The 72089-nt window shown below is 38.6% G+C and overlaps 4 protein-coding genes across 4 annotated transcripts; 2 read left to right on the top strand and 2 right to left on the bottom strand.

The window, feature by feature from the left end:
* Positions 1-26458: 26458 nt before the first annotated feature.
* Positions 26459-27085, top strand: LOC110933586. The gene has a single exon (XM_022176801.1). The coding sequence runs from the start codon at positions 26459-26461 to the stop codon at positions 27083-27085; it is 627 nt and encodes a 208-aa protein (XP_022032493.1).
* An 18-nt stretch (positions 27086-27103) lies between these two features.
* Positions 27104-30475, top strand: LOC110933585. Its single transcript, XM_022176800.1, has one exon. The coding sequence runs from the start codon at positions 27104-27106 to the stop codon at positions 30473-30475; it is 3372 nt and encodes a 1123-aa protein (XP_022032492.1).
* Positions 30476-38153: 7678 nt separating this feature from the next.
* LOC110936712 (kinesin-like protein KIN-5D) lies at positions 38154-49113 on the bottom strand. The gene is made up of 23 exons (XM_022179125.2): positions 48925-49113; positions 47840-48053; positions 47616-47745; positions 47280-47435; positions 46294-46770; positions 45639-45736; positions 45396-45552; positions 44659-44728; positions 44479-44555; positions 43844-43897; positions 43653-43733; positions 43449-43560; positions 43114-43200; positions 42861-43036; positions 42138-42299; positions 41947-42054; positions 41705-41863; positions 41551-41634; positions 40633-40838; positions 40427-40528; positions 40158-40267; positions 39919-40070; positions 38154-38553 (listed from the first exon to the last, which is right to left on the bottom strand). Exons 2-23 carry the CDS (start codon positions 47995-47997, stop codon positions 38344-38346), a joined length of 3126 nt encoding a protein of 1041 aa, XP_022034817.1. The 5' UTR covers positions 47998-48053; positions 48925-49113; the 3' UTR covers positions 38154-38343.
* A 1312-nt stretch (positions 49114-50425) lies between these two features.
* Positions 50426-50938, bottom strand: LOC110933584 (formin-like protein 14). The gene has a single exon (XM_022176799.1). It carries the CDS (start codon positions 50936-50938, stop codon positions 50426-50428), a length of 513 nt encoding a protein of 170 aa, XP_022032491.1.
* Positions 50939-72089: the final 21151 nt, after the last annotated feature.

Raw genomic sequence — 72089 nt, 5'->3', positions numbered from 1 at the left:
TACGTGTGGGTTGAGGCCCAAGCTCTTCCCACAAACGAAGCCCGAGTAGTGTTGAAATTTCTCAAAAAGCTCTTTTCCCGCTTCGGTACTCCTAAAGCCTTAATTAGTGACCGTGGCACTCACTTTTGCAATGCATTGATGGAGAAGTTTCTTGCACGCTACGGTGTCACTCATCGTTTGTCTACCGCATCTCATCCACAAACAAGTGGATAAGTGGAGAATGCAAATCGCGGTATTAAACGAATCTTAGAGAAAACCGTGGGTAAAAATAGGAAAGATTGGTCCAACAAGCTAGACGATGCATTGTGGGCATTTAGAACCGCTTACAAGACACCTTTAGAAACCACACCTTTTATGATCGTCTATGGAAAAGCTTGTCATCTTCCCGTAGAATTAGAGCATAGAGCGCTTTGGGCATTAAAAACCGTTAATTTAGACATGACCGAAGCCGCTAGGAAACGTTTCTTTCAAATTCATGAGCTTGAGGAGCTTAGGGATATAGCGTATGCTCGATCGTTGGGAATAAAGGAGAAAACGAAGTTGTTGCATGATCGGAGGTTGAGGAACGTGAAAGAGTTTAGCAAAGGCGATAAAGTGCTTCTTTATAACTCGAGATTGAAGCTTTTTGCGGGTAAGTTGAAATCGAAGTAGTCGGGACCTTTTATGGTTCACTATGTGTTTCCGTATGGAGCGGTGGAAATCATGGATGAGAAGGATGGCCGTACTTGGACGGTGAATGGCCATCGGTTGAAACAGTACGTTGGAGGAGCAATAAATGAGGATGAGCGGGAGGAAATTCCTCTCGAAATCCCACCTAAAGCCGCCAATTAGTATTTTGGGTGAAAGCCCAAGTGTACATTTTGTATCGTTTGTATATGAGTCATTGTTTGAGTATTTTCGTGTTCTAACGAGTATTTGCGTAGTTTTTCGGTGTTTGTTTTGTGTCGTTGAGAATTTCGCAGGTTTCATCGTCACTATGGAACGGAAAAAGCATGAGAAAAGAGGTCCCAGGTATGGTTCTTGGACACTTAGAAAAATTTTATGGGTTTTGGATGGTTTGGGAAAGTGTTAGCGTCGCCAAGGCATGAACAAGCAAATTGGACGTAACATTCTGTGAAAAACGGCCCTTGGCGTGACGCCAAGGGCCTTACCGTCGCGCAACCCCCAAACAGTTCAAATCAAATTATTTTTGACCCGCCGCGTTACGCGAGGCCCCCCCTGCCCTGTGGCATCACGCGAGACCCCCTTGAACCGGATTAAAACGTTTTCACTTGAACCTGTTGCTGAAACACTTTCCCTTTTCACATCTAAAAACCCTAAGTCGTGAATTTCATAAAAATCACCATAACTCACTCGTTTTTCCACCAAATCACTCCATTCTTCTTCCTAAATCACCACAATCACATTCCCCACAATCTTAACCATCAATTTCACCCGAATTCACGCTATATTGCCGCGTTTTTGGACAAACTCGTGCACCACAAGTTCAAGGTCTCATCTTTCTTGCTAAATCCGATTCCAAGGTACGATTTCTGTGATTTCTTGTTCGTATGTAACTCTATTTCTTATTTTTATTGTCGGGTCAGTCATGTTTTAGATCTAGGGTTTGTGTAGGTTGCTAAAGTTAGGATTTTTGAGCCGTTAATGATGTTAGTGGTATGCGGGTGGTTATTTTTGGGATGTTTACATACAATGGGGCTTGCGGATGGTTCTGGTTGGTTTACTTGGGGTTGTTTGAGACTTGTGGGGTATGTTTGGACAACTAGACAACATGTTTGAGCTTTACGGGTTTGTTTGGCTATAACTAAAGAATTTTTGCTAAAAAAAATAGGTTTTTGAACTGATTTTTGCAAATGTGATTAGTTTTCTAAACGGATTTTGTTGCCACAAACGTTGCGTTAAGGTTTAAAAAGTCAAACTCTCACGTGTTTCGCCTCAAGTGTGGGGATATTTTGGCACTTGTGCTTAATTGAGGACAATTAAAGTGCCGGGAGGAGATAGTGTACATTGAGTCGTAGGTCGTTCGAGTTAGTGAGTCTAGTAGTCGTTTTAGAAGTGGTATTTAGAGTCTAGTGTCGGGTTTACTTATATGCATGTACAAGTTTCACAACATTTTGCCCGTACTCAATCTCCATTCGGGTAGAATGATGTGTAACTTACGCTTTTGTAAACGGTAACCCATGTTTCTCTTCAACTTTACTTTCAGAATTAGCCGCGAGTGAAATGCTATACGGCTAATTCCATTATTATTAAAAAAAATTTAAAAACACCAAAAAAAAAGCTTGTGATTACTAACAGTCTGCATTGTTTTTCGTGTCAAATCTTTCTTGTTTTGCAGAAACATGTCAGGTGAAGGTTCATCGTCAAACCCAAGAAAAAGGAAGATCAAGTATCGTGGGAATGATAGGAGAGTGCATTCCCGAATTGAGAGGTTGGTCGATCACCCGGTTTTGGATTTTGAAGAGGATACTGAAGAGAGGGTAAAGCTCAAGAAATATGTGGTAACTCAAACATTGGAGCTTCGTACGATTGACTGGGAGTGGTTGCAAAGTATGGGAGCGAGTGATCGGGTGGCAGAGTTGTTGGGGCCGAGGCTGAGAGCGGTAATGGATTGCGATTGGCCGCAGTATACTAAACTTACACTTGAGTTCCATTATACCTTTCGTCATAAAGAGGGTGCTTTTGCTGAAAACAACGTGGTTTCGTTCTCATTGGGCAGGAATGTGTATGAAATGAATATTGCTCAGTTTGGAGTAGCTTTGGGTTTTTACACGCCGGAAGAGGTGCAGACAGATGAGTTTGTCAATGGTTTAAGGGGTGTGTACAATCATTTTTCGGCCGAAATGTTTAGGCCCGGAGGATTTGGAAAGATTTTGGGACACAATTGCGACTCAGCCGTTCGCCCAAACGAACCTTATCACATCGGTTCGTGATCCGATATATAGGTATATTCTGAAGTCATTGGCGACTATGATTGTGGCGAGGAAGTCGGGTGAGAATAAAGCAAATTGGTTGGAGATATTTGCGTTGATGTGTATGGTGGAAAAACGGAATTGGAACTTGGCAAGTTTCTTTGCATGGTCGTGCAATAGACCTCGTCGGGGAGGAAAACGGGCTGCAATGGATCTTGGGCCTTACATAGCTAGGTTGGCAAGGAATATACGGGCCCTCACAAAATATAAGCTTGAGCAGATGCATGAGGGTATGCCAACGGTTCGTTGGGATGTTGCGGATCTACAGTTAGAGGGTATTCTAACACATTCAGACCCGCCAGAGTGGAACTTCGCACAGGGCGCTCCTCCACCACGACAACCGGCACCTAGACAGAGGCGTGCGGTCCTAGCTCCACAGCAGCCAGTTAGACAGCCGAGACCTGACCCGTTCACTCCTGAGGCTGTTTTTGACTACACACAATAGAGGTTTGCTCAGATTGAAGATAGGATGCGGGTTGACCACCAGTGGACGATGCAGAGCCACCACCGACAGGACGACATGCTCAGGTATATGATGTCGGGTATGTCACTAGATGCTCAGATACCTCCACCCTTTGCGGGATTGTTACCTCCACCAGTTTATGGAGGCAAGCAGCAGACCCCATATGTCTATGGTCAGTATCCGGGGTATGACCAGTGGGGGGCAAATTGGTTATGCTTATAGTGGTCAGTTCGGGTGGCAGTAGGCTGGAGGTTCGGGGACCCAGCAGATGGAGGAAGATTCAGAGGACGAGTGATGTAGCAGACTGCAGCAGCATATATATCCTTTCATGTTTTATTTTATTTATGCTGTTTCAGTAGTTCGATGTGGTTGTATCCGTAGGACATATATTTTATTTTTCATTTGAACTCTGGATGATGGTATGTTGAATACGTGGTACTCGTATGTTTGGTATGGTATTTATGTTTTAGGTTGATGATGTGGAGCCGCTTACCGTTCGTGTGTGAGAGAGTTTGGTATTGTTTGCTGAGCACGTTCGGTATCGGAGGGCGTTTATGTGGAAACGACTAGCACTTTTACAGTCTCACATATTCAGTTAAGTCGTTTTCCTTCTTGTTGTTGTTGTATTTTTATTTATTTCATTGCAGTTTTTATTTTTAGGTAGTTGTTGAGTCATATTTTCGTTCTTGCATTAGGGACAATGCAATCTCTAAGTATGGGGATGGGAATATATGTAAATAATCAAGTCTTAAAATTGAAAAAAAAAATTAAAAAATTTGAAAAAAAATGAAAAATCCAAAAAAATTGAAAAACCAGAAAATGTCTTTCAATAAAAAAGAAGTTTGCAAATTTACATGGAAAATGATAGAATAGGTGAATTTTTGCTCGGGTTGAAATAATAATAATATGAGAATAAAATAAATCGAGCTTGCGTCTAGTTAGGGATATGTGGATAGGCCCGGGTTTGGTTTTAAGTCCCTTTGAGTTAATATACCATAATTGTCGGTCCGCCAGTGGGTTTTCGCCTGGGAGATATGGGAAACTAAAACTGCCGATAATAGTATAAGGGGCACCGTTATAAGTTAAAACCGTTAGAGTTTGTGATCATGCGAAAAAAAATAAAATAGAATAAAAAATGGGTTAGAAACTGAATGAAAGTAATGCACTCATATGTAATTGGAGCTGGGACTCTACAGCAAGATTACCGCTAGGGTGTGTGAAATCGACCGTGCTAAAAAAGAAAAAAATAAATAAATAAGTACCGAAACCTAAGTAATCTGTGGTTGGGGATAACGACTCTACAGCCGGATTGCCTCTTGGCTAGGGAAAGCACCGTCTAGACTCACGAAAGAAAAAGAAAAAAAAAGAGAAAAAAATCTGATTGTAAACTCTCTTGGTTTTGATATAAAACGGTTGGGAATTGGTCAAGTGATCGCTCCTTTAGTCCTATAAGCTTGAGGCGGGAGTAGGTGGACTGTTGATTCGAGTGTGAGACCCTAGGTGGATTGACCGCACTTAAATTAAAAACATGATAAGGGCTTAGGATTGGGTTCGGGTTTAAAGTGTACAAGTATATTCGCAATCGCAGCTAACGTAAGCCTTGGTTTTAATTAATTATACCTATAATTTTCGACCCAAGTGATTATTTGTCTATGATTCCGTTGCATAATTCTTTTTCGAGGACGAAAAAAGAGTAAGTGTGGGGATGTTTGATGTACTGCAAAGTACATATGTTTATAGTGTATATTTTGGTCAGTTTTCAGTCGTTTTCAGTCTAGTTTAGGTTAGAATTTCGATACTGCTGACGTTAAGCTTTGATTTCAGGTCCCGTAGCTTAAAGTGATGAAAAACAAGTAAAAACGAGCAGTTTAGAAGAAAACTGGGATTCGTACGCGCGTCGGAGAAGCTGGAAATCAAAATTAAATAAAAATAATAATAAAATCAGGGTTTGGAGGCGCCGCGTGACGCCAACCCCCCTTCGTGTCGCGCTAAGCCCTTGATTTCGTGGAAAAGGTTTGGCAGCTAGGGTTTTGAAGATGAATTCCCAAGAAACTTAACAGATAACCCTAATTACGAATTTAGACTTCTTTTGGGCGACTTTGGAGCATTCTTGGCAAGCAATTGGAGATTTGAAGGCGTAGGAATCATTGGTACGAGTCGAGGGCGAAGAATCAAAGATTATATCGGGTTTTCTAATCCCTTATTTTATCGGTTATTTGTCTCGAAACTTTGTTACAATGAATTCTGTTCTAGATTTCTTTGGATTGATGATACGTTTTAGTATGCTTGGCTAGTTTCATAAACCGCCTAGACTTGATGAATGGATTATTATAAAGTTTTTACCGGTTTTGTTAATTGCATGATTGTTATGGGTGATTGTGTTTAGTAAACATTTTGGTTTAATGATTTGATGTATATGCGTACTTTGAATTGGTTTATTGTTATTGCTTACTTCATATGATTCTTAGTGATGGTCTATATCACAACATAGAGTCATATTAGGGTTTAGGATTTCGGTGAGTGTCTATATCACGTTAGAAACCTTAACTCTTTAGGGAGAATTGCGCAATAACCCCTAGAAGTAATTGGTAATAATTTACTAAGTCTTAGTGTTCTACTAGTCCTAATATCTGGGAAGTGAGGGGCTATTGGTAGGTCTTACCTGGCGAATTGCTTTAGATAGTCCTTGGGAAAGGTCGTGTCTTGGTTTACCTGTCGGTCTTATTAGTCTATCAAGTCAAATTAATTATTCCAGACTACCCTAGATCTATGATTGGGAAAGAGTAGGTCAACATTAGGGTACTTACACAATAATTAGAAAACTGGGAAGAAGTCTAATAACCGGTAGGATTAACGGCCTAGGTAGCTCCACAGGTTTCTCCTTGAGAAGGGTCGAGGGGCCTCGATGGTTCTTAATAGGTTTAGTACTTTAAGATCCCGGTTCCATAACTCGTGCACTTAACTTAATCGGTAATCTCTTAAAAATAATCCAGGATTCTTGTCTAGGTGGTCTCGTTCTCATATAAGAAAGGTCCTCAGTCTTTATTCGTCTTTAGTCTAGTTCTAGTTTAATTTAGTAGTTTAATATAGATTTCCTAGATTTTCCGTAACCCCCCCCCCAAAGAAATTAAAACAAGTTAAGTCGTGTCTGTCAGTGTCTGTTAGAGTCAAATTTGCGTGATACATAGAGTCCTGTGGTTCGATATCTGGACTTCCTAGGTTATACTACATTGATCGGTACACTTGCCGATTGTGTGGTTTAGGTTGAGTCTAGAATTTAAAGCTTTGTTGTGTCTAGTTTAGAGAGTCTAATATAGTTAATTTTCATAGTCTGTTTAGCACACATCAACCCCAAAGAAGACTGGGTATCTATATTGGTTTTAACTCCCCGTCCATAATTAAATATTTAGAACCAATGACGGGAGACATGTTTACAGCACGGTATGCTGACTGTCATTTTGATGAAAAAATGTTCCCAGTCTTAGGGGGAGATAAGGACAAAGAAAGACTGGTAACACAAGAAATAACATGGAATTTATCATCGCTATCAAATCTTGAACCCCGAAGTGGTCACTGTGAATATGAAGTCCAAAAGATTATACATTTGCAAAGAATAGTGAATGAATTACCAGATGCATTCACAGACACGAATAGAGTGACAAAGTCACATGTACCAGCATCAAATGCACCTGTTCGAATTGAGGTAATCCCAGAAGCGATTACTATACAACAAAAGCGTGGGAGACCAATCAGTTCCAAAGACAAAAACCCACGGAAACGAAAATAGCAAAGTAACGCAGTTGGTGAAAACTCACAAAAGATTGTAAGTGAAACCCCGGTAGAGGTAAATGTCCCATAAGAGACAACTATCAATCCAGAGGAAAAGGAAGTTTCAGAAGAAACACCGATACCGAACGAAAATGAGATCTTTATTAATTATATACAAGATAGTACAATGTGGAACCGGAATAAAACACGTGTTGATGATATATTCGCATATGCTATAGCAACGGATGTAATCAATGAAAATGATTACGTACCTAAAACTTTAGAAGAGTGGATGCACAGAAATGATTGGCCAAGATGGCAAGAATCCATAATTGCCGAATTAAATTCGCTTGAAAAGCGACATGTTTTAGGACCTGTAGTCCGAACGCCCATAGACGTCAAACCAGTAGGTTATAAATGGGTGTTTGCAATAAAGAGAAATGAAAAGAATGAGATTGTACGATATAAGGCTCGACTTGTAGCACAAGGGTTTTCCCAAATCCCAGTAGTTGATTATGAGGAAACGTATTCCCCTGTAGTGGAAGCGATTACCCTTAGGTTCCTAATCGGCCTCACAATCTCTGAAGGACTTCATATGAGACTAATGGATATCGTCACCGCATACTTATACGGGACACTCGAAAATGACATCTACATGAAAATCCCTAAAGGATTAAAATTGCCTGAAGCATTAAAATCAACACCTCGAGATATGTGTTCTATAAAGCTCCAGAGATCTTTATATGGTCTCAAACAATCTGGTCGTATGTGGTACAATCGACTTAGTGAATATCTCGAAAAAGAAGGATAAAAGTCTGATGTAATCAGTCCATGTGTCTTTATAAAAAGATCAGTCTCAAATTTCACTATAATAGCAGTATATGTTGATGATATCAACATCATCGGATCTCTTGAAGAGATAGAGAAAGCTGCTCAGTTATTAAAGAAAGAATTTGAAATGAAAGATCTTGGTATGACGAAATTATGTATCGGACTATAATTTGAGTATCTGTGCAATGGCACATTTGCCCACCAATCAAACTACATCCAGAAGATGTTAGTACGTTTCAATATGGATAAAGCACATCCGTTTAGCGTACCTATGGTTGTCCGACCGCTAGATCCACACAAGAATCCTTATCGCCCTCAAGAAGAAGGCGAAGAAGTACTTGGTCCAGAAGTACCGTACTTAAGCGCGATCGGTGCCCTTATGTATCTCGCAAATAACACAAGACCTCACATTGCATTTGCAGTACATGTACTAGCGAGATAAAGTTTGAATCCAACACGTAGACACTGTAATGGTGTAAAACATATATTTCGGTATATTTGCGGGACACAAGATTTAGGTCTTTTCTATCCAAAAGATCAAAAGTCCCAGCTTGTTGGGTATGCTGATGCCGGATATCTATCAGATCCTCACAAAGCAAAGTCTCAGACAGGTTATGTATTCACATACGGCGGCACAACAATTTCTTGGAAGTCAACTAAGCAAACACTTATAGCAACATCATCAAATCATGCTGAATTGATAGCACTATATGATGCTGGTCGAGAATGTGTGTGGTTGAGATGAATGATTAATCACATACAAGAAGCATGCTGATTAGAACAGATCAATAAAGAGCCGACAATTATTTATGAAGACAATGCTGCTTGCATAGCTCAGATCAGAGAAGGTTACATCAAGGGTGATCGAACAAAGCACATCTCACCAAAGTTCTTCTCGACATATGACTTGCAGAAAGAAGGGGAAATCGATGTTTGTCAGATCAATTCAAGTGAAAATCTAGCAGACCTGTTCACAAAATCTTCACCTAGAATAGTTTCGAGCAGTTATCACACAAGATCGGTCTTCGTAGATTGAAAGATGTTTGTTGAATTCAGGGGGAGAATTATACACGTTGTACTCTTTTTCCCTTAACTAAGTTTTGTCCCACTGGGTTTTCTTAGTAAGGTTTTTAATGAGGCAGCATAGCTGATCCAGTAGTATCAGTTTATTTATTCAGGTCCTGAAGTACCTATTTAACATCATCCTGAAGTATGTCGTTAAACTATGCATAATTCTAAATGTCTGAGGGGGAGTGTTATAAACCAGACATTTTAGGCCCAACCCATTACTTTTGGGCTTTAGGGTTTGTAGTTTTGTTTATCTATATATTGTAATGTTGAATAGAACGAAACATGAGAATTCAGTTAATCTCTATTTCTCTTTAGTTTTTAACATTTACACTATTTTAATTTTTTTTGAACGGCTATTTTGTTTTACACTATTTTAATTTTTATTAGTTATTTTGTTTATTGTGAAATCAATTTTGTTTCATAAGATTGTTAACGGGTTTAATTATTATATGGTATTTTGTTCTATTATAAATTGATTTTAGTATGACTTAATTTCCTTATGTATCATTGCTTTGAAAAATACAGATAACAGAGAGAACATTTTGAGGTGAACATAAAATTGAACTATTAGTATATAAAAGTTGTTGGTAAAAATGTATTGGTTGATTATATTACATTTTTATTATGTATTTGTAATGAAGTTTGACGTATTTTTATTGGTTATATAAAATTTATTTTGGTTATTTTTTATGTGACTCAACCCGACCCGAATCATACCGAAACAAAATATTTTATAGCGATAGACAAACGACCTTTAAAATTTCCGCCCCCCCCCCCATGAAAAATTTTTTTAGGTCCGCCACTGACTGCAGCAACTATAAAATTTTCCTTTTAATCTAATTGGGAACCTCCTATCGCACAATACACCAGTGGCTGCTCTCCACCTGCTCCAACCACTCTGCATGCGGTGGGCCATATCACCATCTATCTCCCCATCTTGTTGCACAAACGATCCTAGGTACTTGAACCTAGCAACCTTCAGAAACACATGGCTATCAATGGTGATCTCTGAGTGTCCTCATAGCTGCCTGTACCACTAAAATCACAATACATATACTCGGTCTTTGAGCGACTAATCCTTAAACCTTTGCCCTCTAGAGCTATCCGCCACTCTTCTAACCTTACATTCAAGCTTTGCCTAGTTTCTGCAACTAACACAATATCATCTGAAAAAAAAAGCATGCATCATGGTACTGTCTCCTGAATCAACTTTGAAAACTCATCTAGAACAACCGTAAAAAGAAACAGACTCAACGCAGACCCCTGGTGGAGCTCTACCTCTACTACACGGAAGAAATTGTTATCCCCTACAGGTGCGCGGATACTCGCTTCCGTCGTACCATACATATCTCTAATAACGTCTATATATTTCCTTGCGACCCCTCTACCCTCCAAACTATCCCAAATTAGTCTATGTGGCACACTGTCCTATGTCTTTTAAAGATCAATGAGCACCATATATAGATTCCACTTCTTCTCTCTATACTTTTCCAGCAATCTCCTGAGGATGTGTATTGCTTCTGTAGTCGACCTCCCTGGCATAAAACTAAACTGGTTCACCATAACCTGAGTTTCTCTTCTAATTCTAGTTTCAATCACTCTCCCATAGTTTCATGGTATGACCAAGCAAACTAATCCCTCTATAGTTCTCACAACATCGGACGTCTCCTTTATTTTTATATAGAGGCACTACAACACTACGCCTCCACTGATCTGGCATTTATCCAAATTTGAAAATAAAGTTAAACAAAGCAGTTAACCACTAAACTCCATCCTTTCCCAAGCACTTCTACACCACAATCGGTATGTTGTCTAGACCAACTGCCTTGGCCCTTCCCATCTTCCTAATTGATGTCCCGACCTCTCCAAGTGTGATGTTCCTACAATAGCAGTTACACATAGTAGTATACTACCAAAAAAAAAAAGAAAAGAAAAAAAACTCGGGGTTGTTTGGTAGCCTCTGGATGGTAATTAAGAGGCTACCTCTTAATGAGAACCAATGAGAAGGTAGAATAATGTGACATGTGATGATTTACCATTCAGAGGTTACCTCTTAACCATTCAGACTTGAGGTTACCTCTTATTCATTCAGAGGTTTTAAACCATTAAGAGGTAGCATCTGAATGATCATTAAGAGGCTACCAAACAGCACCTTATACTAGGCATACTACAAAAAAAATCTTATACCATTGGCTAAGTTAAGCCATGTAGTTTCTAAATTGTTTTTTTTCTTCTAGTTGTTATAAATTGTTTGGAAATTAACCAAGTTTTCTATTAAATTCAATATCTACAAAACCAAAGAGCAGCAATAGTGTTTGCCTTCAATTGGGCTAAATGGGCGGTAGGGGAAATAGTGCCAGGCAACTGCCTAGCACTTCTCTATTGGCCAACAAATTTACGATTTTATCCCTCATTAAATTTACGATTTTGCCATCAGTTCAAAATTATGTTTTTGCCCTCACTTAAAAATAAATTTACGCTTTTACTCCCACCTAAAAATTTCAATTTTGCCCCCGGTTAAAAATTACGACTTTGCCCCGTTTCAATTTACAGTTTTACCATTAGTTTTTTTCCCTTATAATTACGATTTTGCCATCAGTTCAAAGTTATGTTTTTACCCCCACTTAAAAGTAAATTAACGCTTTTGCTCCCAGCTAAAAATCCAATTTTGCCCTCGGTTCAAAATTACGATTTTGCCTCGTATAAATTTATAGTTTTGCCATTAGTTTTTTTTTCTCACAGCCAAGTTACGATTTTGCCCTCAACTTATATTTAAATTTTCTCCATCATTTTTGTTTGTTTTCCTGGTGAAACTACAATTTTGCCCCCAATGTAAATTACAGTCATGCCGGCAGATTCCTGGCACTCCCCCATTGGTCCATTTAATTTACGATTTAATTCCGGAATTAAAATTATGATTTTGCCCTCAGTTAAAAATATTACGTTTACCAATCGTTTTAGTTTTTTTAGCAAAAGTAGAAAACATTTTTTTAATTGGTTGACTCGATTTAATTTTTTCCGTGTCAAGGAGGCGCCTAACACTCGCTCATTAGTCCTGAAAAATTACAGTTTTGCGCTGATCCGAAAAATATCGTTTTATTTTTTATTTCCTAACAAAATTATAGTAGTGTTTTTTTGATTGATTGATAATTATTCGGTCATCGCCCCGCAACGCGGGCGGGACATCAACTAGTTAAATAACAAAATTTATATTTTTTGAACAGCAAACCATGACTTTATTTTTAGTAGCCCCAAACAGCGAGCCCATCACCTTACAAAGAGAAAAAAGAAATCAATAGCACATCTATTTCTTAGAAACTTCCCCCTTCCATATTTCTGCAGTTCGCTCTGTTCTTGACCCATATGTAGGTCAGCGCTTGAGCTTCACTGCCAACTCTAACTCGTTCCCCAGAAAAGACAACCGAACAAGTCGCCAAAATAATTTCTATACCCCGAGCCAATCATGTCTGTGACTTTCCAAAAGGTCTTTCATAGTGAATGCAGGACCGGAGTATTACACCTTGAGCATACCTTTTGCTAGACCAATGTTGCAACACACAAATAAGTGATCCGCATCCTCCTCATGGTCACCAACAACGTTGGACTGTGAAGCCGTTTAGGGTAGCCAAACGGTCTTTCACGGCACGCCAACAGAACATGTTCACCTTTTTCGGTGCGCATTTGAACCTTCAACCCACTTCCACCTATTGTTTTGGTCGCCTAGATTTAGCCCTACAAGTATATTACAAAGCTGTTGCAGCTGGTCAAGCTCCACAGTCAATAACCTTAGCTGCCCACAAGCGAACAGGGCAGCAAATTCGTCTTTAAGAACAGTCTCCCTAGCCCATTTATCTAACCAAATCCCGACTTCACCCTTGATCAAGTGACGCGCATGCACATTAAGCTCCCATAGTTCTTTCTCCACTTTATAGATACCATTCCAAACTCCCCCTTATTACGGCTTTGATTGGGATGTAAGTCCATTAACTGTCATGTGAATGGATAGTCGAGATTACTTTCCACCATAGGTTCCCTTCCTAAACCTTATACCTCCACCACCAGTTCAAAAGGAGGCCATAGTTCATATCCCTCAATAAACCTAGCCTAAGGCCATCTTTTTCAATAGGCCCGACAACCCTTTCCTAACAAACCCAAGTGGTTTGGATTTCTCAACATCACCCCCCAAAAGAACCGTCGCCTAAGGGCCTCCAAAGTCTCCAAGATGCCTTTGGGAGCCTTGTAGAGCGAGGAGTAGTATAGTGGTAAGCTATCAAAACGGATTTTAGCAATGTGAACCTCCCACCCGAAGATAGTATTTTTGCTTTCCATTTGGATAAACGAGCTTTAAAGACAGACGTCTACCACACTCTTCCAATGCTTAACTTGGTTCATCTTCGCCCCGGCCAATCTATAGTTGTTACTGATGCCTCCCTGACTCCGAGCCCAAATAAGCTTGATTTTTTGTTGCTTAATTTCAGTTACGATACGAGATAAAAACACCTCACGAGTCTAATTACAAATATTACTCTCGCCCCATTAACAGTCCGCATACATCAAGTGTGTCAAAACCGGTCCATTATTAGGCAATTCGATGCCACGTATACTTGCTAAAGAGCTCGCCTTTGAGATGAACCCGGTTAGTGCCGCCATAGCTATAATCAAAATAAACAGTAAATTGTTGTTTTGCTCCCTGTGGTTTATAGCAAATTTCTATATTTTACATATATGAAAAGTCTTGCAAATTACAAACTAACGTTTCAATTTATTACAATTTCAGTCCACATGACTAGCTACATCTTTAGTTCTTCACCCTTTTCATATCAATACTTTCTTCTCAAAAGCTTTCTTTTTTTGAAAGGTAAATTTTATTAAGAAACAAACAACGACCGACCAAAAACAACGGCCGAGCCCGACAACTACAACATATACAAAGGAAACTTACACCATTCGTCCCAAACTAAATTACAAAACTTAGACTGATTTTTCAACCAGAAAAAACCAAGAGACTTCACCTCCCTGAAGATATCTTCACTGCTATCGGACTCGTTCGAGAATATTCTGCCGTTCCTCGCTTTCCAAATGCTCCAACAAACCACTATAACCAACCCGCGGATCAATTCTTTAGCCTTTTTCTCCCCCACCGAACCTAAATGCAGGCCCAAAATATCCTTGAACGAGAACGCGAAAAAAGAGGGGAGCTTAGCCCACTGACACAAGCGATTCGACACATCCAAAGCAACCTCAAACCCTGTAAAAATATGATCCACCGACTCCTCCATACCACCGCAAAGAGCGCAGTCCCTCGACTCCAAAAAGATGTTTCTTCTAGATAACGCTTGTCTCGTTGGAATCCGATCTAAAGAAGCCCGCCACATGAAGATATCGCATTTAAGAGGGACCCACGCACATCTCCTGAACTGGCCCAAAGCACCCGGGTTCGGAGACCCCCTAACCAATACTTTAAAAGACGCTGTAGAGAACGAACTTGAGGCTTCGGGAACCCAGATCCATTTGTCCTTGGCAGAAGAGAGATTGACATTTTGCAACTCCACCTCGCAATCCATTAATTCAGCCAATTCAGCTTCGGAGGAAGGCTTACTCGACCAGTTCCAAAGCTGATTCAGAGAGCCCCTGGCAGCCAAAACCTGATCGGAAATCAAACAGTCTTTGACCAATTCCAAAGCGAAAAGACTAGGCCATCTATCCATGAGCGGGATCTCTCCTAACCAAACATCAATCCAGAAACGAATACGGGTTCCGTTACCCACCACACCTTTAATAAAACTGTGAATTCTTTTGCCGTTCACCAAAAACTTCTTATCTAAAGATGTTAAATTCTTCCAAATACCTGAAAGAGTAGGGTTAGACGGTAAACCCGACCAAGCTCTCCTACTTTTATGACAAGCCGCGACCACTTTTCTCCAAAGATTATTTTCTTCCGTCTTGAAGCGCCAAATCCACTTAGCTAATAAAGCTTCATTCACCAATTTAAGGTTGCTAATACCTAAGCCGCCGGCCTTCTTGGGACTCGTGACAACTTCCCAGGCTACCCAATGAATTTTTCTGATCTCCTTCGTGCCTCCCCACAGAAAACTCCTCATAAGGGACTCCAACTTACCGATCACTTTAGTCGGGGCTTTAAACAACGAGAAATAATAAATGGGAAGCCTCTCTAAAACCGCTTTAACAAGGATCAACCTGCCCCCAATCGACAAAGACTGAGCTTTCCAAGCGGCTAACCGACTATGGAAAATCTTCACTATAGGCTCCCAGTTTTTAACTCTATTCATATTTGCACCAAGCGGGATTCCTAGGTATTTGAACGAAGCTTCCCCTTTAAGACACCCAATGTTTGAAGCCATAATATCGAGAGCCTCCTCGTCGATACCAACCCCAAAAATATGAGACATGTGGAAATTAATCTTCAAACCCGAGCATGCATGGAAAACCCGCAGAATTCTAGCCACAACTCTAATATTTTCCTCAGACCATTCACCAACTATTAAAGCATCATCCGCATAAAGAAGATGAGAAACCACTGGGCCCCCGTTAGGAAGTCTAATACCTTTCAGTCTCCCCGCGTTGCACGCTTTAGAAACCATAAACGAAAAGGCCTCCATAACAATTAGGAACAGAAAAGGCGACAGAGGATCACCTTGCTGAAGGCCTTTCTCGCATTGAAAATCAAAGGTCGGAGAGCCATTAACCAGAATCGACGACCTCGCTGACGCCAGAACGCCTTTCACCCATTTGCACCAAAGAGGAGGAAAACCCATTTGAGCCAAAGTATCTAACAAAAAATCCCAATTGACGTTGTCGTATGCCTTTTCAAAATCAATTTTGAAGATGAACGCTTTTCTCCTGTTTTTCTTTAACCACGACCAAACCTCACTGAGGATCAAAGGGTTGTCCAGAATATACATATCTCTAAGGAAAGCAGACTGGGAATCTGACACGACTCTACCGACAACTTTCTTAAGCCGGTTCGCAAGAATCTTTGAAATAACTTTACTAATAACCCCTATAAGGTTAATGGGCCTGTAGTCCTTCAAACTTATCGGATCCACCACTTTAGGAACAAAAGTGATGAAAGACGTACTACTCATCCTGTTAATCAACCCCGACTTATGGAAGTGGTTCATAATATCTTTAAAATCCACCTCAAAATACTTCCAGAAATGCTTTATGAACTTGAAGTTAAAACCATCCGGGCCCGGGGCCTTATCAGAACCGCATTCGAAAACCGCATCCTTTATTTCTTTGACCGAAAAAGGACAAGTTAAACCGTCCCCATCCTCCGGCTCCAGCTTGCTAATACCCGTACAATCCAACCTGGGACGGCACCTAACCGTTTCCAAAAAATGATCACGGAAAAATCTAAGGACTTCTTTTTTAATATCTTTAGGATTAGAGATCCATGTTCCTCCCATGCTAAGCCCCGGAATACCATTTTTCTTTCTTCTATTATTTATGAGCCTGTGAAAAAAAGCAGAATTCTCGTCCCCCTCAACCGCCCATCTACACCGTGATTTTTGCTTTAAGTCCAAGGCAATAAGATACTCGCGAACCCGAATATTATTTAAACATTCCTCTTTTATCCAAACTTCCTCCTCCTCCAGGTCCCTGTTTTCTACAATTTGATCCAATTTTTCTAGCTCCTCTTTGTCTCTCTCATAATCTTCCTTCTCTATACTTTCCTGATTGCTTCTCCACGTTCTAATGCAGTTTCTTAAATGTTTAAATTTATTGGTCAAGACCACATCAGGATTCACTCCCACACTGGCGTAAGAGGCAACTGCATTTTCCAACACCTCTTCGAAACCCACCTTTTCGAGCCAGGAATTAAAAAATCTGAAAGGTTTGGCCCCAAAATTTCTTTTGACCGTCTTGAGGAGCAAAGGGCAGTGATCGGAAAGCGTTCTGGGCAACGCTCTCAAACAGGCATCAGGCCAAACGTCAAAAAAAATCCTACTAACCAGCACCCTATCAATTTTGCTAAGTTTGTTTGAGTTCGGGGCTAGGAAAGTAAATTTTCGACCTCTCATATTGTACTCCACAAAGTAGATATAGTCAATAAACTCATTAAAATCATGAGCACACACCCTGTTAAAACCTGTGTTCAATCTGTCTTTCGGACCTCTGATTGCATTGAAATCTCCCAATAAAACCCATTGCCCAGCACCTGCACTTATGATCTCGCGAATATAATTCCATAACATTTTTTTCTCCGAGTTGCTATGAGGAGCATAGACATTCATAACATTAAGGGCTTGGTTATTTCCTATCATAACCCCCTTAACCACAAGGAAGTGGCGGTGTTTAGAAACCTCCTGCATCCGAAAAACCTGTGGGTCCCAGATGCATAACAGCCCCCCTATCTCCCAGCAGCCCCAACCGACTCCGACTGGAATTCAGAAATACCCCAATATTTGGAAGATAGAGAAGAACTAACCTCATCAATCTGTGTTTCTTGAATCGCCACAAAGTCCACCTTATGTTCCTGTCTCAACCCTCTGACCCAAGCCGCTTTAGCCTCTGCCCCCATACCTCTGATATTAATTGAAAGAAAATTCATTGTTTACCCGATTGAAAGCCTTCGTCCCTAATTATATCCATCACCAGGTCTCTATGCATCTGAAGCTTAACTCCCACAACTTCGCCTATCTCAATCGTACCATCAGCTTCCAAAACCTTCACCTCCGGCTCCCTAACTGTTTCCGCAACCTTATCCGAGCCCGCCTCCGAAATCGGAGCCTGGGGAACGACCTCATTACTTTGTGTCTCAACATCTTCGGAAGAGTGGTTGTCAACAGTAGCTTTGACATTCAGATCAAGAGGAAAACTCCAGACCCCTTGTTCAGCCAACCCCTTCACCGACTCAGAAAAAATAGAAACAGAAGAGTTGTTCAGCCTTTTCCTCTTTCTATTATTGGGCTCCTCTGGGTCTCGATCCAAGGTGCTTTGGGCTTGAATTTTCTTCCTTTGATTAACCTTGTGGGCCCTTAACCCTTTATTAGGTCCACCTCCACTACCTTTATTATTATTATTATTATTATTATTAAAAAAGAAAATCCCATTAGAATTCAAATTGGGGGATAACTCTCCTGCTTCTAGAACAACGGGACCACTCCCCTCCTTCCTCGAGACGTGCACCGCAGCCTCCATAATCACGTCCTCCCCCATGCACAAAACATTAAGACCATCCGACTTTTCGGTATCCATCCCATTCTAATCGCCGGCCCTTGTCTGAGTAGGGGACTTTTCAACTTCCTTTGACACCGGTGACGAATTGGAGGTCTTGCCGGTACCATCCGGGGTGGCGATAACCTCATCAACGTTACCTTCTTCTAGATCTCCGTCCTCTTCGTTCTCAACCACCCAGTCCGAACCCTCACTGATATTATCCGGAATCCAGTCGTCTAATTCTTCACTGACCCAGACTCTGAATCTTCTATCTTTCCACTTCAGGGTGATAGACTGAAAAATCTTATCCCCATCACCCACTAACACTCCCACTAGATCAAAAGATAAATCTTTATCACCCTTGGAGATCCTCGATGCATGAACAACCTTACCGAACAACCTCCCAACAGAATCGAAGACTTCGTTATCCATCAAGTGCAGTGGAACACCCGAGATTTTTAGCCATGCTATGCGTTCGTACGGGAGCGTCTGTCCATTCCAAACTTCAAACCAGGAGAACCATAGCTTAGAGTTAGAATTATGGTCTTTGAAAGTAACCAAGTCTTCCATATTATCAAAAATCAAAAGCATGTATAATCCTCCAACATATCTCAATGAAACAATAGGACCTCCATCCTCCTGAATAAGCTTATCCAACTGGATAAGCGTTGAAAGGTCTTTGGTTCTGACAATCAAACTGTTAACAAAACAGTCCCCCAACGGCTTCACAAAATCAGAAACTTCCACCATCTTCTCTTCCTTCAACACCTTACTATTGGTACCCAGCAACCTATCTCTATGTGACATACCTTGATGGGCGAAGTTGAGGGGTTGCTTAATCGGGAAACGGCAGCCACCAGTGCCTTCATCTACAACACCGTGCTTCGATTTACCTACTGTCTTCGAAGGTGAGGACATAATAATAATAATAATAATAATAATAATAATAATAATAATAATAATAATAATAATAATAATGCATAATCTTGTCAAGGATGCAACTGAGTGATGCTCATGTTATTATAATAATAATAATAATAATAATAATAATAATAATAATAATAATAATAATAATAATAATAATAATATTCCTACACGTTAGCAAACTCTTTAGATATTCACTCATCTCTTGTTATCGATTCACTTATAAGCTGTTCAGCAAACACCTGGTGAGCATATTTAAGTTTAGAAGTGTTAATCATGCTCCAATTTCACATCTCTTGTTATCGATTCACTTCTAAGCATCAATAATAATAATAATAATAATAATAATAATAATAATAATAATAATAATAATAATAATAATAATAATAATAATAATAATAATAATAATAAACATTATAATGCATAATCTTGTCAAGGATGCAACTGAGTGATGCTCATGTTATAATAATAATAATAATAATAATAATAATAATAATAATAATAATAATAATAATAATAATAATAATAATAATAATAATAATAATAATAATAATAATAATAATAATAATAATAATATTCCTACACGTTACCAAACTCTTTAGATATTCACTCATCTCTTGTTATCGATTCACTTATAAGCTGTTCAGCAAACACCTGGTGAGCATATTTAAGTTTAGAAGTGTTAATCATGCTCTAATTTCACATCTCTTGTTATCGATTCACTTCTAAGCATCATTAGTGGATTGCTTCATCAGTGCTTAGTTTATTCTTATTAAGGTAACAATCTTTGTATAGATCAGTGTTTAGAAGTTGTTATAGCTGTTAGATGTCACTGTCTATGTGACGTCAGCTAAGATGCCACAGTGGTTAGATCCGTACTATAAATAGACAGTGCATTTACTGTTCTATTAGCTCTTGCACACACAATCATCTTGTACAAACAACTCTGTGAGCTCAGGCAGGGGGAGTTTAGTGTTCATGCATGCATAAGTTGAATCTTTGTAATTTTTTCAATCTTTCGACTAATGAAAACATGTATGATGAAAACTATCTTTCCTTGATTGTGTTATAAAGTTTTACTTTCATTTCCGCTGCAAATTGTTCTCTGTATTATCTTTTTCCATTTACCAACTTAATTAAAACAACACAATCATCCTAACAAGTCGTTTGTTTATCGCTATATAATATTTTGTTTCGGTATGGTTAGGGTCGGGTTGAGTCATATAAAAAACTAGTATTAAGTCCCCCCGCGTTGCGGCGGGGGCGTAAAATCGTGACAAATAGCATTAGTGCCACACCACCACCAGGGACCACCAACATTGAAGTTGCGGCGTGTGAATGCGGAGAAATTAGACATAAACGTAAAACACTGAAAATAATAACTAAGTCGATTTAGGACCCGCACATTGCATCAAAACCTATCAAACAGGAAAAATAGACGATGTAAAAACGTTGAACCACCGTTGCACCATGTTAGCTCGCAAAATTTAGAGCGTTATGTAAAACAAAACGTAAAAACGTTGAACTACACACGTACGTTGCGCCGTGTTAACTCGTAAAATTTAGAATGAAACGTAAAACGAAAGTTTTGAGGAGTATATAAAGTATAGGGGCCAAAGTTGAAAGTAAAAAAGTTGTGAGGTTGAATTGAAAAAGATAAAATTTTTGGTTGAAAGTAAAAATATCAAAGAGTTATGGGTTAAAAATGTAATATCAATTTTTTTTTGAAAATCACCCAAAGCATGGGGTACAACACCCTATGCACCAACATATTGCTAATTTATAATATGTAAATAACCAAAATAAATTTTATATAATCAACAAAAGTACGTCAAACTTCATTACAATACATAATAAAAATGTAATAGAATCAACCAATACATTTTTTACCAATAATTTTTATATAATAATAGTTCAATTTTATGTTCACCTTAAAATGTTCTCTCGGTTATCTGTATTTTTCAAAGGTAATTAAGTTATACTAAAATCAATTTATAATAGAACAAAATACCATATAATAATTAAATCCGTTAACAATCTTTTGAAACAAAATTGATTTCACAGTAAACAAAATAACTAATAAAAATTAAAATAGTGTAAACCAAAATAGCCGTTCAAAAAAAATTAAAATAGTGTAAAATAAATATTCAAAAAAGAAAAATGGGTTAGAGTTGGAATAAGTCAAAACTTAGTTGTCTTGTCACTCAACGTCACCATACATTAAACAATAATAAAAAATATATACTTCTATCGACTTCAACATCATCTTCTTCACCTCACATTTACCTACCACAACAACACAACTTCATCGCCGGCCGGAAAAAACGAACTCTAATCAATATTCACTCTTTTCTCACTTTAAACATTTTATGGGATCCGACAATTTATGGGGGGAAACTGGATGGCTTAACCAAACTTTCAAGGGCTGCGATCGGATTTTTGCCTAAAAATTACACTAAAATTTTTAGTTTAAGGGGTGCGCCCGCCCACCCACGTCAAAGGGTATGTCTGCCCCTCGTTGCAGTTAGACCTGCTATATTATATGGAACAGATTGTTGGGCTATTAAGAAGACACAAGCACACAAGATGGAGGTGGTAGAGATGAGAATGTTGAGATGGATGTGTGGGCTCACAAGGATAGATACGATAAGAAATGAGGTTTTTAGGGAAAGACTAAGGGTGGCTAGTATATCGAGTAAGATAAAGGAGGGGAGTTTGAGATGGTTTGGGCATGTGAAGAGGAGGTTGACAACGACGCCAGTTAGAGCAGTGGAAACCCTTGTTGTAAAGGGAAGAGGATTAGAGGAAGACCTAAATTGACTTGGGATGAATAGATTAGGCAAGATTTGTTAGATTTGCACATTTCTGAGGACATGACTCAAGATAGGAGTTCATGAAAACATAGGATTAAGGTTAAAGACCTTTAAGGAAGAGAACATGTGGGTCTTAGCTTTGTCTTAGGGGTTTAGATTTTCCTAAACTTTAGGTGGTCATTCCATGCGATTTACTTATGGTATTAATATAGATGTTTTGATGTTATATCTGTTTATATTTTCTTATGCATTATGATTTATATCTATTTCCATTTTAGTATGTTATTCTGTCACCACCTCTTATGTTTATGTGCCATGGTTATATCTCTAGTTCTGTTTGTTTGCATATTGTCTGTTTTCGAGCTAGAGGTCTCTCTGGAAGTAGCATTTCTATCCACACGGATAGAGGTAAGGTTTACCTACATCTCTCCCTCCCTAGACTCTACGAATCGCTTTGTCATTGATAGGATTTTCTGGGTACGATTGTTGCTATTGTTGTTATGTGTAAAAATTTGTAGTTTGCCAGAGGGTTCATAAACCTCCACCAAATTTCAACTGTAACATTTTCTTTTCTAACTTTCAATTAAAATACACTTTTACTTTTTTTTTGTGTAATAACTTGTAATATTTAGTATTCAACATAAAATACTATTTTTTAATAGTGCCCATTGGCTAAATTAAGCCATGTAGTTTCTACACTTTTTTTTCTTCTAGTTGTCATAAATTGTTTGGAAATAAACCAAGTTTTCTATTAAATTAAATAACAAAATATATATTTTTTGAACAGTAAACCACGACTTTATTTTTAGTAGCCCCAAACAGCGAGCCCATCGCCTTACAAAGATAAAAAAGAAATCAATAGCACATCTATTTCTCAGAAATTTCACCCTTCCATATTTCTACAGTTTGCCATGTTCTTGACCCATATGTAGGTCAACGCTTGAGCTTCACCGCCAACTCTAACTCATTCCCAGAAAAGACAACCGAACAAGTCGCCAAAATAATTTCTATACCCCGAGCCAATCATATGTCTGTGACTTTCCAAGAGGTCTTTCATAGTGAATGCAGGACCGGAGTATTACACCTTGAGCATACCTTTTGCCAGACCAATGTTGCAACACACAAACAAGTGATCCGCATCCTCCTCATGGTTACCAACAACGTTGGACTGTGAAGCCGTTTAGGGTAGCCAAACGGTCTTTCACGGCACGCCAATAGAACATGTTCACCTTTTTCGGTGCGCGTCTGAACCTTCAACCCACTTCCACCTATTGGTTTGGTCGCCAAGATTCAGCCCTGCAAGTATATTACAAAGTTGTTGCAGCTGGTCAAGCTCCACAGTCGATAACCTCAGCTGCCCACAAGCGAATAGGGCAGCAAATTCGTCTTTAAGAACAGTCTCCCCAGCCCATTTATCTAATCAAATCCCGACTTCACCCTTGATCAAGTGACCTGCATGCACATTAAGCTCCCATAGTTCTTTCTCCACTTTATAGATACCATTCCAAACTCCCCTTTATTTAGGCTTTGATTGGGATGTAAGTCCATGAACTGTCATGTGAATGGATAGTCGAGATTACTTTCCACCATAGGTTCCCTTCCTCAACCTTATACCTCCATCACCAGTTCAAAAGGAGGCTATAACTCATATCCCTTAATAAAGCTAGCCCAAGGCCATCTTTTTCAATAGGCCCGACAACCCTTTCCTAACAAACCCAAGTGGTTTAGATTTCTCAACATCACCCCCCAAAAGACCGTTGCCTAAGGGCCTCCAAAGTCTCCAAGATGCCTTTGGGTGCCTTGTAGAGCGAGGAGTAGTATAGTGTTAAGCTTTCCAAAACGGATTTTAGCAATGTCAACCTCTCACCCCCACCCGAAGATAGTATTTTTGCTTTCCATTTGGATAAACGAGCTTTAAAGACGGATGTCTACCACACTCTTCCAATGCTTAACTTAGTTCATCTTCGCCCCGGCCAATCTATAGTTGTTACCGATGCCTCCCTGACTCCGAGCCCAAATAAGCTTGATTTTTTGTTGCTTAATTTCAGTTACGATATGAGATAAAAACACCTCACGAGTGAAGAGGTATGGTCCCAATTCCTCGCCTACATGGCAACGACCACACCACTTTTTTATCCTACATGGCGCCTACATCAGCAAGGTAATCCAGAAGCTTCTGGAAGACGTCAAGGTGGCACCAAAGATGCTCCATCCGACAAGAAGGACGAAACGTGTCACCAGTCATCAACCGCCATGTAGGCCTGCAACAAATCAAGGAGCAGACCGACAACGCCAGTACGAGGTCTCCAAAATGAGCAAATGTAAGCGCGCCACGTGTACCACTACACTGACCATGACAGAGGAGACCAAAGGGATATTCCCCTTGGTCGGACAGCTGGCGCGCAACCACAGCTGGCACAGCTGCTCTTCCTTCCTTCACCCTCCGGCTATAAATAGGACCCTTCATCGTTCAGGTTGATCCATCTTGCTCTCTATGCTCACACACTCAACACACACTGTTTATTCTCCCTCAAAACAGTACTTATTCTCACGCCGGAGTCTGGTTAAGAGGGAAACCCCCATATTCCCCTCTTAACGAGACTAACGGTGTTGCTGTTTTGCAAGATCTAGGTCATTTCTACGAGTAAGAAAAGAGACTGAACCCACAGAAGAAACTACCCCTCTGATTAACCTTAGTGTTACTCTGTGTTTCATCATTGGCGCCATCCGCTTTTTGCAAAAACCGCTCTCGTCTATTTTTCTTTTCGAAAAACACTCGTCAAAATGGCTTAACAAAATCCTTCACACCAAGTGGACGGGGAAGTTTCTTCCTTTGAGCTCGTTTCGGACACAGCACATGTCCAAAGGGACCAAAGGAACGAAAGCATCCAAGAAGGATAGACGAACAACGATTTTCCTAGTATTTTTGGAAGTGCCTCCAGGGTTGTTAGCCAAACCACAACCGGACCTACTTTCCAGCATCCGACTAGGATCATCACATAAACCACAAATGGAGCCACTTTCCAACCTCCACTCGGGGTAGTCCAGCAAACACCCCCACCAGTGCAAACACCAAGCCATGGAGCTAGCCCCTCAGCTCCATCGGAGCAAGCACAGCTGAATTTCTCTGCACTTTTAGGGCTACCCGAAGGAAAAACTCTGGCTTCTTGGTATGCCAAACAAATGGCGTCTATAAACCTCGTTTGTACACAACTTAGTGCACAACAAGCTTTGCTCCAAGCACAAACTAACCAGTCAGCATTCGTCACTCCACCGCAACGGTCTCTAAGTACACACACAACTAAGTAGATTAATGCATGGAATTTGCGTCCGGAGAAGGGACCTGTGCCAAACATCAGAAAGCCATGTGCGCACGACACGCGCGACACTTATGGCGAAACAGAAAGCAATTATGTCCAACACCCGCAAAAAAGGCCGATTCAAAGCCGTTTGGGTGCGCGCAACATGAATACTGAAAGGGATGATGAAGAAGATGATCCAACACACAAAGGGGAAAGCACAGTATTCAACAGAGTACACCCAGAACATGAATCGTACAAACCCGCCAAGCGCGCAGGGTATAACCCAAAAGCAGAACACGACTACACTCTGAGCTATCGTCCAGATGACATGGCTGAAAACTCAAAATTCATTAAGGAAATTGCCACGACCACTATAGATAAAACAAAATTGCCACAGAACATAGGCAAATACAACGGCTTGACAGACCCGGATGATCATCTCCAAGTTTTTAATGGCGCAGGAGCAACAGGGGGATGGAATTTACCAACTTGGTGTCATCTCTTCGCTCAAACATTTGTCGGCGCAGCACGCATTTGGTTCGACAGCCTGCCAGCAGGAAGGATCAAATCATGGATCGACTTTTGAGAGAAGTTCCTCGCGCACTTCTCTCGGCAGCGCAGACATACTAGAGATCCAGCTGATTGTTTGAACATATGGCGCAAAGACCACGAAAGCGTGGAAGATTTCATCACTAGATACAACAAAGAATGTCTAGAAATTGGTGATGTAGGCGAGAAGATGATGCGCGCGCACTTTATGAGGGCAGTCAAATGCGACGATCTAATCAAGCGAGTAAAGGGAAGAGATGGAGGACCCAAAGATTGGGAAACCTTCATTGAAGCAGCTAAGACCATTGTGCAAACAGACAAACAGTTGACCGGTGATGATCATCGTCAGCGCGGATATAACCACAATGACCGACACAACAAGAAGACCAGAAGCCACCATGGAAAGCGTCCGAAAATAGAGAAAGAAGCCCAGCAAGGGAGGATGCGCGCCACACAATCAATCAGATAGCCCACCGGAAAGAGGTAAAAAAGGAAAACAGGGAGAAACAGTGGACACCACTAACAAAGACCCCTTCCGAAGTTTTGGCCACAGAGAATCACCAGTTCAAACCACCCCTACAAATGCGAAACAAAAGGGGTCAGGGTCTCAATCTTTTCTGTGAATTTCACAAAGACACAGGTCACTTAACTGACGAATGCTTCAGCTTAAAGCAAGAAATAGAAAGGGCCTTGAGAGATGGAAAACTCACTCAATTTTTAAAAGGTGGAAAGCGCGACTATCACCAAATTCAAAGAAGAGAAGAAGGGCCAGATAACAAAAAACTCCGGAAACTAGAAACCCACAAGGTTCAAGGAGGTCCACGAAAGCCAAGGAAGAATTACAACAAGCGCACACAAGACGACTCATGGCGCGAGAGGCAAGTTGTTTTTCCTATTGTAAGAGGAGGACCAAGAGAAAGAAGGCCCATAGTAATCTGTCACTACCAAACCGACCACATTTTCATTGATCCAGGGAGCACAGCGGACATCATATACGAACAATGTTTCAATCAATTTGACCAAGAGGACAAGGCGCGCTTAGAACCAGTTGATTACCCACTCACTGGTTTCTGCAATGAAGCCGTTCTTCCTCTCGGACAAATATCGTTCCCGGTGTTACTCTCGGATGGAAGAAACTCAAGAACCGAAGAAGTCACGTTTATGGTGTTACCCGTGCACTCAAAACATGATATCCTCCTAGGAAGATAGTCTCAAGGAGATTTCAGTATGATTTGTTCTGGTCCGCATTCAGCTGTGGGATTCCCAACAGAAACGGGGGTAGCAATAATATACGCAAGCAAGGAAGTCTTAGCAACAGATGATGTCAGACCTGCAAAGGCAAGTAAACCTGCACCACGCGCAGAAGCAGAAAAATGGGTGTTGAACAACGCATACCCAGAACAAACAGTTACCTTAGGGCCTGCAATGTCCGATCTAACGCGCGCAGCGCTAAAAAAGCTGTTGTTCCAAAATATGGATGTGTTCGCCTGGACACCAGCTGACATGGTGGGTGTTCCACGGCACATAGCTGAACGTCGACTAAACGTCTCAGAAGAAGCAAAACCAGTGGTGCACGCCAAACGCCACTTGGGAGATATAAAACACGATGCTATGAAAGAACAGGTGCTGGAGCTGTTGAATGCAGGAATCATCAGAGATGTCAGATACCAAACATGGGTGGCGTGCCCAGTAATGGTACAGAAGCCAAATGGCAGCTGGAGAATGTGTGTAGATTACAAGGACCTAAACAAGGCATGCCCACGCGACTGTTATGCCTTACCAGATATCGATGAAAAAATTGACTCGCTGGCAGCGTTCAGATGGAAGTGCTTCCTTGACTGCTACAAGGGGTACCACCAAGTCCAAATGGCTGTCCAAGATGAAGATAAAACAGCATTTCGTACACCGACAGGGCTATACTGCTACACCAAAATGCCTTTCGGCTTAAAGAATGCAGGGGCTACCCACCAAAGATTGATGAATGAAACATTTAAAGATGCCATCGGCAAATACATCGAAGTGTACATGGACGACTTGGTGGTCATGAGTAAAGAAGAGAGTACGATGCTGGTGAATATTCAGAAGACATTCGACACGTTGCGCGGTGTAAGTATCAAGTTAAACCCAGCGAAATGTTCTTTCCGCATGGAAGAAGGGAAATTCCTGGGTTTCATCGTCAAAAAAGATGGTTTCAAGGTAAATCCTGAGAAAGTACAAGCAATCGAGAGAATGCCTTTGCCATCAACCATCAAAGAAATGCAGAAGTTGGCAGGACGATTAGCAACACTGAACCGCTTCCTGGCCAATCACGCAGCTAAGTCTTTCCCGTTTATCAAAACACTCCATAATTGCATGAAGAAAAGCCAGTTTCAATGGACTCCGGAAGCCGAGAGCGCATTCCGCGAGATGAAAGATTGCCTCATCAAATTGCCAACATTGACTGCACCAGTCAAGGGAGAACCTTTGGTGTTATATTTGTCGGCCTCTGACAGAGCAGTAGGAACAGTGTTGCTCGTCGATCGACAAGGTGTCCTAACACCAGTTTATTATGTGTCGCGAACCTTGACCGACCCAGAAACCTGGTATGCCATCATGGAGAAACTAGTACTCGCATTAATCCATACATCAAGACGGCTGCGCAGGTACTTCGCCAACCACGTCATTCACGTGCTAACAAACTACAATATTGGCAACATTCTCGCAAGGCCAGAGATTTCAGGAAGACTAGCAAAGTGGGCGATAGAACTCGGGGGCCATAATGTGGTTTTCAGGCCAAGACCAGCAATCAAGGGCCAAGTGCTAGCAGACTTCATGACAGAAGTACCCGACGACAAGGATCGGGAGTGTAAAGCAATGGAAAAAGCCGAAAAACAGCAAGTAGAAGAACCATGGCTGCTATACACAGACGGCACGTCTAACGAAGACGGCGCAGGCGCAGGGCTTCGGCTGGTGAGCCCCGACAAACATGAATTCACATACGCCATACGTTTGGATTTCAAGAGCACGAATAATGAAGCCGAATACGAAGCTTTCCTGGCTGGCTTAAGGTTGGCAATCAAAATGGGAGTCAGACACATCGAAGCGCATGTAGACTCCATGTTAGTGGCTGGGCAAATCAATGGGCAATACGAAGCCAAAGGAGATGTAATGGCACTCTACCTGAGTCAAGCGAAAACGTTGCTACAAACCTTCTATTCCTACAAAGTGAACCATATTAACAGAAGCGAGAATAAACCAACAGACGCACTGAGTAAACTCGCATCTACAAGTTTCCAACACCTGGCGAAGGATGTGCGCATAGAAGTTTTGAGCAACCCATCAGTGCCACTAAGAGAAGTAAGCGTTATTCAAGTAAGAACAACGTCATGGATGACTCCAATAATCGCGTTCCTTCAATCTGGGATACTCCCGGAAAACAAAGCTGAAGCAAGAAAAATCCAGTACAAGGCTGAACATTATCAGATGGCTGATGGAATTTTATACCGAAAGTCATACCTTGGGCCATTGTTGAGATGCGTTGACCCCGAAGATGCAAAATATTTGATCAGAGAAGTACATGAAGGAATCTGCGGTATACATGCCGGGGCAAGAATGGTGGTGGCAAAAGTGATGAACGCCGGGTACTACTGGCCCGGGATGCATTTAGACGCGGTAAAAGAATTGAGGAAATGCAGTGGATGCCAAAGACATGCTCCCGAGACGATGCGCCCCAAAAACGAATTGGTACCTGTCACAATGGCATGGCCTTTTCAGCAGTGGAGAATAGACATGGTTGGTCTTTTCCCAGAAGCCCCAGGTGCTGTCAAGTTTATAATAGTCGCAGTCGACTATTTTACAAAATGGGTGGAGGCAAAAGCACTCGCATCAACCATATCCACTGTCGTCAAAAGGTTCATATGGGAGCAGATCATATGCCGTTTCGGGTTACCGCTCAAAATAATCACCGACAATGGGACGAACTTTGCCGTAGACAATCTTCAACGATGGTTCAAAGAATTACACATCGAGCACATATTCTCTTCAGTCACGCACCCGCAGGGGAATGGTCAAGTGGAAGCAGTTAACAAGGGCATTGTTGATGGTATCAAAGCAAGATTGGGAGAGAAAAGAAGAGGTTGGGACGACGAGCTGCCCAACATATTATGGGCCCACAGAACAATGCCGAAGACAAGCAACGGAGAAACACTGATTAGCTTAGTATATGGGTCCGAGGCAGTGATACCGGCGGAGATAGGATTGCCGTCACCACAAATGCTCTCCATGAACCTGATCAACAATGAAGAAGAAAGGAGGATCGACCTAGACCTCCTAGAAGAAAGGAGTGAGATGGCGGCAATCAACGAAGCAAAGTACAAAACGAAGCTGGAGAAGTATTATAACTCCAAAGTCCGAGTCTGCACCTTCAACCCAGGAGATTACGTCCTGAGAGACAACGAGGCTTCCAATGCCGAAAAACCAGGAAAACTGGCTCCCATGTGGGAAGGTCCGTACGTTATAGACGCAGTACTCGGAAAGGGAGCCTACAAGCTGCGCACCATCGACAACAAGGAGGTTCCACGAACTTGGAACGCTCAACAATTGAGAAAATGCTACATGTAAACAATCAAAGGGATATGTAATCACCAGGGCTGAATTGCCAACACATTTACAGTAATACAAGAAGTGCTTGGCTATTTCTATCTCATGCAAATTTCTTGTCATAACTACATATATTACTTTGGGCATACACGTAAACACCAATGGCTCGACCATAGGAAACGTTGTAGACCTCCAAGGCTCGTCACAACTAAGTGCACGGCCGGGTCAGAAACACAACCAAAGCCTACCAAACGCCAAAACAGAACTTTGTGCCTACATAAACACAAAAATATCGATAGCATGGAAAACATTGTAAGCACCCCAAGCTAAACACAGTTGGGTCCACACAATATCCTGCAACTCGATCACTTCGTACTCACAAACCAACCTGCGCACACAAACGACAGAATAAACGTTGTATATAACACAACAAAACCTGTCAGCGCCATCATTCATTCGTGACGCCTAATCAAAGTAATTATACATGCACATATTATGATGACAACCAAATTCACATGCAAAAAACCAAAGGATAATGATAACATAAACAAAAACAGGCATATGTTCACAGATAAGCACAAGTCACTTGTGCAACAAAAATCAAGTTGGAAATTGTTCACATAACATTTTCAAGTTGGTTACAAGGCTATCAAACCCCTTACACGGCATGCAAGCCGGATTCTTCACTCCGGATGACTAGTACCAGCGCCTCCCGCCGCACGGTCTTCATCCCCAAGAGCCCTTTTCAACAGGGCAACACCATCAACTTTCCTAGAAAACTTTTGAGCAACTTTAACAACAGCAAACTCCAGAGATGCAAACTCCTTGCGTTTCGCAGCATATTTACCATCACAATTCTCTTTGTAAAGTTCGAAGTGATAGTCTTTTTCATTGATTGCAGCCGCATCTCTACCCTCAGAATAGCCATCCTTCCGACTACTATTGTACCCCGCTTGACCCAACTCAAACATGTACGTGGCAAGTTCATGAGAGTTCATAATACGGTCAGCAAGCTGCGAAAAGCACACAGAGCAACATAAGAGAAGAAGTTAAAACAAAAAGAAAGCACATATAAGGAAAAAGAGGTTACCAAGGGCACTGCGCGTGATAGCAGCCATTTGTAGTCAGCAGACACCTCCTCAACCAGGAGCTCAGAAGCTTGGCATTCAGAAGCTTTCTCTTCAAGAAGGCGTTCAGCAGCTTCACACTCAGAAACCTTCTGCTTAACAAGGATCTCCAACTTGTCGATACGATCAACATATTCCTTCTCCTTCTTCTCAAACGCAATGCGCGCTTGATGGGCTTCATCAGTAAGTTCTTTCTTTTCACCGGATAATCGGACAATCGCTTCACGCTGAGATTGCATTTCAGTATTGGTACGTTCACAAGCAGATTCCCAGTCCTTTTGTTTCTGAACGTTGACCTTTTTCTCCTGCTCCAACTTCCGCTCAGCATCAGAAACCCTCCATTGCAAACCCTTCTTCTCAGCATTGAACTTCTCTTTCTCCTCAGCAAACGCCCTCCTCGCATCCTCAAACTCAACTGTCTCCTCCCCCATCAGCCTCCATTCACGGACAATTTCTTGAGAAGTAGCAAAGAAATTACCTCTAGCGCGAACATGATCATCCAACAACTCAAACCGATTGCGTCTTTTCTGGAACATCCTTTCAGCGGGAGGAAGAGACAAAGAGAAAAAATCATGACAGTTGCCCAGGTCATTCATCCGGGAACCCTGAGTCAGATTCCAGCGAGGAGCGTGCGGCAAGTCATCACAAGCAGGGTTTTGAGTATCCCAAGAATCAGCATGAACATTCTCGAATTGGGGACTATGAGCTACACCTGAAGTAGCACCACCATCGCCTGGGGGGCGCTTAGTATAAATGGTTTGATGCGGGGCAGTTTCGCTAGATTCCACCTCGATATCAACACCCTTACCTTTACCATCCCTACCAGCACCACCCGCGCTTTGACCCTCATCATCACCACCTTCACCTACACGCTCAGCAGTCACTTCATCTTCCTTCTTCTTCTTACCAGGGTCATCGCGAGGAGGAGATAAATCAATTGTCCTCGAGGGAGGAGAAGCAGGAGGAGTGAGTTTTGAAATATCAAACCTGCATGGGCCTCTACCCGACTTGACTCCTGCCACAAAACAACCATAACAATCAAAACAACCCGAAAAGCATACAATGAAGCATACAACTGTAAAGCCTTTACCTGTAGGCGCAGAAGCAGCAAAAATCTCCTCCAAGAGATTACCACGATCCCCACTAAATATGCCCATATCAATGTCAGATTCCGAGGGCGCAAGAGGAACTTCCTTCCGGAGCTTAGCTTTCTTTGAGGCAAGGAGAACAGCAGCTTGTTCATCAAGTTTTCGCTTCTTATCCTCAAGGGCTTTCTTCCTCATCATTTCAGTCAAAGTAGAGCGGTCATCCGGATCAGACCCGCGAGGTTTCTCTCCGGCCCCTAAACCAGACAATATATCAGAAACGACAACGTAATCAAGGACAGGAAGAGTAGAGGGTCGCTTACGAGAAGTATCAGCAGCTTTGTCCTCAACCCCCTTCTCTTTCCTCCCGATGCACCAGCTTTCGTCTTCTTCCTGGATTCCAATTGAGAAGCAGTTTCAACTGGAATCTCTTCATCATCACCAACGACTTCATGAACAGGCTCATTAACAGCCACCTGCGCGAGACCTACACGCGCGCAATGAGAAGTTAGACCTTCAGAAGATCTGCCAGAGCTTCCACTCCAGAGAACAACAACTTCCTCTCGAGTAGGATCAATGGGGTCATCTTCATCGTCTTCACCTAAAACAACATTGGCATATTTAGCGAAACTCTCATCAGACGGGTGCAAGAAACGGCCTCGAATCTGGTTTAACCACGTCGGCTTTCCATCCTCTTGGATCGCCTCAACCATGGCACCCGCAGCCTTTGGGTCCAAGACATTTAACAAGTTGTATCCAACTGCAAAAGACAAAGGAATAAGGAAGAACGCACAAAAAACAAAATAATTCGAATATACTTTAGAAAAATTACATACATTTACCTTGGTAACCATAAACAGGAACACCCAAGGGGTTCTTCGGAAACCACAACAGACTCATTCCAGCACCAACCAAAGCCATCTCCTCCAACTGCGAAAATGGCAGTAGCCTTATGTGTTATTTTCTTGTACCAGTCCTGTTCAGCAAAACCCACCAAAACATCTATCTTCGGGATCCCTTCACCCACCGACCGGTAATGCATATCCACAGGAATAGCACCGCGACGAACGTAGAAAAACTTCTGTTTCCAATCGTGCAAGCTCTTCAGAGGAACGGAACAAACAGGAGTAACACCCGTCCGGGAGTCAAAAGAATAGAAACCATTGGTTTAAGTAACACTGTAGAAGACGTTGAACATTTCAAACGTCCGATCAACCCAGTTGGCTCTACAAACAAATTCAAAGTGAGTAACACGGGGAAGCCCAATCACGTTAATCTGAGAAATATGGAGCCCATAGTTCCTCAACACCGAAGCAGTAAACTTGGTAATCGGAAGCCTGAAGTTGCCCTCCCGAAAAAACGCAGCATATAAAGTCAAGTAGCCCGGAGGTGCATCCATGGCAGTGGAACCAGCAGTCAGATATTGCCCCCCCCCCCCCCATTCAGGGCGAAAACCCATCTCCCTCACCAAGTTGTGGAACTCTTCTTTTTTCTACCCTATCACCGCCTGCTCAGGACCAGGGGGAGTCTTCCCCTTATTCTTTCTCTTCTTCTGGGAAGGATTAGCTCCAGACATGATTAAGGAAATCAGAAGAACAAAGACGAAAATGTTCAAGAAAAAGAAGGAAGAAAGATGAAGAAGTGGGAGAGAAACAAACTTCAAATTTTGAAAAAAGTGAAGAAAAAAAGAGGAAACCGCCATGTACTTATACCCATCGCATTTAATGCGATGGGTAGTGGGCCGTCAGGAAGCCAGAAGGACATCCAATGGGGAAGAAACACATCAGATGAGAGAGAAACCATCACCTCTTTTTCCGGGAGCGTGGACGGCACACGCCTGACAACGTGGAGAAAAGCAACTGACACACCGAAAAAGGCGTCTATTCACCTCCGATAAGACAGGGACACTAGACAGTCACATCAGTTGTCTCCCCCCCAAGACAACAAAGCTTCCTGCAGAAGAAAACAACATGCGCCATGCGCCGTACGTCCATTTAGCTCAACTTTTACAAGTTGCCAAAACCCGTGCGTCGTGCGTCCATTTGGCTCAAATTTTACAAGTTGCCAAAACCCATGCGCCATGCGTCCATTTGGCTCAACTGTTATAAGTTGCCCAAACCCATGCGTCGTACGTCCATTTGGCTCAACTTGTACAAGTTGCCAAAACCCATGCGCCGTGCGTCCATTTGGCTCAACTTTTACAAGTTGCCCAAACACATGCGCCATGCATCCATTTGGCTCAACTTTTACAAGTTGCCCAAACCCATGCGCCGTACATCCATTTGGCTCAACTTTTACAAGTTGCCAAAACACATGCGCCATGCGTCCATTTGGCTCAACTTTTACAAGTTGCCCAAACCCATGCGCCGTGCGTCCAGTCGGCTCAACTTTTACAAGTTGCCAAAACACATGCGCCATGCGTCCATTTGGCTCAACTTTTACAAGTTGCCAAAACCCACGCCGTGCGTCCATTTGGCTCAACTTTTACAAGTTGCCAAAACACATGCGCCATGCGTCCATTTGGCTCAACTTTTACAAGTTGTCAAAACCCATGCGCCGTGCGACCAGTTGGCTCAATTTTTACAAGTTGCCAAAACCCATGCGTCGTACGTCCATTTGGCTCAACTTTTGCAAATTCCCAACACGCCGCGCGTCACGCAACCATTACCATAAAAACGCGCATAACAAACATCAACCTTAACAACCACTACCCTTATAAGTCCAGAATCTCTCCTAGACGATCAACTCAACTAGAAGGCACACTGGACTGGGGGGACTTGAAGAGGTATGGTCCCAATTCCTCGCCTACTTGGCAAGGACCACACCACTTTTTTATCCTACATGGCGCCTACATCAGCAAGGTAATCCAGAAGCTTCTAGAAGCTTCTGGAAGACGTCAAGGTGGCACCAAAGATGCTCCGTCCGACAAGAAGGACGAAACGTGTCACCAGTCATCAACCGCCATGTAGGCCTGCAACAAATCAAGGAGCAGACCGACAACGCCAGTACGAGGTCTCCAAAATGAGCAAATGTAAGCACGCCACGTGTACCACTACACTGACCATGACAGAGGAGACCAAAGGGATATTCCCCTTGGTCGGACAGCTGGCGCGCAACCACAGCTGGCACAGCTGTTCCTCCCTCCTTCACCCTCCGGCTATAAATAGGACCCTTCATCGTTCAGGTTGATCCATCTTGCTCTCTATACTCACACACTCAATACACACTGTTTATTCTCCGTCAGAACAGTACTTATTCTCACGCCGGAGTCTGGTTAGAAGGGAAACCCCCATAATCCCATCTTAAAGAGACTAACGGTGTTGCTGTTTTGCAGGATCCAGGTCATTTCTACGAGTAAGAAAAGAGACTGAACCCACAGAAGAAACTACCCCTCAGATTAACCTTAGTGTTACTCTGTGTTTCATCAATGAGTCTAATGATATTACAAATATTACTCTCACCCCGTAAACAGTCCGCAAACATCAAGTGTGTCAAAACCGGTCCATTATTAGGCAATTCGATGCCACGTATACTTCCTAAAGAGCTCGCCTTTGAGATGAACCGGGTTAGTGCCGCCATAGCTATAATCAAAATAAAGAGTCAATTGTTGTTTTGGTCCTGTGGTTTATAGCAAATTTCTATATTTTACATATATGAAAAGTCTTGCAAATTACACACCAACGTTTCAATTTATTGCAATTTCAGTTACATGACTAGCTACATCTTTAGTTCTTCACCCTCTTCGTATCAATACTTTCTTCCCAAAAGCATTCTTGACCCCAAACAGAAGGATAACAAACAATTATCAATGTATCATCAGTTTTTATCTTCCATTGCAAGATCATTCATTCTCTTTCGAAGCATCTTTCCATTTCCGCTTCACGATTTTTAACGCTTTTCCTTTTATACTTGACATCAATGTTTTTAGCCAATAAGTATGAAACCTTTCCACCTGAATGTTGCTACCTTCAAGGTTGGTTTGACTTTTGAAAAATTCAGCAGTAAATTTCCCAACTTTTTTAATGATATTGCTGGATCGTTCCCTCATTTTTTAATGTTATAACAGCCCTTCAATGCAATTCCTTGATTTTAATTAAGTTTATATCCACTAACATATACTTCATCCAGGGGAGGCTTAGATGGTGTGCGGGGAGGATTTCCGCCCGTGATTTCGAGGAACATATGTTTTCAAAAAAAAAAATCCGATATATACATGTTATTTTTTTATTTATTTGTAAACTCATACCAATTTCAAGGAAGGCTTCCACTAGGTTAATTGAGCTCATTATTAATTGAAAACGAAGTCTTAGATAATATAAACTGTGAAGAGTTGATCCACCAATTTGCTATGAAGAATGCAAGGAGGGCTGCACAAATCATTGGTTAGCTATTATCTTATTAGTTATTACGGTATGGCATAAGGGCATATTTTTCGTTAAGGCATAAGGGCACATTTTTCGAGCTCGAACAAAGACGACACTGACTTCATCAATCTTATTTGCATGAGATTCCCAAACTTGAAGTTTTAGATTGTCAGCATTTTCTTATATGTATATCATCATCACCAATAGTCTTTTGAATATAACTTGCAGCTTCATTAACTTCTGCTGCTATAAGTTCACAATATGAGTGCTAAAAAATAAATTCCATCCATATTCTCATTTTACAAGCATGATAAGTAGTTGTACGGTTAAACATTGTTACCTTAATTTGAATGTCACTTCCAAGAAACATTATAATGCATAATCTTGTGAAGGATGCAACTGAGTGATGCTCATGTTATAAGAAGAAGAAGAATATTCCTACACGTTACCAATCTGTTTAGGTATTCACTCATCTCTTGTTATCGATTGAATTCCAAGTTGTTCAGCAAACACCTGGTGAGCATATTTAAGTTTAGAAGTGTTAATCATGCTCCAATTTCACATCTCTTGTTATCGATTCGCTTATAAGCTGTTCGGCTAACCCTCCACCCACCAATAGGTAAATGAAATCATAAGCAATCTCATCCTTTTTCATTGATCTTCGTTCTTGCCAATGAAATACATCGATCATTGCTGAATTCTTGGAGGACAATAGCTTCCTTTTTGATGAAAGACCTCGTCAATGAAATGAAATCCCTATCATATGTCTTCTCGATGTCAATTTTGAGGACGATAGCTTCCTTTTTGGTCTTTTTCGCCCAACACATCTCAATTTTGAGGACAATAGTGTTTTAGTTGTATGAAATCATTGTATTCTGCAGAACCATGTTCCCCATATTTCTTTTTGAATTTATATCATTACAAAAAAGATATGCATATAACTTATCATATTTTGAGTTTGTTGTATTTGCTAAAACTTGATTTCTTTTAAATAATTAGAATGGTGAGAAATGTATTTCAGAACCCCGATGAGTATTTTCTTTAACCAACTAAAGTAATAATGAGCAACCGAGTACTTGACAGGTATGGGACATGATTTACCAATCGCATATGTAATATCTAAAAACCCAAATTTTTTAGATTGTTTTAATTAAAGCTCCTTTGGTGTCCTAAATTAGTTACACTCACAACAACACCATTACAAATTACAGATTCTTATTATAATCCAGCATGGAAAAGATATAGAATACTCCAGATTCAAAAGCCTAGATTTGAATCTAGAAACAAAATGGTGAGATCTGTACACATATTAATTAATTAATAGCAGCAAGTGGAAGTCTAGAATCTCTAGGAGACTGACACTCCAAATGCTTCACTTCTCCGTTTGGCTTCAGTGAAGATTTTGAATCCCAGAATTGTTTCAGTAGTTCTTCAAATGACGGCGTCTGTAGTTCTTCGATGGATGTCATGCTTGGTAGATTGAATGCCCGCTTTTTCGGTGTTGAACATGTAGGTTCGTCAACCTTTTTTAAAAAAAATACCCATTCAGATTAGTAAAAAAATAAATACCCTTTTTTATAACCATGCATATTTTACATCCTATCTTTAAAGAAATCGTTTGGATTTTGGACAAATAGTGTTTCGAGTTGGCTTCAAAACCTATAAATAAATACCCTTTTTTATAACCATGCACATTTTTGTCCCGTACTAAACGAACTGAACGTTCAGCAAACAGATGTTGATCTGTTTGGCTGGAAATATTCTTGTTTATCAAACAAACATGAACAGAATTTTACGTTCATTTTAGTAAAATGAAAGAGGCCGAACAAACTTCTCGTTGTTCATTTTAGTTCATGAATGTTCAATTACTGTTTTTTATGTGTGTTGTTTATGTACAAAACTACAAATAACATATACATATATATTTATATAGAGGCCGGTTAATGTACAAGACCTTATGGTGCGTTGTGTACGCGACCACAATATAAATGTGCGTAATTATGCGAATAACGTGCGTAATTAGGGTTGACCCAACCCATGCCTAATTATGTATTGTAACGTGCCTAATTTTGCAAAGTTAATTACTATTGTGCCGCCACGTTCAATTGAAGTGAAGGCCTAGACTATATTAGATGTGCTGTTGAGATGCTCGTGTACGGGACAAAACTGTATATACCTAAACGATAAGGTGGTCTTGTATTTTAAAATTCTCTATTTATATATACCTAAACGAACATAGAACTATATAAGAAAACTAATATGATATCTTGGTTTTAAATTGCGTGATGCGCTCCGATGCGTTTAGTCCAAAAATCTGATGCGCGATGCGAGTGCATCACGTATGTGATGCGTTCTTTATAAAAAAAATAGTTAAAAATTATTTATACATAAAAACTTATAAAAACATACTTAAAGTAAAACAACTGACGTAATTAGAAGGTAAGAGTTGTGTTTTTTGGTTCAAATCAAGTATACTAAGATGTTAATTATGGAAAAAACCGAACACAGTTCATAAAATCTGGAAAAAAGCATAAGAAACAATGTTGCGTGCATCAGAGCGCATTATGCGATAAGCGCGCAATATTCTCGCATCACATAAACGCCTCGCATCAGCTGTTGCGATGCGCTCTCATTAGCGCATCGGGCGCATCACGCATTATGCGCGCATTTTAAAACCAAGTATGATATATACTTTAACTATAATATTTTTTTGTAATAGGCTATTTTTCAAGTAATTTATATCTTTTAATATATTTTCATAACATATTTTCATAACGAACGAAGGTGAACACGAAAGTAATTTTACAGCCCTGAGATTGGAATATGATGTAGAACGGGCAAGAAAGTAATTTTACGAAACCATGTTGAGGTAAAATGAGAAAACTAACCGTGTAGTCATTTAAGAGTGTTTTTCCAGCATTTTCTGTGATCTCAATGATCTTATGGTAGTGTCCACCCTTTAGTTCCCTTAATTCTCCACAACATGGAACAATGATGGAATCAAGATTTTCACGTGCATCATGGTCCAGTTGTAATGAATCTGCAATTGTGTTTTTTTTTAAAACAAATGAAGTCAAAAAAACCACAAATGTAAATCTATTTATTCATGGCAAAATTAAATACTCACGGTCAATTGAGGATAGTAAGTTTTTGCTTGCAACATTTGTGTCGTCGAGTGCGGATGACACAGCAGCTGAATACCGTGCACGCAAAATTTGATTGGCTTCCAATCCTCCCCTAAAAAGGTAAAAAAAAAAAACAGTTATTTTTCCTCAATAACTTGAACCCATTATTAGACTAAAACAGGTATATCTTGGTTGACACATTCCAAATTAACCTTTTTCAATAACATGGGCTGAAATCACAAAAGTAATAAACCTATATAATTTCTTTTACCTGACTATTTCATCCACAGATGCAACATTGCTCTTCTCTAAACTAACCAAAGATTCCTGAGCGCTATTCCATTGTTGTGACCCCATTTTCGTCTTTTGCAAACTGTAACAATTAAACAAAAGTCAACAATAGTCACCACTAAAGAAAATCATCCCATGATTCAGTATGTTTTGAAAGAATAATGAAACTGTATATTGAATGCGTACCAATTTTGAAGAACCTCATCTAGGTCTGCTTTTCTGATTTCAACTGCAGCAGTGTCTTCAAGATAGTGGCTTTCAGCCTCTTTCGTATAGTTTATCCAGTTGTTCCTTATGCAGGAGCTCGAATCTTTCATTGTTGACATTTCTTGGTCAAATCTTTTAGCTTTACTTGCTGCGGTCTCCCTCAGGCCATCAACTGCTGTTCTAACCTGTATAATATGATTGGCATAAATTCGTAAAAAGGTTTTTTTTTTTTTACTGCTAATTGTTTATGATAAGATAACAGCATACAAAATTCCAGGTTGGCTAGAGTTGACTAAAATTATATATACTGTAAATATGCTATTTTGTCAACAACAAACAACTTTAGCCCCTCAACTTTAATAATGACATCTTTAGCCCCTCAACTTTAATAATGATGTGTTTAGCCCCTTCCTTAACTAAAACAACTTTAGCCCCCCAACTTTAATAATTGCATGTTTAGCCCCTCAACTTTAATAATGACATGTTTAGCCCCTCAACTTTAATAATTGCATGTTTAGCCCAACTTTAATAATTGCATGTTTAGCCCCTCAACTTTAATAATGACATGTTTAGCCCCTTAACTAAAACATCAAACAACTTAAACTCTCGTGATCTGCTTATTTTTATCTACGTTTCGAACCCGTTGCGGAGCGCGGGTGATAACCCACTAGTTTGATGAAAAAGTAAACAGGTCAAATGGATTTAAAGTAGAGACCGAGTGTAACTTCTTATTCATCAAACATCCAAAATCACTTTATTAAAAAAATTAGATTATTTTTGAAATAATATAATTTTTGTTATCGTATTTGGCAAACTAATTTTTGGATATTAAGGATTTGGCCGTTTGGGTCAACCCAACCTGACCATGTCCGAAACATGACCCATTTTAAATCATACCAGTCCTTTCTTCCTAGCATTTGAAACTGCAAATAGTTCTGCAACTTTCTCGAGAAGTTGTTTTTCTTCAATCGCAGCACATTCCTAAAAAAGAATAAAATGAGAAGACCGAATCATGTTTCAACAAGCAAGAGTAAAAGACAAATTCTATTACCTCAAACTTTCTTTCAAGTTCAGAAAGTTTTTGGTCATTGAGCGTTTGACCCTCTTCAACAATTTTGATCAATTTCGTTGCGTGCAAGTCTAAAGTATCAAAAAAGTTCATAGTAGTCTTAGATATTGTTCTTGATGTTTCCACAGCTCTAGAATGCGCCTGCATATCACATGTCAACAGTGACTTTTGTTATCTCCCTAAAAGTATAATTTTTTACTTGTTTATGATATTAAATATCTTACTTCTCGTTGTTGTTGTGCAAATGCAGTTAGTTTATTTTCTTGGTTGTAGAGAATGCTCTCAAGATCACCCAGCAGTTTTTCAGCTTCTGATGCAATACCCTTGAAAAGCTGGACATGAAACAGAAGCTAAGTTATGACATATCACTATAACTGTTGATTTTTATAATCAAAATTGTATATATTATACATACCTCCGCAAGAGCAGAAGAATTTTTGGAGACTTGAGAGTTCAAAAGTCCAAACGTTGACTGTGAATTCCCATCTAGTTCATCGGCTATATCATCTAAAGCTTTGATTCCAGAACCGTACATTGTTTTTAATTTCTCTAGGGCAGCTCGAAGTTCTTCAGTTGCCTACACTCCCCACAAATTCACAGTCTATTCGTTTTAATGGGTTAAAAAGGACGCAAGTCTATTCATTAATAGGGGGTGCCCGCACGATGCGGCAGTAACACAACACAGGCACCGGTAAAACGCGTAATCACTTATTACAATTTTTTAAAATTAAAAAAAAAACTATAGCAATACCATACTCAAACCAAAGAGAATAAAATGCTCGATTTATGGTGTAATCATTTTAAATTACTATTAAGAATCATGTGGGAAAGTTGGGTTAAAAGAGAACCTTTAGTTTTAAAGGGTACCTTGTGATTTAAAACGTGTATTTAAGTACAACTCTTAATTATAGTGAAATTACTTTTCTGTCCTTCCAATATGTATTATAATATAGTAAAAAATATATAGTGGTTGTTGAGACCCCAAATATTTATAAAAGTTATATAACTTATAGACAAAATGTTTCGAGTTTATCCAACTTGTTTTGAGCCACCCATTTTGCCTCCTCTAGTTCTCTAAATGTTTTTAAAAAACTTGAACTTTTTGGGCAATAAGTGTTTGGCTAAAATATTAATATACCTCGGCCTTGGTTGATACAAAGGATTGCATATCTTCCTCCATGCCTTTCAACTGTTGCTCTTGTTGAGTTACAGAAGCCGCTATGGTTTTATGCAAAGTATCAAGTTGTATAGTTAACTGAGATTGGAACTGCTGGACAAGAATTCTGTTTTCATCTTCAATTTTATCCTTGCGTTCTGTTAAAGTAAACATAGCACTGAAATAAGTACCAGTCCTTGCACCTTTTATGCAAGGATATTTATAAAGTTTGTACCAATCTTGGTGTATAGACGAGATACGTCTGATGCAGCATTCTCCAGCTCCCCACGAAGGTCAAATGCCCGCTCTAGAAGTGCTTTTTCTGTAGAAATTATAAAAGACCATTGTTATTAGACAGGTTTGACTTTGGTCACAAGCCATATTCTGTACGGAATACTTTCTTCTAACTTTGTTTAAAATTATAAACAATTAAAGTTTCTACCAAATAAAACAGTTTAGGTGGTAGTATGAAGTAAAAATACCTTTTTGATCACTGAAACAGACAACTTGGGTCAAAACACATGTAACTTTGCTTGTGATTATAAAAGGATTGAAAATAGATTAACTTACCAGATTTTAAAAGGTTGGAGATAAGAAATTCTTTCTCTTTAATCGTTGCATTTGCTTGTCTATGCTTTTCTTCAAGACCGGACAATGAATGTTCAGTTTCTTGGAGTTTTACCTGAAGGAAAACGAAGTATGCTTCTTAGTGTCAGGAAAATGAAAACATAATGCTACACTTAATAAAAAAACAAAAAAAAACAAAGAGCATACCTCTGTCTTCTCAAGCTTCTCTGTTAAATTTGCAGTTATTAACTGCTGAGAGTTATAGAGTTCCTGTAGCTCCATCATTTGCTTTTTACACAAACAGAAAAAAAAAAAAAAAACCAATATCAATGACGGATTTAAGAAGGAAACAGAACCGAATATACTGAAAAATTTGATGTCGTGACTCTTGATTATACCTTTCCTCTAGATTCATTATCAAGTTCCATGCGTTCGATTTTTTCAGCCATTGCCTGGATTAAATTGTCAAAAAAAATCAACAAAATTTCAATAAAATGAAAGATAATAATTTCAATCAGGCTAACTGAAAGTTTAGGCTTGTAAATGAACCAAACGAACACGCACAGAGGCATGTTCGTGTTCGTTTATGTTCGTTCGTTTAAAACCTAAACGAACAGCTCACAAACATAAACAAACAAACTTAAAAAAACATAATTTAACAAACAATAAACAACACAAATAAGCATAATTGAACAAACATAAATTAACACAAATGAACATAATTGACTAAACATAAACGAACATATAATTAGTGAGTAATTAAGATAAATTCCATTGGAAAGCCCATTTATCAGTTAGTTATATTTATATAAATATAACTACTTATGTATTTAAATTGAAACAAACATAAACAAACAAACTTAACGAACGAACATAAACGCACGTTCATGAACAATGAACGAACAAAACGTGTGCTCATGTCCGTTCATTTAGTTAAATGAACAAAAAAATTGTATTGTGTTCATGCTTGTTCGCTTATTATTCATGAACGTTTGGTTCGTTCACTGGCCTATGCAAGTTCATGAAAAATTACCTTTTTCTCCTCTTCCTCCTGAAGATATCTGTCTTTTGGTATGTAAATTCCATTTTTCTCTCGAGCAGCATACACCTCTGGTCAACCAACAGTTACAAACAGTATACAGATTGTTAAATATGGACTACTACCTTACTGAGAAAGTTTAATGAACAAAGGGTAATAAAGTAATCTCACAACCTTGCTTAAGCCGTTCAATTTCAGAATACAGATCCTTCATCATTGCTGATTTCATCATCTTCTGATTGATCTAAAACAACAAAAAGAAAAAGTCCAGTAATCAGAGATTAAAAAGGCAGAAGCTTGTGAATTTCTGACACGACCAGAAAACACGGCACGAACCTAACACGAAATTCAATAATTTGGGTTTAGTCTAAATGGGTTCGGGTCAGTTTCAGGTTGAACCTGAAAACCCGTAGGTAATGTTCGTGTCAACCCGATCGGGTTGGCAGTTTGACCCATTTAACCCATTTATATTATATATATTTTACAATATTTTTTATGTCATAAATTAAATTGGGTTGGTGTTTTATGCCATAATTTAACTTAAAAAAGGAAATTGACATTAAATTTATAATTAAAATGTAGTTGTATTATGTACATTTGTCTTTTTTTTGTAAAATTTTAATTTTAATATATTATTTTGCGAAAAAAATATCAAAAAATAAAAAATTCGGGTTGAACGGGTCGTGTTCGGGTCATCCCACGAATATTCGGAGCGTGTTCGGGTTCATACGTACGATAAGATTTTCAGGTTCGGGTTGTGTTCACGTTTGTCTAAATTTTTCCAGTTCAGGTCAGGTTGAACCTGCCATCCTACGAGGTTCAGGTGAACCCGCCGCCATCCCACGGACACGACCCGTTTAGCACCCCTAAGCTTGTCAATTATTAAACAGACTGATCTAGTCAATACTAACCTCGGGTTTGTTCTTGATATTTTTTGCACGATGAGCGTAGTCTAAAGTACTTAGTGTCTCTTCCAAAGAATGGATTGAAGGGGAGATTGTAGCAATTATGCATGTCTTTGTTTTTCCTCCCAATGAATCTCTCAACAATCTTGTTAATTTACTATCCCTGTTTATATGGTTCATCCAGATGTGTGTAAATAATAAATTAATTAAGAAAATAAGTAATAATAATGATGGTATGTAGAATATTACCTATAAGGTATGTGTCCTGAACGCTCAACAAGTGTGTTAATGACTCTGCCAAGTGTAAGCAAGCTTTTGTTTATCTCACCAGCTTCTCTTGCTCTACCCTGTAACAATTGATTAGGTACCCAAGTATTTAAAATGTTACAAGTCAACCAAGTATTGATTTCGTGTGAGAGTAAAATGTCACTTTCGTCCAAAGGTTTGTTTTTCCACATCTGGATATAAAAATTTTCATCTTGCCATTTTCGTCTTTTTGTTAACTTAAAGGGCAATTCAGTCTTTTCATTTTATGTACAAGCATTTAGCATGTACAAGTATTTAAATAAGACGAAAATACCCTTAAGCCAACAGAAAAATGAAAATACCGCTTCCACGGAGAAAATGGAGAGTTAACGAGCCGATGAAAATGACAAGATTTCAAACCCTTTGGACGATGTGCAAAATCAAACCTTTGGATGAAAGTCGCAAAACTGGCCAAACCTCATGGACGAAAATGAAAATGAAAAAATTCACCAGTTGTAAATGACAAAGATTCCCTTGAATCAACTCAAAAGAATCACCTCTAGATGTATTGACAAAAAATATTGACATAGTTTCAGGCCCATTTTACAAGTTTATTGCTTGAATTGGCTTAAACAAAACATGATTGATACTTCCATACCTCTTTTGCACCAGATCTCGAAATATTCTCCGAACCAGCAAGATCAACAAGGTTAAGTTTTCCGCATCTAATAACTTCTTCACCCTCAGGGGTACGTTCCTTGATATGAATCGTGATAGAAAATATCGAATGAGAACGACTACTTTGTTTATTCATAAGCGTTTCTGCCGTACGTCTTTTAGCAGAACCTTTTTCCAATATTCTGTATATTTCATCAGCAGTAGAAACTATCTCCTCTTCTAAGCCTCTAACAAGTACACCACCCTTTCCATCTTCCATTAACGCTATCGGTTTCTTCGACTTATCTTCTGGAAACTTTGAAGCTTCTTCGGGAGCTAAAAGATCGGTTATTTCCTCATTGTACAGCTCTAGAAACGTAACTTTCATATTGTATTCTGCATTTTGAGCTTCTAATATGTCAAATATTTGCCTAACCGCCCTCGGAATCACACCTGCATCACTTGGGAATTCCCCGTTCTGAAACAAACAAAAGGTTGGTTATTACCCAAAATCTACGCAGTTAATGCGGCAAAAAATCGGATATCGGTCAACGACAGATATTTGAGATATGGGTTATCGCAGTGGGACATCGGTAATTTTAATATCATGCAGAATTTATATATATAGCAATTTAACACTAACAATTCAGTATACTCTCATATCATTAACAAATTAACCTTTTCCAACTTGCAAAAGTTAAATTGTAGCAAGTGATGAAGGCTTAAAACACAAATAATAGCAATAAGAAGAAAGATGAATGGTAGATTTAAGAAGTAAGGTACTGGTATCGGGAAAATCGGTGATATATCGGTCAAATATTGGTCAATATCGCTGATAATATTGGTACCAATATTCTGACTGATATTTGACACCGATATCTTACATGGGGACCGATATATCGGTGATATATCACCGATATTAGCTGTATAGCCCAAAATAAAAGCCGAAAAACAAACGGATTCATTTCATTTGGGGTGAAAGTATACCTTTTTCCTCCCTCCTCCTTCCATTGTGTATGTTTTTCCGGTTCCCGTTTGGCCGTATGCAAATATAGTGCAGTTGTAGCCCTCGAGAACTTCAAAAACTATGGGAGACACTGCTGAATGATACAAGTCTCTTTGTTGGGATTTTGGACCGAATACCTATGGATATCGTACCAGATTAGCACATGAAACAACACAAATTCAATTTTGATTTCTTCAAAAAATAAAGATTATGATTGCTTTAAGAGAAGCTTTACCCTTTGGTTTCATTTCTCTTCAGAGACATACTACATTTGGATATAAAGATGATAAACATAAATGCATTAGAAAAAAACACACCTTATCAAACACAAATGATCTATCAATCTGCTTGTTAGCTATGTTTTGAACTGCACATACTTCCCTCTTGTTTTCTGCACATGTAACCACCACTGGAGTGTGTAGTTTTTCCTCATCAGCATTCAGTGGTCTACAACACAATAATACCATTTTTTAAATTTTTGTGTACCAAAATTTAAAATTTAAAATTATATTTATATGCCTGAAGACAAAAAAGTACACACCTGCATCTCACAACAACCTGAACATTTACCCCTTTTTCTTTATCATGTTTACCACTCATATTTCCTTCAACATGTCGAATATCTCTTGCTGACTTCTCAACAGATCTCGGAGTCTGAGATGGTGAACTCGGTATCGCACTTCCTCCCTTCTTGTCCATAACTTTACAATTAGGTCTTCAAATCACCAATTTTTCACTGTCGACTAATTTCAAATCTGAAAAATTCAATCAATCAATAAACCTAGGGTTTACAAAAAACTTAAATCTAAAATACAAATTTTCAAGAAGAAAATTAAATTAAAACATCCAGTATCCAAATATCTAAGATTGTCTACTTCCAGATCAGATCACGAAACACACTCCTACAGTTTCACCGTTTGACTCACTGAGTCAACTCGGTCATAACTGACCTATCCTTGCAAGGTAAGCAGTGGCTATCACAAGCATTAATGAGAAAATTCACTCCTATAGTTTCACTGTTTGACTCACTGAGACAACTCGGTCATAACTGAACTAGCCTTGGAAGGTAAGCAGTAGCTATCTGCTATCACAACCATAATTTAGAGAACATAGAGCGAGTTTCACTAATCGACTCACTGAGTCAACTTAGTCACCACTGAACTGTCCTTGTAAGGTAAGCAATAGCAATCACAATCATTACTCAGATGTTTCTCCCTCAAACATCATACAAAATGCAGATCAAAACAGAAACATTAAGAAAAACGTCAAAAACCGCCGATATATATAAATATACAAAACTACAAATTTCATCTATCAAAGAGTGTTCGATCTGATTAAATAAATGAAGCAACAAATTGAACTGAAACTATCAGATAAAACTATGAAGAAACCTTCAATCGGCTTCAAATTGAGAATATATATACACACACACACAAATCTCATCAATCAAGGAGTGTTCGATCTGATTAAGTGAATGAAACAGCAAACTGAACTGAGAATAAACCTTAAATCGGCTTTAAACTGCCAATAACTAAACGAATCCCATCAATTAAAGAGTGTTCGATCTGAATTAGTGAATGAAACAACAAATTGAAGTGAAAATTTGAATGAAAAGCATGAAGAAACCTGAAATCTGCTACAAATTGCTGTTAGAGTGAATGTAGATTCAATGTAGAGAGAGATGATTCTCAGAGATGGTGAAGTAATTAGGTTAAAATACAGAGAGAGAAAGAAAGAGAGAGAGAGAGTCCGTGAGGATGATGTGAAAAAATTATGGCCGTTATAGTAGCGTTTGAATTTGGAGGCTCCTGCTGTTAAAGTTGACGGGGATATATTTGTATCATTATTTCAAAATAAACGTTGGGAAGAATACAAATATTTTGAATTTCGTTAAGGTATAACGGTATTAATTTCCAAATCTTAAATGTTATGGTTGTTTGAGAATTTGAAAATATGATTTATTTGAATTTCTTTTGTTAAAAATACTATTTTGTTTCATTTCAATCACCAGGGCAAATTAATAAGGATAGCAGGTAGACGAGCAAAAAACTGCGTCGTCATCCACTTTTGAACAGAAAACCCTAATCTACTATTTGAATTTGAATTTCAAGTTTGGTATTTAAAAAACGCCCAACTTGAAACGAGTAAATAATAGAATATAGTTTTGTTTCATGGGAGTTTGTAGTATACAAGTTAGGTTATTTGATTTTGTTGGACCGAATGGGTTTTTTTTTAAGTTTGGTAAAACAAGTGAGTTGGGTCAATTGGATGCTGAGTCGAAAAGATTCATGTCAACCTCGGCCTTGGTGGGAACGGGTTTAACTGTAAATGAGTTTGGGTCGAAACGAATTCGTTTAGAAAAGTATCACTTTGGTTTGGGTCAAAACGTGTTTGGATTAATATGAGATTTGGGTTCGAGTGTGACCTTTTAGATAAAAAAAGAAGTATTAGAATGAATTAATTTATTTATTTTTACAGCCAATGATGATAGGTATTCGTAGTGTTGATTACTGACAGCATTTGCGTCAGGGAGGTGGTGGCGATTGTTTTGATGACAATGGCGGTTACGTTGGTAATGGTGGTGGTTGTGTATGTAGTGATAGTTGCGGTTGTTCGCTCATATGGACCATTTATTAACAAGTGTTATAAGAGTGACTTCTTCTTTAATTTTGAGTTGATTCAAATGGACTTATTGTATAAATTAAATAAATCTATATCTAAATTTTCATCCAAATCAACAAATTTATAGATAAATATAGGTCATGATTGTCATGTATAGCTTTTTGGGTTTCTTAGACTAAGAGTCTTAGGTGGTGTTTGTTTTTTCAGATGCAAAAGGTCTGCAGTCTGCGGACCACATCTGCAAACGTCTGCACGAGAAGAGGTGGACCAAATGTCTGCAGAGTGTAATAAAAAGAGTGTTTGATTATATAACATCTGCAAACGTCTGCACTGTCTTCCTTGCCAAAACCCTAATTCCTACAACCACTTCTCCATCCAACCCACCACCGTATCTCCACCACAGCCCATCACAAAACCCCAACTCAAAACCTAATCCTCTCCCACTACAACCAAATCAAGCCCTGAATCGTGCCTTAAAACGTGCCTGAAATCGATGGTGCTTGAATCATGCCTGAAATCGATGGTGGAGGGGTCGACGGTGGGTGGAGGAGGGGTGGCGGACGGAGCAAAGGTGGAGGACAGTGGCGGAGGAGATGTGTGTCGGAAGTGGAGGTGGTGGCAGAGTAGAGGTGGAGCAGGTGCTTTCGGAGATGGATGTGGTGTCGGAGGTGGAGGTGGTGGCGGAGTGTAGGTGGAGCAAGGCTGGAGCAGGTGGTGTCGGAGGTGGAGGTGGTGGCAGAGCAGGGGCGGGCGGCGGAGGAGGTGGTGTCGGAGGTGGAGGTGGTGATGGTGGCGGAGGAGGTGGTGTCGGCTGGAGAAGTGGAGGTGCTAGGGTTTTGAGACCAGATGGGTGTTTTAAAGAGGGAGGAGAGTCTTGAAGATGTTGGAAGACATAAGGACAGAGAGGAGAGTCTTGAAGATGTTGGAAGACATACGGACAGATCTGCGTGGGGAAGAGGTTTTTTAATGAAACCTCTTCTAAAAAACAAACAAACTGCAGACTCAAATGTCTGCGCATGGTCTACGTGGGGAAGACATAAGAGGTTCTGAAGTACTTCTCACCAAAAACAAACACCCCCTTATACTCATTATTAATATCAGTCCAAGGGTTTTATATTAATTTTTCTAGAGGGATCTAAATTGTATCTTCTGGTCCTATATAATTTGTTCCATTGTATCCTCTTTTCATCAATAGAACAATACACAACAATTACAGAACACTATGGTTCATTGTGGTACTAGAGCAAGCCTATCCACAATAGCGCATCTCTTCTTTTCTTTCAATCAACCATGGCGCAACTTGCCACCTTCACTTCTGCTGAGAAAGCTAGTCACAACAGTCACAAGTTCCCCTTCACCCTTATGGGTACCCAAAAGCAACGCTTGAACCTTTTTTAATCACCAACAACTTGTATGATTATGTTACTAGAACCATCCCCCGCCCAGATCCTACATTCCTAATAGAACCATCCAAAGATGGCGAAACTTCCACCACTAACAACCCTAATTAGCGCCAGTGGAGTGGATTGTCAGTGATGTGCAAGTTTGCATGCTTATTCTATCCACCATCTTTGAGGCTTCCTTTCAACATGTGCAAGCCACTACATCCAGGGACCTTTGGCTTTCCTTGGACGTGCATATGCACCCAATACCGCCTCATGAGAATTCACATTAAAAACTCAGTTACTTTGGATCATGATGAAGGGAGTCGAAACACCTGTTACCTACTTATCTTGCGCTATGGTATACGCCTCATCCTTGGCGAATATAGATGAGCCGATGAAAGATAAAGATTTAGTCATGCTTACAATTTCTGGTTTACGTGATGAATATAGCAGGCTAAAGTCTAACCTTTTAGCGCACCACCCGCCAATCACCTTCAATGAACTACATGGATTTCTTTCTGATCATGACTTCATGTTGCACAAGTCATTGACTAATTCCTCTGGTACATCTTCTCAGGTTTTTTCTGCCACCATAGGTAACTCTGTAACTACTCCTACTTCTTTCCTTATACAAGTGCAACAACTGGCATTCTCAATTGGGTTATAGTAAAACCCTCTAATTCTACCACAGATCCTTTATGACTCACGACCCACGCAAAACCAGAACAACCATAGGGGTGCTAACCATGGACAATATCGTGGCACCAATAAGGGGCGTAACAATACTAAGGTTGCCCCCTCATGACAGTTTGTATGGGCCTCAACACAGAATATGGTATACAGTCGTTGTAATCGTTGTGGCATTGTTCACTACCATCCTAGTGCCCAAACCAATCTGCTGCCAATTCTTGATTTGCTCCTTAGGCCAATTTTTCCTCCTTTTTAGAGAACATCTAGGACTACCTGGTTCACAGACACAGGTGCTAATGGCCAAGTTAGTCCTGACTTGACGAATATTGACAACTTTGAGTCCTCCTTTTTAGAGAACATCTAGGACTACCTGGTTACAAACACAGGTGCTAATGGCCATGTTACTCCTGACTTGACGAATATTGAAAACTTTGAGATCTATTTAGGTATTGACTCACTCCACATTGGTGACAGTAAACCCTTACCCATTTTACATATTGGATCTTCCGAATTTTTCTCACCTAGTAAAACATTTAAATTGTCTGATATTCTTCAAGTACCTGCTATTCAAAAGAAGTTACTATCTGTTAAACAATTTTGCTTAGATAATGATGTTTATTTTCAATTTCACTTTTTCCTTTTTATTGTAAGGACGAGTCTTCACACACTACCTTTCTATTGGGTCCAAGTGATAATGGTCTATACTCGTTTTACCTTCCACAACTTAAGCCAATTCCTAAGCAGGTCTTCATAACAACTGAAGCTTCCTCTACCATTTGACATCAACGTCTTGGCCCCATATGCTTATTTTAAATAATTTCTTTCCTGTTTCTACAAAATTATGTTATTCTTTATGTACTTCTTGTCAATTTGGAAAATCCTCCAAAGTTACCTTGCATAATTCTACTTTTCAAAGTCGTAATGTTTTGGATTTAATTTACAGTGATGTTTGGCGACCTTCTCCAACTGTGTCTCATGATGAACATCGCTTCTTTTTATTGTGTGTTGACCATCACTTGTGTTTCATGTGGTATGATCTACTTTTTCAGAAATCATATATTTTCACCACATTTACCAACTTTGTCACCATGGTTGAACATCAGTTCAACACTAAACTAAAAAAACGTACTAACTGACTGGGGAGGGGAGTTTCGTATCCTTTCTCCCTTATTCAACAAGCTTGGTATAATTCATCGTCATTCCTGTCCATACACTAGTGAATATAATGGAATTGTTGAACGAGGTAATCATCATCTTGTAGAAACCGGGCTTGCCCTCCTTACCCATTCTTACCTACCACAACGATTCTGGCACTTTGCATTCGAAACCATTGTCTACCTTATTAATCGTCTTCCATCTAGAACCTCTTCGAATAAATCTCCCTTCTATCAAAATTTCAATCGCAAACCAGATTACTCCTTCCTTCGGGTTTTTATGTCAATATTTTCCCTATCTACGTATAACCATCACAAAATGGATTTTAGATCCACGCCTTGTTTTTTCCTTGGTTACAGCCCTCGTCATCACGGTTATCTTTGTTTTGACCCCGCAATAGAAAAACTAGATTTAGTGAGACATGTGCATTTCAGTGAAAATCTTCCCTTTTCAAATTCGTGTTTCCCCGCCATCCCCGTCATCCACCACACCTATCTCTCCTTATGTGTCCTTTTTTTTCCTGAACTCATTCCACATCACACACCTTATCCACTAAACACCACTGACCACACTAATACCAACGTTATCCCTTCTACCTCTGAACCATCATCACCACAGCCCTCTACTCCCACCCAATCCACATCATCACCATCTTCACCCGACCCACCTTTCCCGGTCCCTAGTTCCTCTACCCCTCAACAAGATATGCCCACTCTGCCTCCACCGCCTCCACCACCTCGTCCAACGCACCCTCGCCAAAATCCTAAACGCACCACTCCTCTGCGTACACATCTACTACTTCCTCACCCCCTATTGAACCTGCCTCAGTTTAGTTCTTACAATTTCATTCATAACTATTTCTCAATTTTCATCGTTAATTTGTGACTAATAAGCCATTTAATGTTTAATATAACGGAAGGTTAAACGTTAATTTAAGTAAATTCTTTAACATGTTCCTTGTTTAACATATTCATATAAAAGATGAAAATTTATTATGCTAGGGGGAGGTTCATTTGAGAACAAAATTAAATTGAGAAGAAAAAAAAAACAAAGGGTACAATTGTAAAATACTAAATAGTTTTTCTCACATTTCATTTATTATTATCTTTGACTAATTAATTAGTCATAAAGACTATCATCCTCCACACTAAAACTTTTGTCTATACACATCAAAATTTATCCTACACGTTTTGAAAATTATCCTACACATATTGAAATTTATCTTACACAACTTGTAATTCATCCTACACGCCTCGTAATTCATCCCACACTTTAAATTAATTTTTTTTCTTCTTTGAAAAATATTTTTTTTTTAAATAAGTTACAAATTTAATGTAGTTAGCTATTAAAAAGGAAGAATACAATTAATGATTTATCTAAGTTTACCAATATACCCTTACACTAATATTAAATACAAAAATTAAATAAAGTAAAATGAAGAATTCTTATTGGTTAAAATTTATTCTTTTTTATTCTTACAAAAAATTTCTTCTCATTTGAACTCTCCACTATTATGGTATAGGGTCTAAAGATTATTTAGAGATGCATTTTACTTATTAAAAAGTTTAGAAATTATTTGCACATTTAAAGTTTTACATAATTAAAAATTTTAACTAGTCGATGGCAAAGCTTATCCTTCATCAGACGATGCTAGACAAAAGATATAAAATTAACAAGAACAAACTCAATTAAATGGTTATCTACCTTGTCTCTCTCTTTTTTTTTTCTTTTTTTTTTTTTTTGAATTTGTAATTGACTGATTAATAAAAGGACTTTTTTTGAATTTGTAAGTGACTGATTAATAAAAGGACAATAATGGTTTTTAAATTATTTTGTAAGTGACTGATTAGTGTACTATCGGTATCAAACTTTTCGAGACTACTCCAGAAACTTGTACATTCTAAAAGTAGCGATTTTGATTAGATTTTACTGTAAAAAGTGGTGGCTCCATTTTGCAAAGAGTATAAAAAAGACGTTATAAAGCTATCCTTGTAGGTTCTCTTAAATCAATACAAGCGTAACTATTTTAATTTTGCATTCTTCTATAGTAGACCTAAGGTATTGCCATAATTAATGTATAATGCTTTGTTGGAGAGTAATTGTCACACAAACACAATGATCTTTATAACTAATCCTTAAAGATGTTAAAGACCAACCCTCCTCAAACACACAACTAGGGAACAGTAGATCATAAAAGTAAGTTATTATTCTAATAATATTATACTTTTATTGAAACGGGAATTATAATATTATTGTTTAATCATAACAAAAATGTTGGATCATGTAAAGAAAGTTTAATCCAACTTGCTATGTGTTTGAGATAATCAGATAAAATTTTGTCAATAGTTACAGAAGAACCCTTTATTTCTAGAGTAAATTGCCATTTTAGTCCTTGAGTTTTGTTCAAATTTGCCATTGTGATCCAAATAGTTTTTTTTTTGCATCTGGGTCCCTGACTTTTACATTTTGTTCCCATTTTGATCATTTTGTTTAACTCCATCCAAAAACCCAGTTTGTAACAGGGGTATTTTGGGGATTTCCTTAAAAAATGTTTTCAGTTACCATTTTGATCCAATTCCAAAAACTCAAAAAAATTCCAAAAAATTCCAAAAAATTCAAAAAATTCTAAAAAAATCAAAAAAATATAAAAATAAAAAAAATTCTAAAAAATCATAAAAGTTCTAAAAAATCAAAAAAATTCTAAAAAATCCAAAAATCATTAAATGTTTCGGCACGAACCGTTTCGACTCGTACCGTTTCGAACCGAACCGTTTCGACCCGTACCGTATCGAACCGAACCGTTTCGACGCGAACCGTTTCGAACCCGTACCGTATCGAACCGTACCGTTTCGACGCGAACCGTTTCGAATCGTACCGTTTCGACCCGTACCGTTTCGACGCGAACCGTTTCGAGCCGAACCGTTTCGACACGAACCGTTTCGACCCGTACCGTTTCGAACCCGAACCGTTTCGACACGAACCGTTTCGACCCGTACCGTTTCGAACCCGAACCGTTTCGAGCCGAACCGTTTCGACGCGAAGCGTTTCGACGCGAAGTGTTTCGACCCGTACCGTTTCGAACCGTACCATTTCGACGCGAACCGTTTCGAACCGAACCGTTTCGACGCGAACCGTTTCGAACCGAACCGTTTCGACCCGTACCGTATCGAACCGAACCGTTTCGACGCGAACCGTTTCGAACCGTACTGTTTAGATCCGTACCGTATCGAACCGAACCGTTTCGACGCGAACCGTTTCGACCCGAACCGTTTCGAACCCGAACCGTTTCGAGCCGAACCGTTTCGAACCGTACCGTTTCGACGTGAACCATTTCGAACCGAACCGTTTCGACCCGTACCGTATCGAACCGAAGTGTTTTCGGCTTTGAAACGGTACGGGTCGAAACGGTTCGCGTCGAAACGGTTCAGCTCGAAACGGTTCGGGTCGAAATGGTACGGGTCGAAACGGTTCAGCTCGAAACGGTTCGGTTCGAAACGGTTCAGCTTGAAACGGTTCGGTTCGAAACGGTACGGGTCGAAACGGTTCGGCTTGAAACAGTTCGGCTTCGAAACGGTACGGGTCGAAACGGTTCGCGTCGAAACGGTTCAGCTCGAAACGGATCGTGTTCGAAACGGTTCACGCCAAAACGGTTTGTGTTCGAAACGGTTCGCGCCGAAACGGATTTTTTGGATTTTTTAGAATTTTTATGTTTTTTTAAGAATTGGATCAAAATGGCAACTGAAAAGGTTTAAATTGAAAAGAGTAACTTGGTTTTTGGATGGAGTTAGGCAAAGTGATCAAAATGGCAACAAAATGTAAAAGTCAGGGACTCAGATGCAAAAAAAAAAACTATTTGGATCAAAATGGCAAATTTCGACAAAACTCAGGGACTAAAATGGCAATTTACTCTTATTTCTATGATTACTTTGATCTAAACCATTGTTCTAGTCAGAATTGTCTATTCCATCGAGTCTCTCTCCGAGACAGTTCCTAGATCGTTAAACCTTTCGTGCGGGTCAGAACTTACCCGATAAGGAATTTCACTACCTTAGGACTTTAAAAGTTAAGAATGCCGTTCACCGGGGCTTCGGTTGCCGACTCCCATGTCATTAGGCCACCAAGTTCCATATATTTTGTGTTTTCATTGGGATTGGTTTTTGTTTGTATATCATTATTATATATTCTATCATACTCCTATTTTGTAGTTGACATGCAACTCTTTATTTAGGTAGGAGCCATATGTTTTAATCATTTTTGTTGTGATGTTCATAAATGGTTCCAGATATTCCAAATATTTTCATATTTGGATATGGGAGATGGAGTAACTTTCATGGTATGTACAAATGTTTTTATTTCACTAATTGCTACTCTTTCAGATATGTCATAGTACGTGATTATTTGGACTACAAAACCAAACCAGGTTATAGAGCAAGATGATAAGTAACAGTCAACGATTATGGTCATACGTCTCTGGTTTGTTGGACAATACAACATTATCATTGAAATAAATAGATGTTGGCCGCACTTGTGATGGTTCCCAAGGATCCAATATGACCACTTCACTTAGGTCTACGTTATCACAATATTGTTCTTTGAAAGCGGGCGGGCTGTTAGAAGTTCAACCCCCTTTTTGTGTCGTAGGGGAGGGATTTACCTTTCTAACACATATTCAGTCGTATCAGCATGGCCCCACTTATTCATTTTCGATCAGAGCATACAACACCGCAACCTGATTCTACTTGACTAAGCTCGTGCTCATACAAAGAGGGAGTTTGCTTTACCCAAGCCCCTTTTTTAATAACAAGGCAGAAAGCCCTGACCTGACATTCATTAGTTTCGAATGAAGAATTCCTTGTTGCACCTACTATTATGGAACTATTGATTGAACGAAATGAATAACTATTGACAAAATAATTGGTGTTAGGAAAAAATAACAATGCTAACAAAACGACAATATCAAATGAAGTTATAAAATCATTTTTTCTTTTATCTTTTCTTGAACGACCAACAAAAGGCAGATTATCAGGGTAAACTCAATGGGAAAATGCCACCCACGCCGGCAAGCGGCGCTGGTGAGCTGACCTACCACCATTCCAGAGGAAACTCACCGTCCGAAAGCCCATTGTGATAAAAACCCCTAACTCAATCCAAAGCAATTTTGCTCCATGTAAGACTCGAACCCATAACCTTTGCTTTGTAATGTCATGAGCCTGCTAGAAAATCTTGGATAAAAAGCCAAACACATGAAGAATATTTATCTAATATAAATCCATATCTATCCAAAACACCAAACAATTATGGAACCTTTAATTAAGAATTTGATCAACATATGAAATAGTAAGGCTGAAGGGTGTGGGGTTAATGGTTGGAACATGATTTGTCGCGTAAGAACATGAATGGAAGGCTACACCACGCCCTCCTTAATTGATGGTGGTTGGCGTGGATTAAACCATGATTACAACGGCCCTCCATTTGTTGACTTTGAGACAAAAATATATTAAAATAATAAAGGGTTGGGTCATAACCACTCCCTTAGAGTAGTGGTTTTGAATGGTGGATTAAAGGTGTGCGACATGACGCCTATGTGGAGGGTCATGGGCACACACTTTAGCCCAATAAAAACTAAAAGAAACTTGCGGCCAAATCAGTTAATCATATACCATATAATAAAAATGATAAAAAAGATTGGTTTAAACTTTAAAAGTTAAAATGTCATAAGTGATTCGTGGACTGCTAAGTTTATTGGTTCTGGATGCTTTGAAGTCAGCTCGGTAAAGAAACTTATCATTGAGGCAACTTGTGTTATACCGGAGGCGTCTTACGAGTGGTGTAATTGGGTCCCAAGGAAAGTGGGTATAATGGCTTGGCGTGCGTTTCTAGATCGCCTTCCGACTCCTGATGTATTATCTCGGAGGAATATTCATGTCGAAACACCTTACTGCCGCATTTATGATACAAACATGGAGTCGGTTGATCATTTGTTCACGGGTTGCCCGGATTCTATGGAGGTTTGGCAGGTGGTTTTTGCGTGGTGTCGGGTTCCAAATCTTTTTGCTTTCCATGTGCGGGATCTTTTAAATTATTACAAGACAGCAATAACTAATGTTCGGGCATAGAAGGCGTTTTATGGGGTTGTGTTAACAACCTTTTGGAGCTTATGGAAAGCGAGAAACGATCTCATTCATAATCAAAAGGCGGTTGTGGTTCGGAATGTTTTTGAGGAGATCAAGATTATGAGTTACCAGTGGATTACAAATCGGGGGAAGATGTCGGACATGACGTGGGACTCTTGGGGTAGATTTGACATAAGTAAGATGGGATCGTGTTCGGGTTGGTTTTGTCGTTTTGTCGGGTTACTGTTTGTCGGGTTGTTTTTTACTTCGGTTGTTGTACTCGGACTTTGCGTGCTAGCATCTTGTTAGCATTTTTTAAATAAAAGTTTTGTTGGCCGTTCAAAAAAAATGTCATAAGTGATAAGAGAAACCATTGCTAAAGATGGAAGATTAGAATCGATCGAAGGCTTATGGAAGCCAAAAAAATGGTAACAAACCAAAAATATATGTGAAATGCATAGAAAGAACCTTGTAATGGCTTACATTCGTTCTGTTTTCTAATTTTAGTTTTGTAATGTATAAAATATGAAATCAAACTTGTTGATTATATCATTAGAACATGGGTAAAACATAAACCCTAATTATGAAAATTCAATCATGAACAATAAAGTAAGATGTGTGTACCTGATTAGCCAGTCACCACACCAGAGAGGGAAGTAGACGTCATGTTCAGATTGGTCTGGTTCCCCTTTAGGATGTATGTTCTTGATGGCAGTACCGAGTTCTTTAGGGTTGAAGAACTCGTAGTAATGAAGAGAGAGGAGGGACGATTTTAGTGTTGATGTTATGAATGTCTAACCCTAATCCCTCTCTAGTAATCTTCTTATATACACCCAAGGGGAAACCCAATTAGTTAATTAGGGTAATCTGGCCCATCAACAATTACCAACTAATTTATTATAGGTTTTAATATATTTTGATCCGTATTATATAAATGATAATGATGGCTATTAGATTAAATATAAATAAATAAATATTTAATCTTACATTCTCCCACTTAGCCGAATAATCATTTATCATGAGTATTAGATAAGTCTGATCAGAAGTTAATACTCATTTTAGCTTTAAATCAAGAACCGTAGCAGAGAAATACAGCCGTTGAATCATTATTCGACTCAGGACCCCCATTAATCATACTACCGCCTCAATTTAAAACCTAACAGTTATGATCAAAATAAGTAAGCCCTTTAACGTTTGATTTGTATTTATAGTTGTCTATATGTCATTACACCGGCAGAACATATGTAAGAGACATACAAAATCAAACTGATGAGGAAAATTAATTAATAATTAGTCATTCATAGTACGATATGCAGTTGTACATGGTCATCAATTAAAACCCGTCTCTTTTTATGAGCTCTCTTAATAAGACTTATGGGTAATAGACCTTCAGTTATAGGATCCTTAAGCATATCACGAATGTATTCGATACAAATATTTAGTTTCCTCAATTTGTTCATAAACGAATAATTAATTGTGTATCGAAATTTAATGCAGCACCTCTCGAACTGTTACTGTTCAAGGAGACATGGTAGCTGACTTTATCACAATAAGTCTTCAATATATTAATGATAATAAGTTAATAAACTTATGGGTCCACTGATAAATTTCCAACAACATTTAGTGACTATATTATGTCGTTATAACTTAGGTTGTTATTATCAGTTTATTATGACTCTCCATGAGATAGGTTTGTCTGCTGACATAAGGATATACCCGAAATAACATTTTGTCATCTTTGAATATTACAAAGTTAAAGTAATCAACCGGTTTTAATTCTCACTTCTTCTTCAAATCATAGCCTCTCGTTTCTTCTAAAGATATTGTAATACTCTATTAAATGCTTCACGTTAATCTAGACATATCTAGTGTGTTGCAATGTGAATAATATCTAAACGAGTATAGACTTGAACTTACATAAGGCTTCCAACTAATGAAGCGTAAGGAAATAATCTCATTTATCCTCTTATCCTCTAAAGGAGAGCAGTATTGTTTGTCACATATGTAAGGACCCATTTAACATTAAACTTATGGAACGAAACTAATGTCCCATTGGGTCTATCTCGGTATGTTATGATATCTATCACTTAAGAGATATCTCTGAGATCTATTATATCAAAGTTTGTGTTAACAATGCTTTGATTTATGTAACATATACTTGTCAAAAGAATATCATCTATATATACAAGTTTATCTTAGTTGCTCCCACTCATTTTGAGGGAGGTACATTAATCCACTTGTTTGTTGATGAAAATAATTACGTTAAGATTTCATCACATTATGATGTTTGCATTATCCTGTACATGGATTTTATTGGCTTACAAATAAAGTGTTCTTTAACATTCAGTTTGGAACTTTCAGGTTGTTTTATGAACATGTAAATATGTCAGCCATTTGTTAGGGAAAATTGTTTTTAATGCTCATCTAATGCAGCTCAAAACTATTATAAGCTACTAGAACAATGATGATCCTTAAAGAAATCTTTTGTAAAATAGGTAAGAAAGACTCTTTGTAATTCATTTCTTCCTGAGTATACCCTTTGACAACCAATCATGATTCTTTGTGTCTTAACGTTTATATCAGGATTTGGCTTAGTTATGAACACTCTTAGGTAATTCAATCAAATCCCAAACGTTATACGAACACATAAAATCAGTTTTACTAGAAAACTGTTTTATTCCATTTAGAGGATTGATTGACACTAGTGGCTTAATTTGAAGAGATAGGATCATTAAACATTTCCAAAATCCATTTCAACTTCATTAGGTAGGTTATGTAATCATCAAAGTTAGTAGGCTTTTAAATCTAGATGACCTCCTAAGTTGATTATTGGGTCTTAAAAGTTTCAATTTATGGATTAGCTCTTGGTTAGGTTGCTATCCTTTTCAGGATTCTAAGTTTATAAGAGTTGGTGCAGTATGGTATACAAGAGGTGTAATTGGAGTTAAATTCGGAGTGAAATTTAATGACACTCTTCCCCCCGCCTCTTGTATTCCTTGCAAATCATGATAAGGACTTTGACTGCTCCCACTGACCTTAGAAATCTTTAGGAACTCTGCATGCTTAGGGTCAATATTTAACGACCAACAAATTCTAATAGAGAAATAAGTTAATGACGTTAGTCGTTGTGATTTCTCTTGTTGAGGATTATGTTAGTTTATGTAAGAAATCTAAGTGTGCCCACAATTAAGCAACAATGAAACTTTTGTAAGAGTAGCATTAGATTTTAAGGAGATAAGTTTTGATAGAACAGCTTCGAGATGGAGCAGTGTCTTGTACAAGAGATGTAAATTTAGGTAATGTAAAATTTTCACTCCCCCACCTCTTGCAACTATTGCAAGTTATTATTAAGACACTTAATGCTCCCACTGATCTTTAATATCTCTAGAATGCTACAAGAGAAGTTTCAATTAGGTACGTGACGTGGGAATCTATCATATATATGTTTGATTTCTTTAATGTCCAGATATCATAAGAAAACTCAGGGACATATCTAATAGAAATCTTATTAAGTACATATATGAATGGATTTCTTCTAAGACCGTGGGCAATACGTGACAAAATTTAGATACAAGTTGATAGTCTTTTAAATGATAAATGAATTATGTCTGAATATTCCATTTGGAATAAGTTCCACGAATGTCAATGACTTATGATGGACCCATACTTATTCCTTAAGCCAAGTAATATTTAAGGCTTTAACGTCATGATTTAAAATCACTTAGAATGAGATTAGTTGAATAATCATCCTCATTAACCATGCCACGATTTCTCATGAATTTCGGTTGTAATGGATGAAATTTATAGGTCTCATTTTCCTTTTGTCAAATTCTCATTTGCATGATAAAAAAGTTGTGAAAATGTAAGGTATCATCTAGTTTCATCTTAGTAATGTTTCTATCCAGATATTTAGAACAAATAAAATGAGAGTTTAAGGTAAGTGCGACTTTATGTTGACTATGCAAACCTAACAAGCTTCATAACATTGCTTAATTATGATACTGTATTCTGATTAATATTCAGAATTTGTAAGGTATCGAATAGCTTTGTTAGAAGACTGCTTATTATGGTTCTTATAGCATTAACATTTAATTTTGTCACTAACTCTCAAGTTAGTTATTTGTCGAGTTCTGGTAAGAAAACGTATGGAACTAGAGTCAACTAATCATGTGTTAATTGGAATATTAAAATTAGCAGACTTAATGGATAGTCTCGTTGCTTATGCCTAGTCTAATGGCACAATTATGCAGTGAGATTTTCCCTTGAAAAAACTTTAAAGTTGGAAATTTTTACTTGTAATTTGTCTATGGACCTTAGAACAATCATCTTCTAGAGTTTTAAGTGATTGTAAGGTGAGTAACAACTTATTTTCCAGCTTCCGACATTTATTTCTTTGTACATTTGTTGCTTATCAACACACTCATTATACTTTGGTACTTTTAAGTGTTATAGTTGATTTATAAGGCATCAAATTGCACAAGTGAAAATCTTAGTATGTCATATACTGAAAAATTGTACTTATTTCCATGCGTAAGCCCTTAACTTTATGAGTCATGGTATTGTACATTATTATGTATTCACATATACCACTTAGCTTTATAGTTTATAATTTTAAATGAAAGCATGCAACTTTGGAGTTCTTGCAGTTATTCCACAGATAATAGATTAGTCTTAGGAAAGACTTAATTTGGAATAACTTTAGTGATAGCATTTATGTTAGAGGGTTCTTGATTATCATAAGAGACATCATGTTTAATTTGCCCTATTCATCATGCTCTACTTTTCTTCTGTAGTGCTTTATCAGAAGAGAGCAATAGGATTATCGTGTCTTAAGAGATAATCAAGGATTTAATTTAAGAGCTAATTCTTATAGAAACTTTAAATAAAGCAAAACATTTTAGGTTTAGAAATTAGAGTGGGTGAGATATTGATTTATAGAAGAAAATTACAGTGAGTAAAATTATGGGTACTAAAAAATAAGGCAGACTAAATGATCATAAAAATTAATGAAGGATCATTAATATAAGGATCATTATATGAAGAGGTTGTGATATGTCTATTACTAACATCAAAATAATAGACTTATTTAAAGTTCTACTTAAACGAAGATAAATCAGCTTTGGCCAAAAGTGTAATCATTTAAGCATGTGTGCAAAGTAATCATGACAAATCAGCTTTGGCCAGAAATGAGACAATCACTTTAGTTATGCACTTGTTAAGAATGCTATACATGAATGAATTAAATCAGCTTTGGCCAGAAATTAAGACATTCACGTTTGTAATGCATACTCAACATGGCTTTTATAATACTTGAGCAATAAATAGATGTCTGAAATCAGCTTTGACCAGAAGTGATACATCAGAAGCTCACCCAAGTTAAGCCATTTTGTTTTTGTGAAACTTTATTTGATTCTGATTAATTATCTAATTACAAAACCAATTATTTAATAGCAAAATCTTAGTTCACATTAAACAGCCTAAAATTATGAGGTTTCGAGTGAGATCTCGACTCAGTTATGAGGTCTCGAGTGAGATTTCGAGTCAAGTCTCGACTCATCTTGCAACATTATGAGGTCTCGACTCATTAAGGTCTCGAGTCGCAACCTCAGTGTCTCGAGTCGTAATCATGGTCTCGACTGCTGTGTTTTATGAGATCTCGACTCCTTGATGAGGTCTCGAGTCGCAACCATGGTCTCGAGTTGTGAAGATTGAAGTCCTTAGTCGAAACCTTAGTGGTCTCGAGTCGAAATCGTTGTCTCGTGTTATAAAGATTTGAGAACACTTATGATTTCGAGTCGTGACCTTGTGGTCTCGAAACTCCTGATTAGCAACTGATTAGTGTGATAAGTTTGAATCAGCTAATTTTAAGGGATTTTGATTATAATTTCAAAATATCTCTATCTATTCAAGTTAGTTATTCGATTATAAATTTAAAGATAATATTTTTATTCGAAACTTGAAGATGAAGATATATAATTTTAAAAAACATAATCAAATTCTAATGTTATCCGAAAATAAGGGGATTTTCTTTTAAGATTAATGATCATATATAGTGAAATAATAATCATATATAGTGAAATAATAATTAACAAAAGTCGATTTCGATACACTATGCGACAAGTATTCGGAAAACATATAAGTGTATAACTTTAAGCCACTAAAAAAAATTAAATCACCCCCACTGAAAAGCTGGTGATGAATTATTACTTTAGAATCTTGATAACTCAAATTGAATCAAGATACATATATTAGAATATATCACGTCAGAATTTATTTGTATATGAATGATAGAATAATTATAAAATATTAAAAGTAACAATTATCATTCATTCTCAACACTTTCTGGGATTACGAATTCTTTTGCAAAGTCAAAAGATTTTCAATATATTGAACTAATGGCTTCACATATTCAAATGGGGTTATACGCAAACTGATTTCAGAAAAAAAATAATATATCCATTAGATTTATTTAAGTATTTGAATTCCGTATATCCCATCAAAGCAAACTTTGTAATCAAATTAAATGATTGAATTTATATAATCAACATCGCTCTGATACCACATGTTGATTATATCATTAGAACATGGGTAAAACATATACCCTAATTATGAAAATTCAATCATGAACAATAAAGTAAGATGTGTGTACCTGATTAGCTAGTCATCACACCAGAGAGGGAAGTAGACGTCATGTTCGTCAGATTGGTCTGGTTCCCCTTTAGGATGTATGTTCTTGATGGTAGTACCGAGTTCTTTAGGGTTGAAGAACTCGTAGTAATGGAGAGAGAGGAGGGACGATTTTAGTGTTGATGTTATGAATGTCTAACCCTAATCCCTCTCTAGTAATCTTCTTATATACACCCAAGGGGAAACCCAATTAGTTAATTAGGGTAATCTGGCCCATCAACAATTACCAACTAATTTATTATAGGTTTTAATATATTTTGATCCGTATTATATAAATGATAATGATGGCTACTAGATTAAATATAAATAAATAAATATTTAATCTTACAAAACTAACTAAATAAAACTATCACATGGTGGACCTAGGAATTATTTACGGGGGTGCATGTGAGGTGTTCGATCATATTTTTAAAGGGCGCGATCGGGTTTTTTGCCTAAAATATACACTAAATTTTTTTTTTCAACAGGTGCGACCGACCACCTTGGTGAAAGGGTGGGTCCACCAAAATAAACTAAAAAAATAGTAACAAACTTTGAAAATGTTTATAAACAAATCGTCTTTTTATATGAATATGAATAAACCTTTCTATTGTGGATATAAAGTGAATTGCCACTATAAAAATAAATGACTTTCATCGATTTGTTGAAGTTTCATTAGAAAATTACTGGTAACGGGTGAAAGTTTCACTTATACATTTCAAATTTTGTATCCGTCGATAAAACTTTTACCTACAAATATAGTTCACTAATAAATTACATAGTAGTTATATTTTGCCATTTTGGAAAGTGTTACTTGGGTAATACGCAATACACAGTGCGTAGAGCATACTTCTATACCAAGAAAGTGTTAGATTTACACTTGCAATCCACATTCTACTATGCAAACTTGCAAAAGATTGTGTTCTTTATATATATTTAAATTTAAATTTAAATTAATTTAACCCTTAAAAGTATGTATTTGCAGCTGTTGCCCCCTCTCCTGACCCAGCCCACCCCACATGGGCACATGCATGATCAGGCCTTATGGTTAAAGAGTCGTTGAGTCTGTCAACAAATCCAGCTTTCTTCCTACGCACGTCAAGTTCGTAACAACCTTTTTTTTTCCTTCGAAACTTCGTTAATATATTCCTTACAAGTTTCCATTAAAAAAGAAGATTTATAAGTTTCCAATAAAAAGAATACCAAATATAAGATTGTTTTTAAGGGTTATTAGATTTTATCACTCCCGACTATTGGGTATTGGCCGCTGCCACTCCAACTATCACCTTTGACTTCCAACACTCTCAACTTAACATTTTGTATGTTGTGTCACTCCGGTTGAGTGGTTTTTGGCTCCCATTTTGTCTTTTAAGAGCAGATTCACCTACAGTCATTAGTAATTCATAAAATGTTAGCCTAATATCACCAAGAACACAAGATAAACTAAGAAATGTGCACCTGCAGAGTGGCACAACACACAAAGTGTTAAATTGGGAGTGGTGGAAGTCAAAGTGATAATTGAGAGTGACATCAGCTAATACCCATAGCTGCGAGTGATAAAATCCAATAACCATTTTTTAATCAAAATTGTTATCTCTTGGTTTTCAAATGTCATCAATTTAAGTAAAAGACAATTCACTGGCCGGACCATTATAACCGACCAAAATTCCAATATAATATAAAACTTAGCATTAATAGACACACATATGCATCGATAAATGACGTTAATATTTCAAGATTTAGCTCATCTTAAAACTTTACACTGAATCAAAATCCACACAATTCTATTTCTTTTGGGGGATAGTGCACGGTTCTCCCAATCGTCGGAGTGATCTCACTCAAGGAGCCGTTACCCGACCAAGCTAGCTCCGCGGTGACTTCCCCATGCCGAGTTCTTACCCTGGGCGACATATGCCACTCCCAAGACTCGAACCCGATACCTCTAGGAAGAGGTGGGTATCGGTGGCCAACTGGGCTACCCCAGTTGGTTAACGTGTCATTTTTATTTATCTAATAAGCTATATCCACCCTTTCTTGTTTGAGTTATATGTTACCAGTTTTTCCTTTTTTCCCTGTGAGAACTAATTAATCGACCTAACTCAACAAAGTTAACATTGTATTATATTGTTGAACATTGTATATCAGCGAGTTGGAGGGAAGTTGATTATTATTTCTCATTTGCTAAACTAAAAGCAATTAGCTTCTGGTAGTAAATTGGAACTGAACATTATGATAGGTATGGGATCAAATACAATCTCTTATGTTTGTAAGAACCATAATAACCAATACATAAATGACAAGTGTCCTTCAATTAAAAATTAGTTTAGGGGTAATTTAGACATTTTGACCCTATTTATTCATAACTAATTAAAATTAATTATCAAAATATTCTTAAATCCATGCAGATTAATTCAAACAAAAATTTGAATTTTGTAACATATCAAGATCAAACCAACCTGTAGGAACCACCTACAAAAAAAAAAAAAAAAAAAAAAAACGAAAGCACACCCACATAAACGAAATCAGCACACTCAAAAAAGGAACTTCCATTATTAGCACTCCCGTTTCAATGAAAAAGAAACTTCTATTATCAACGACCTTAGCACAATCAAAAAACGATATTAACATAACATAAGACCATACACCTTATTAGCATTCTCGTTTCAATCAAAAAAGGAACTTCCATTATCAACAACATTAGCACAATCAAAAAACGACATTAGCACAATCAAATAACGACATTAGCACTCTCTTAACACCACCGTCTGGCATCCGACGATAACACCAACATAAACAACATTAGCACAATAAAAAACAACCTTCCAACGAACGTACATCAGCACTCTCGTTTCAACACCAATTGATTTATCGATTATTGATTCACCAAATCTCACATAAAAAAACGAAATTCCAACTTCTGATTTCATCAATCTCAGCAACAACTATACCTAAAACAACTTCCCCCAAAAAAAAACCCTAAAAAGGAAAAAAGAGAGAGAGAGAGAGATCAAGACTTGCAGATTGAGAGTGGTACTTGATTTCAAGTTTCCAACAATCAACAAAATCTTTACAAATCGGAGCCATTCAATAAATAGTCAAATACTGTTACATAAGTAGCACAATTTCATTTTTTTTTAATTTTATAAACAACACATACTATTACATACTAGTACAATTTCATGTTTTTGTTTTAATTTTGTAAATAACATATACTATTACATAACTAGTAGAAAACAAATTTATATTCTAAATAGGCTCCCAATGACAACACAAAAGGAAAAAAATAACAACGCATAAGAATTACACAACAAAATAAGAACTTACGTATAGATTAAAAATCAACACAATACGTTTGTCATATTAGCACATTTCAACTACATAACTAGCACAATTATAAAACAAGTTTTTGTAACTTTTTAAAAGTCACTTTTATAAATAAAAAAAATATAGCAATATGGTACTCATATTAAAGATAAAAAAAACTTGATTTTATGGTATAATTTTTTTCCAAAAATAATGAAACATATAAAAGTTATTTTAGTTTAAAAAACTTGGTGGAATTACTATTTTGGGTAAATTACTTTTTGAGTCCCTGTGTTTTATGGGTTTTAACTATTTGAGTCCAAAAGAAAAAAGTTTAACAACCTGAGTCCCCATAAGCATTTTCTTTAACCATTTGAGTCCAAATTTCTAACAATGTTAGAATTTTTTGGTTAATTATTGTTAAATGACCAAAATACCCTTATATTTAAAAAATAAAAAAAACTCTCTCTTCCTCTTTCTTCACCTTCATATTTCCAGATCTTCATTTACAACACATAATCTCAACTCCTTCACCTTCAAACCTAGGGCTCAGATCACCTTCACGTCGCCGGTTCAGATCACCTTCAACCTCCATCTTCAAACACCCCGCCGCCGCTCGTCATCAACACCACCTCCACTTCGCCGTTCACCCACTGATGTGCACAAAATGCAAAATATAAATTACATCAAGTGTGGCATAAAACTACCCCTTTTTAAGTACTAATGTTGGAAAAAGTGTGCTTTTGTCTTCCTTTTGTATTTTCAGGGTTAAAAGAGCTTAAACGAACAAAAGAAGGAAAAATGCAGCTAAATCCAACATAAATATAAAGAAAAGGAAGAAAAGTGGCATGCCCGACTCCTCGACAACATCTCCCAAAGCAAAAACAAGAAGAAAGCTGAGCATGGGGTTGTGCCCAGCTCAACACGGGGCGTGTCCAGCTCAACACGGGGCGTGCCCAGCGAACACGGGGTCATGGTCAGCCTTGGCACAAAAGACAAACCTGTAGAAGCTTCCATCACCCACCACGGGGCCGTGCTCAGCGGACACGGGGCCATGGTTAACTTCCTGCAGGCGCATTTATTGTAATTGCGAATTACAATTAATGAAGAGAGAGAGAGTCAGATGGACACGGGGCCGTGCCCAGCGGGCACGGGGCCGTGCCCGAGCTTCTGTTCAGCCTATAAATAGGAGTGTTTGGAGCCATTTCAACTCATCCCTTGGCACACCACCTCTCTCACACTTCACCCACCACCCACCACCACCATAACACCATCATCCACCACCATCATTCATTATCCATCATAGAGTGTGTGAGTGGTCTCGGGATCCAAGATTGATCGTAAGAGTTCTTGACAATCAAAGGCCATGTTTGCCTAAGTCTCTTACATCACTTGGTGAAGACAAGTGTTTAGTATAATACATTTTATTTTTAATCTTTTGCACTTTTTAATTGGTTTTGTATTAATGACTTTAATTACTAGTTTCTTATGTTGAAGGTGATTCTTCCTTATCGTTTGTCCGTGGTGTCTTGGCATTATTTTACTGTCTATATAAAATAAAAGATTTTCACCATTCATATCTCCACGGTCTATATGGAGGTATGTTGGCTACCTGGTCGGGGGTTAAGGGAACGGTTTGGTAAGAGTCTTGCCATTGTTCAGTGTATAGATCCTGCAAAGGACCTGGGTCAAATTTAGTAGGAGCTCCTTCAATACCGAAAGGTATTGGATGGCGGGGGTCCAAACTCTTTGATCCCCTCATAAGTTAAACTACTATTAAAATTTTAACCCAGCTACTTAGGACTGTATCCCTGCTGACTCAGACTACTTAGCTGAGGGTAACGTCGCCTTCAAAAGAGGGGCCTACCACATTATGCATTAATAACTTAATTAATTATCTTTCAATAATCCGACCCTTTAGGATTGTATCCTTGCTGACTCAAACTACTGGATTGAGGGTAACGTCGCCTTCAAAAGAGAGGCCTACTACAATAACTAAGATAATCTCTTAAACAAGTGCAAAAGTGCGAAAATAATCAAAGGTTACACTAACACACGAGTCGATCCAAGTGATTCATCTTGTCTATCTATTTTTATTTTTATTTTATTTTTCAGCATTTTAGTTAGTTTTATTTTTTTAGTTTAAAACCTTTTTTCTAACATTTTGATTTGGTTAGACGTTGAGGATAAACCGGTACTAAAAGCTCTTGTGTCCTTGGACGACCTCGGTATCTTACCAACACTATACTACGTCCACGATGGGTGCACTTGCCCGTATGTGTGTTTAGTGTTAGTAAATATCGTGTTTTATAAATTTAAAACTTGGCTAAAAAGTGTAAAAATGGCTTAAAATATATACCTAAAATATATACACACTGACACGCATCAAGTTTTTGGCGCCGTTGCCGGAGACACAAGGATTTTAGGAAAGCTTAAAATCGGCGGCCTAATCAGTTTTTCAAAACCTTTTTAAAACGCGCGCACATTTTTCTGCATTTTAGTTTAGTTTGCATTCACAGTAGCCTGAACACGGGGCCGTGTTCACTGAACACGGGGCCGTGTTCACTGAACACGGGGCCGTGTTCACTCGTGTTCAGTGAACACGGGGCCGTGTTCACTGAACACGGGGCCGTGCTGCATATTTTTAATTAGATACCTAGATACATAGTCTGAACACCGGGCCGTGCTCACTAAACACGCCCCCGTGCTCAACGAGACCAGTAACTTTAATTAAAACGCCCAGATACAGACCCTGAACACGGGGCCGTGTTCACCAAACACGGGGCCGTGCCCAGCTTCTGTTTTCGTCTTTATTTCTATTTTCTGGTCCCGAGACTCGGTTGTGGTCTGTTGAGTG

This window comes from Helianthus annuus, chromosome 4 (assembly GCF_002127325.2).
Source record: "Helianthus annuus cultivar XRQ/B chromosome 4, HanXRQr2.0-SUNRISE, whole genome shotgun sequence".
NCBI classification, from domain to species: Eukaryota; Viridiplantae; Streptophyta; class Magnoliopsida; order Asterales; family Asteraceae; genus Helianthus; species Helianthus annuus.
Note: the sequence above shows the minus strand (reverse complement) of the source record. Positions and strands in the feature narration are given on the sequence as shown.

Coding starts and splice junctions, on each gene's coding strand:
- LOC110936712 (XM_022179125.2), bottom strand. CDS start 47,997: ATGGACAAGAAGGGAGGAAGTGCGATACCGAGTTCACCATCTCAGACT. Junction 44,729..45,395: donor ATATCAAGAACAAACCCGAG/GTTAGTATTGAC, acceptor TTGTTGTTTTAG/ATCAATCAGAAGATGATGAA. Junction 41,635..41,704: donor AACTTGAAAGAAAGTTTGAG/GTAATAGAATTT, acceptor ATTCTTTTTTAG/GAATGTGCTGCGATTGAAGA.
- LOC110933584 (XM_022176799.1), bottom strand. CDS start 50,938: ATGCGCAGACATTTGAGTCTGCAGTTTGTTTGTTTTTTAGAAGAGGTT.
- LOC110933585 (XM_022176800.1), top strand. CDS start 27,104: ATGATTTGTTCTGGTCCGCATTCAGCTGTGGGATTCCCAACAGAAACG.
- LOC110933586 (XM_022176801.1), top strand. CDS start 26,459: ATGCGAAACAAAAGGGGTCAGGGTCTCAATCTTTTCTGTGAATTTCAC.